General features: G+C 39.4%; 1 protein-coding gene and 1 non-coding gene across 2 annotated transcripts; both read right to left on the bottom strand.

Annotated features, from left to right (window-relative positions):
• Positions 1 to 13,313: 13,313 nt before the first annotated feature.
• On the bottom strand, positions 13,314 to 49,551 carry SMC3 (structural maintenance of chromosomes 3). The gene is given in 29 exon segments (NM_001133475.1): positions 13,314 to 13,712; positions 14,617 to 14,723; positions 14,907 to 15,084; positions 15,243 to 15,434; positions 15,732 to 15,944; positions 16,025 to 16,272; positions 16,797 to 16,905; positions 17,381 to 17,488; positions 18,106 to 18,264; positions 19,641 to 19,792; positions 21,397 to 21,549; positions 24,716 to 24,866; positions 26,812 to 26,953; positions 27,379 to 27,539; positions 27,958 to 28,057; positions 28,241 to 28,344; positions 32,911 to 33,124; positions 33,342 to 33,463; positions 33,759 to 33,923; positions 34,654 to 34,734; positions 35,200 to 35,375; positions 36,276 to 36,393; positions 38,586 to 38,664; positions 39,381 to 39,460; positions 39,805 to 39,876; positions 41,886 to 41,953; positions 43,570 to 43,608; positions 48,272 to 48,347; positions 49,451 to 49,551. Coding segments are annotated over 29 exon segments (3,654 nt in total). The 5' UTR covers positions 49,466 to 49,551; the 3' UTR covers positions 13,314 to 13,640.
• LOC112135351 (small nucleolar RNA U13) lies at positions 40,841 to 40,942 on the bottom strand. Its single transcript, XR_002916647.1, has one exon. It is a non-coding gene; the product is annotated as a small nucleolar RNA U13 (small nucleolar RNA).
• Positions 49,552 to 72,089: the final 22,538 nt, after the last annotated feature.

The following is a 72,089-nucleotide window of genomic DNA, read 5'->3' as shown; positions in this document are numbered from 1 at the left end:
CACACACAGTGCCACCTCTACCTCCCGCTCAGGGCACGCTCGCTCTCTCTCTCTCACACACACACACAGAGTGTCTCCTCTACCTTCCACTTCAGTGTGTGCTCACACACATACACATACGTATGCTGACATAGTGTCACCTCAACCTCCCACTCAAGGTATGTTTATACACAATATACACATACACAGTGTCCCTTCTACCTCCCACTTCAGTGTTCAGTGTGTGCTGACACACACACACATCCAGTGTCACCTCTACCACCCATTCAGCGGCCTCCCACACAGTTGGCTCAGTGTGTGGAAGTGATGTGGAAGCTCCCACATAGGCCTGATAATTCTGGTCTTCCCCGCTTAGTTGCTGACTCTTTCCTAATCTACTTTTATTTTCAAAGATGGGGTCTCAGAGTCTCAGGGCCTCGCTCTGTTGCCCAGACTGGAGTGCAGTGTTGCAATCAGGGCTCACTGCAGCCTCCAACTCCTGAGGTCAAGGGATCCTCCTGCCTTAGCCTCCCAAGTAACTGGGACTACAGGTGTGTACCAGATCAGCTGGATAATTTTTTTTTAACTTTTTGTCGAGACTTTTTTCACTTTGCCCAGGCTGGTCTTGAACTCCTGGACTCAGGTGACCCCTCTGCCTCAGCCTCCTGAGTAGCTGAGATTACAAGCATAAGCCACCATGCTCAACCTTGTTCCTAATCAGTTTTCCCATCAGAAAAATTGGTTAATCAAAGCATCAAACTTACAGGTTTTTATATTTCAGGTCCTTACCAAATGATTGTTGAATAAAACCAAAGAGTCACTCCCCAAATCTATCATTCATCCTTATGGTGCAGGTCCCTAACCCCACTCCCTGTACACTTTCCCTTCCTTCCCACCATCCCACATATACATGGACCTTGACCTGAGCTGCTCCTTATCAGGCCTGCCTTCTACCCTTAGAGTCCACGAGCTGCCTTCCTCATGGCCACGCTCTGAGGCCTGAAGTGGGTGGTCAGAGGAGCTTCCTATGTTTTGGAAATGTATTTAATACTTGGAAAGACATGACAAGTTCACTGGATGTTCTTTCAAAGCTACACTAGAGCACTAGTCCAACAGACCCTTAGAGGGTCATCTGACTCTCCAGGGGAAAGTAGCTTTAATTGACCCACTATTTTCTACTGATCAGACCCAGACTCTGTAAATCAGATGTCAACTTACAGGGAAATAGAGGGCTGGTAAATTGGAAGTGACTCTTGTCTGCTAGAAAAGATAAGCCCAGGGCTGGGCGCGGTGGCTCACACCTATAATCCCAGCATTTTGGGAGGCCGAGGTGGGTGGATCACGAGGTCAGGAGTTCAAGATCAGCCTGGCCAATATGGTAAAACCCCCTCTCTACTGAAAATACAAAAATTAGCCGGGCATGGTGGTGGGCACCTGTAGTCCCAGCTACTCTGGAGGCTGAGGCAGGAGAAACCCTTGAACCTGGAAGGCGGAGGTTGCAGTGAGCCAAGATTGCACCACTGACTCCAGCCTGGGCGACAGAGTGAGACTCCATCTCAAAAAAAAAAAAATAAATAAATAAATAAAAGAAAAAAGAAAAGATAAGCCCAAAGGTTAATGTCCTAGAGAACTTTTGTCATCCTGCTGGTTCCCTCATTAATAAGATAAGTCCCTGACAAATTCTCACTATAGCCTGTATGAGAATCATGATTTCAACTTTGCAAAAATTATGCTTCAACACTGATCTCAAGTTTCCAGGGCATGTCAGAATTGAGGTGAGAGGACCTCTGAGGGTGGAAATTGGGAGGAAGAAGGTTGAAGTCACTGTGAAGGATGACAGGCTGTAGGGTGGAGAAGAAGACTGAGCTTAAGACAGGAAGTGCCCCTGTGTCCTGAGTAAATGGTGCTGAGGATGCTGGTGGGAATATGTGGGGTGTGGGTGTGTGGGGGAGGCAGGGGGAGAGGAGCAGACAGAACTGGAAGAGGTGATGGCTCAACAACAGTGGTCAAGCAAAGTGGCCACCAAGCCAGGAGCTCATTGGTCCCTCTTCCTAAACCTGAGAGAGAAGGTGGATGAGGAAGTCTGGTCTCTATGAGAGAGTGTTTCAAAGAAAAGAAACCTCAAAAAAATTCTCATGGAGTAAAAGGAACGTTCCAGAAGTCTTGGTGATACGAGTTTTTTGAAGGAGGTGGGGGTGAATACGGAAGATGGCAGACTGTAAGGAGCAGCTCCTCAGGTCCAGGAATGAAGGCAGCAGGGTGGGAAGCCTTCTGTAAGGCAAGCTGAATCATAATGAGGCCTGTGACAGACTGACCAGACCTGGGGCTTCCTACTGGAACAGGGCCTGGTGTGGACTCAGAGATCAGGGATGCTTCAGGTCTGAGTTCTGAATGCTGGGCAGGGACCATTGGGGTTTTTCTTGGTGGGCTGGGCTAGAGGAGACAACTATGGAGTTGGTCACACTTCATGTGTGACCACATGTGTGACCACAGCAGTTTTTAACAGAAGCTCCCTAGAAACCACTGGTACAAGTACAGTATCAGGTGGCAAGGAGCAGCCATAAGGCCCCCCAGCAGCATATCTGTACCACCAGAGCTGTGATTACCCCCAAGTCCCACCCTCAGAGCTGCTGCTGGCACAGTCTCATCAGCTGTGAGCTTCAGGTTTCTTCTAATGAGGAAGCTGATGAATCAAACTGGCTAGTTTAAAATTACTCTCCACTCAAGAAAGGAATGAGCTTAATAGCCCCAAGTAAAATGGGGCAGTAGCACATTACTGTGGCTGGTCAGGATGGAGACGTTGGCTCACTCATCTCTGTAACCCCAGCCCTCCAGCTCGGGGGCCTTTCTCTCTAAAGTTCTGCCAGCTTCAGGGACTCCCCTCTATACCCAGTTGCTGCGCCACTGTTTATTTACCATAGTGAAGATAAATTTCACTTTCCTTATTGGATTAAAACAAACAAAACAAAAAATCTCTGCTGCTTTCTTTTGTATAGATGCCTCAAAAAGGATGTCTCCCAGGTTCACAAACCATCCTCTCCAAAGGTCAAAATTTTAGCCCACCTAACTCCACTTTTTGAGGTCAATACATTTCCCTGGTTAGCAGGTCTCACCTGTGGCCCTCCTGGGCCCTGCCCGAGATCCAGTGTAGAATCTCCAAGGGGAGAGACTAGAAAAATCACCTTTCAAGTGAATTTGATAATGAGGCAAGGACTGGGTAGGTTTAGATTAGAACCTCTCCAGTTTGCTAACAAGATAGTACACTGGATTCTGCACACATTTCTAGACAAAGTTCTGGCAAAGCTATTCCAGAATCTTACCTCACCACTAGGTTCACCCCGGGGTGGGGGGATGGGGGGCAGATGAACTGCGCTCCACAGAGTGCAGCTTCTCTCCAGCACCCATTCCTCATTTCTCTATGGGTAGAATCTAGTTAAAAAGAACCATGGTGAAGATGGCAGCAGTCTGTGGGGCAGTCTCCGAGGGGTGATGCAGCCAGGGTATTGTGGGAGCTAGCCTACCACAGGTGGAACACTCACTCATTGCCAGAGAGGCTCCGCGTCACTGTGGACCTCCGAGGTGGATGAGGCCTGCGGTGAAGCTGGCTTCCACCACTTACAGCTGCGTGGCCGTGATGGGTGATAACCTCTTGAAGGTGTAGTCCACTCCTTTGGAACATGCAGAGAACAGTAATTCTTTCAGGGTTGTTGTGAGGTTTGTCTGCCACGAAGAACAGAAATTACTCAGCATAGAGCCTGACACATAGTCAGTGCTCAGTAAGTACCAGCTACTATATATTCAACAAACACTGGGTAAAAATAAGAAAAACAAAACCAGATAGGCATGGCCCCAGCACAGAACTTCCAGAGTACAGGGTCTTAAAGGGACATTTCACTCTAAAATAATAGAAGACAATGGGTATTTGTTTTTAAAGTGACAGGAAAATAACTGTGGGGAAAAGCACAGGGTTGATTCAGAAATGAGTTTTTTTTCTGACCCCTAGAAGAAGGGGGAAAAAAAAAAAAAGAGGAAGAGAGTTCTGACCTTGCACGTTCTTTAGACCTAAGTCTGTTGGAGCTAAAATAGAGTATAGGGGCATAGAAAAGGGGTGTGTCTTACACATTGCAGAGCCTTTAGCCTTGTGACAAATTGTTACCCCTGCACCTGCCCTAGTGTGTCTGACAGCTTGGCTACCTGGAACTGTTTTGAGTTGTCAACATCCATATCCCTTCTGATATGGTTGGCTCTGTGTTCCCACCAAAATCCCATCTTGTAGTTCCCATAATCGCCATAGCTCGTGGGAGGGACCAGGTGGAGACAATTGATTCATGGGGGTGGTTTTGCCCCATCCTGCTGTCGTGATAGTGAGTTAGTTCTCACGAGACCTGATGGTTTTATAAGGGGCTTCCCCCGCTTCACTGGGTGCTTAGGCTCTCTTTTGCTCGCCTGTGAAGAGGTGTTTTTCCACCGTGATTGTGAGTGTCCTGAGGCCTCCCCAGCCATGTGGAACTGTGAGTCAATTAAACCTCTTTTCTTTATAAATTTCCCAGTCTCAGGTATTCCCTTCATGGCAGTGTGAGAATAGACTAATACACCTCCCTACGTCAAATGTCCCAAATTTCTCCTTAAAAACCATCTTATGGCTGGGCTCAGTGGCTCACGCCTGTAATCCCAGAATTTTGGGAGGCCGAGGGGGGCAGATCATTTGAGGCCAGGAGTTCGAGAGCAGCTTGACCTACATAGTGAAACCCCATCTCTACTAAAATACAAAAATTAGCCGGGCGTGGTGGCAGGAGCCTGTAATCCCAGCTACTTGGGAGGCTGAGGCAGGAGAATTGCTTGAACCCAGGAGGTAGAGGTTGCAGTGAGCTGAGATCATGCCACTGCACTCCAACCTGGGCTACAGAGCAAGACTCCCTCTCAAACAAAAAACCCTCTTATACCTACAAACTACAAAGTGAAACACATTTAACTGGATGTGAGAACCAAAAGAGAAATGAAATGCTTGGGGGCAGAACCACAACCCTGCTCTTCAGAGTGGGCAGATGAAGCAGGGCTGGGCCAGGCTCCTGCGAGAAAGCAGAGTGCTAAGCAGCAGGGTCAGGAATAGGCACAGGGTAGTGGTAGTGCTCGGTGTGCAACCTTTCCCAGTCCTCCCACTACCAATCCTCCACTAGCCTTTTCCTTTTCAAAACTGGGAGTAGAGACTAGGGTTGGGCCAGGTGAGAGGAGTTGAAAGTTAACTGCTAGGGAATAGCAGAATCAAAGGCGCTCAGCTGGCAACTACTCTGCCAAGATGCACGTGGGGCATACAGCGCGAGAAAAGGGGCTCCTGGTTTTGAATTTGCGGCTCCTCCTCAGGTACCATCTAAAAGAGCCTCCATCACCCAGGATCTTGTTAAAACAAGATCTCCTGCTTTTGTGGCATGGCGTCCCAAGGTTGTGAGGACGGAGACAGCAGGAAACAATACACCCCAGATTTGTAGACAGCTCTGAAACCAACTGGTTCAAAGGTGCTTTTTGCTCTTCCTTGTGGCTGGTCTGTCTACAAGTGTTGGCACTGATTTCATTTCGAATTTTAAAATGGCAGCTAGAGAGGTTGGTGGACTAGGATAAGCCAGGACTCTACTCTCAGTTCCACTGCTTTCCAACAGAAATTGTTAGACAAGTTACTTTGCCCTCATGAAACTTAGTTCCTCTTCTGCAAACTGGGGTTAACACCACCCACTTCAAAGTCGCTGCCCTTAAGAGAGACGATAAAAGGGCCCATCTGGTAGCTAGTAGGTAATTATTATGCACAAGGTGCATACATTGATATACAAAAAGAAACTATCTCTGAAAGACTGTAATCCTTCTGCCCCAAGGAATCAAGAAATTACTTGAAATCGATGAATCCCTCTTTTTCATCTACTTAGCCAAGGGCAGAAGTTAGATGAACAGACCCCCCTGCCTAGAAGCATGTCCATAAGAAAAAGAAAAACCAAAAGGCAAGGATCACTGAGAAGACCTGTTTGGCACCAGCTTCAGTGTTTTTTTTTTTTTTTTTTTTTTTTGAGGTTTCTCAGAATCTCACAAATGAGATGAGCTCTGTCCATCACAAGGCCATGCTCCACGGTCATGCCAGCATTCCCATCAGTGTCAAGGCAGATGTTGCATCTCAGAGGATGAGATTTAGCCTGCTGTGTGACCCCTGTGCTGAGGTACAGGGGCAGGGCTGTGTGTGGGCTCCCACATGCCTGCTTACCATGGGGATGAACCCTTTATTCTTAAGCAGTAGGGAAACGGGACTTCTGGAACAATCCTAAAGCACATAATAATCTCACATAACAGCCACATAATCGCAAGGCTACAGGGATTCTAATAAGATTTCTAACAAGGAAAGAAGTCAGCAAGTATTCCCTTCACTCTGTGAAAGAACATAAGAGACGCTGATTCGGAGTGTCTTGTTGGGGAGATGACTTAAAAATGATAAACTGAAAAGCAACATAATAGGTGAAGCTGTTTCAATTAAGGGATGCCAGGTTAGAGACAGAGCAAATGAGGAAAATTATGATAGAACAACCTCTTCTGGGTTTAGATGAGGATTCAGAAAGTATAGAGGAAAAAACTGCTCTGAGGAGAAACAAGTAGAGCTACTGCAAGAAAGGACTGTGTGATGGTTGATATTGTCAACTTGATTGAATTGAAGAATGCAAAGAATTGTTGCTGGGTGTGTTTGTGAGGGTGTTGCCAAAGGAGATTAACATTTGAGTCAGTGGACTAGGAGAGGCAGACCCACCTTTAATCTGGGTGGGCACCATCTAATCAGCTGCCAGTGCAGCTAGAATAAAACAGGCAGATGGAAAGAGCAGACTTCCTGAGACTTCCTGTCTTCATCTTTCTCCCGTGCTGGATGCCTCCTGTCCTCTAACATCGGACTCCAAGCTCTTCAGCTGTTGAACTCTTGGACTTATACTAGTGGTTTGCCAGGGGCTCTCAGGTCTTCAGCCACAGACGGAAGGCTGCACTGTTGGCTTCCCTACTTTTGAGGTTTTGAGACTCTGACTGGTTTCCTTGCTCTTCAGCTTGCAGACAGTCTATTGTGGGACTTCACCTTGTGATCATGTGAGTCAATACTCCTTAATAAACTACGCTTCATATATACACCTATCCTATTCCGTCCCTCTAGAGAACCCTAACACAGACTGCAATTTTGTTAACAAGATCTCATTAAATAGCTGCTGCATACCTTTCTAAGCAGCAATCCAACCTGTTGCAAGCACTAGGTACCTTGGCTAAAAGTATCCAATTACTGAGCTGCAGTTAACACGTAGCTCAAAAACCCTTGCAACAGAGAAATCTCAAGAATACTACACCTTGACCATCTCATTGCTCCTGGAACTCTACTGTAAGAAACTAGAGTTTGAAAAACTAGACTGAAAAAATGGAGGGGTTGGCATGTGTCAAGGGCCCCCTCTAGTGGCTCTGGGAAAAAAGTGAAGTAATTTGGGATTTAGGATACTGGGAGAAAAAGCAGCAGCCCAATGATGAAGAAAGCCTCAGCCTTATCTACCTTTGCAGCCATCATTTCTAATTCTGAAGTGGTACGATAGATTCCTGTGTTTGAAGACCTCTCCTAGCAAAGGCCTCTGCCTCAGAAGTGTCAGGGACCTTTAGTACATTATACCTTAACTGCTTCTGTTAACTTAGTCCCAAATGATTTGGCCTTAAACCCATGTCCTTCAATTTTCTATGGTGGTGGGTTTTTTTCACCCATATGTACTTCCATGTTTCCAGCCTTTATCGTCATCATTGTTAATTGCTGAATAATTTTAGGTGTATATTTATAAAGCCAAAGCAGGACTTGTGATCACTGCACACTTTAATGTTTGATAATCGACTTTCCAGGCACTGATCTGAACACACAAGTATCTATGAGATAACATTCAAACCTTAATGTCTCTTTCCAATAATAGACTTATACCAACCAATGTGAGGACTTGAGAGAGGAAATAAATCCATGTGCTTCTTGCAAACCTAATCGCTAGGCTGCCTCATGTCCCTGAGCAATTACTGGCTGCCACAAGGGCTCTTACACCCAGGAGACTCTGTCTCTAGGAAGGGGAGAGTGAGTGCCCACATGGTGGCAGATTTATGGAGCAACGCTGGCATCTTTCATGCAGAAGACTGGCAGCCAGGAGTAATCCAGTCCCCCTAGGACACTGAGACAAGTGATCAGAGTGTACCTAAATAAGTGCAGTCTAAAGAAAATAGGAGGAGTGGGGAGGCAAAAGGCAAAGAAAACCAGAGATGGTGAATTGTGCCCTTAAAATCTGTTTCTCTGTGTCATGTGGAGGATCAATGAACACTGTACTATCTCTCTCCCATTTTCATAGTTAACTTGGGAGAAAGAAAGAGCTAATGTATTAGTCTGCCCTGCTTCCGAAGGAAAGCTAGGACTTGGTTCTGGTGCTGTGGGTTATTAAGCTGTGTGTGTTCATTTATTCATTTGGGTCACTTACCTAATCTGGGCTTCAGATTTCCTCATCTATAAAATTAAAGTATTAAACTAAAAAATTTTGTATCTCTGGATCTAAATATATCCTTCGAAGTCCTAACTTAGAAAAAGTATAGATATGAAAGCCACTTTTTTATTTTTCTGAGACAGAGTCTCGCTCAGTCTCCCAGGCTGGAGTGCAGTGGCACAATCTCAGCTCACTGCAAGCTCCTTCTCCCGGGTTGACGCCGTTCTCCTGCCTCAGCCTCCCAAGTACCTGGGACTACAAGCGCCCGCCACCTGGGCCACCAGGCCCTGCTAATTTTTTGTATTTTTAGTAGAGACAGGGTTTCACCGTGTTAGCCAGGATGCTCTGGATCTCCTAACCTCGTGATCCACCCACCTTGGCCTCCCGAAGTGTTGGGATTACAGGCGTGAGCCACCACGCCTGGCCAAAAGCCATTTTTAAGAAGACATGTTTTGTGAAATCTGAGCTCTTGCCAAAATAATATTCCTTCTAGAAATGTTAACCCACTTTATCAAGAATTACTTAATGTGACCAAAATAAAAGCTGTAACACTTCTAGGTAATAGGCAATTGAAACAGATTCTGTTCTTACTTTTCCTGGATGAAAAGAAGAATTGTTTCTTCAAAAAGATAAAACTAAGGAAACAAGGATATCACTGTTCAATCTTCACACAAAAGGAGATAATTTCCACCTAATTACATATAATTTTAAAACAAAGGGCCAGGTGCAGTGGCTCACACCTGTAATTCTAACACTTTGGGAAGTCAAGGATCACTTGAGGCCAGGAGATCGAGACCAGCCTGGGCAAAGTGAGACCCACCCACCCCCCTCCCACCCCCGCCCCGGCCATCTACTTAAAAAAAAAAAAAAAAAAATCAGAAATCAGCTGGTGTGTTAGCACACACCTGTAATTCTAGCTACCTACTTGGGAAGGTGCGGTGGGAGGAACCCTTGAGCCCAGGAGTTGGAGATTGCAGTGAGCTATGATTGAACCACTGCACTCCAGCCTGAATGACAGAGTGAGGCCCTATCTTCTCTTAAAAAAAGAAAGAAAAAAATATCAAGTAGGGAAGGAAAGATCCTCCCAACTTCTAAGTAGCAGGCTAACACATTGCTGTTACCATTTAAACTGCATTAATGTGCAACTGGTTCCATTTACACTTCCCTCCATTTAAGATAGCAGACTAAGCATAAATACACAAACCTGGATTATCAATGTTCCAGGATAAGGAGATACGCCTAAGTAAAAAGATACAGAAGAATACTATTTCGTAAATACAACACTTTTTTTTTGAGACAGGGTCTTGCTCTGTTGCCAGGCTGGAGTGCAGTGGCATGATCATGGCGCATTGTAGCCTCAACCTCCCAGGCTCAAGTGACCCCTTCCACCTCAGCCTCCCAAGTAGCTGGGACTACAGGTGTAGCCACCACACCCAGCTAATTTTTAAATTTTTTGTAGAAATGGGGTCTCACTACGTTGCACAGGCTGGTCTCAAACTCCTGGCTCAAATGATCCTCCTGCTCCAGCTTCTAAAAATGTTGGTATTACAGGTATGAGCCACTATACCTAGCAGAATTTTTAAGAAAATGATTTCTTAAATCTTTAAGACAGAACATAATCTCTGCACCTCTGTGGCAAGCACCCAACAACTGGAAGCTGTATCCTGTGTAAGACCATTTGCTGGGTGATAATGAAATCTGAATACTGTTCACTTTACTTAAACATTGGTATTCTCCCTTTGTGGGAAGCTGAATCAAAGTACTAGTCCTTTTATTTAGAGAGTAGTTCTTTTTTTGTTTTGTTTTTTTTGACGGAGTCTCGCTCTGTCTCCCAGGCTGGAGTGCAGTGGTGCGATCTCAGCTCACTGCAACCTCCACCGCCCGGGTTCAAGTGATTCTCCTGCCTCAGCCTCCCAACTAGCTGGCACTATCGGCCCGCGTCACCTTGCCCGGCTAATTTTTAGTAGAAACTGGGTTTCACCATGTTGGCCAGGCTGGTCTTGAATTCTTGACCTTAAGTGATCCGCCTGCCTCGGCCTCCCAAAGTGCTGTGATTTACAGGCGCCGAGCCACCGCACCTGGCCTAGATAGTTGTTAAAAGAGAAACACCTTTTAAGAATTAACTAAATATATCCAAAGACCAGTTTGCTATTGCTTTTTTTTTTTTTTTTTTTTTTTGAGGTGGAGTCTTGCTCTGTCGCCCAGGCTGGAGGGCAGTGGCACGATCTAGGCTCACTGCAAGCTCTGCCTCCCAGGCTACCGCCATTCTCCTGCCTCAGCCTCCACAGTAGCTGGGACTACAGATACCCACCAGCACGCCCGGAGAATCTTTTGTATTTTTAGTGGAGACGGGATTTCACCGTGTTAGCCAGGATGGTCTCCATCTCCTGACCTCGTGATGCACCCACCTCGGCCTCCCAAAGTGCTGGGATTACAGGCGTGAACCACCACGCCCGGCCTATTGCTTACTTTTAAAAAAGAAATCCTCCCTTTCTATTTCTCCCTTTTCTACTGACTATATTATTCACAGTAAAATTATTTCTATAAATTGCATCATTTTCTAAAATTACTATTTCACTAATTTTGAGTAGACAAATCCTTACCCTACATACTATAACCATTTCATATTTTACATTTTTTTCAAAAAAGAGCATAAAAAGTATACAAAAATCCTTACAAATATTCACACTCTGACTTCTAGGAATCCACGCTGGGAAAATAATCCTAAATTTGGGGAGTTTTATGTATAAAAATGTTGATCTGCTTTTTAATTCATTTTTGGTACTTTAGCCAAAAGAAAACAATCTAAGCCTCCAGTGGGATATTTAAATAAATTATGCTACTTCTACTTGACAGAATAGTATATGACTATTAAAATCTTGTTTCCAAAGCATTAAAACAGGAATATTTTAATTATATTACTAAATTAAAAATCTAAGATATAAAATTATACACCTAGAATAAACAAAAATAAACCACAAACCTTTTTATGAAGATTTGAAGGAAATGCCCCAAAACATTAATATTGGCAGGCCAAAGCAGAAACCTGAGCCCAGGAGTTCAAAGTTGCAGTGAGCTGCGATCCTGCCATTGCACTCCAGCCTGGGTGATGGGATGAGAACCACCCCCATCTCTTAAAATATATGTTCTTCAATTCCACTATGGTGAATGTAATGCATTTGTAACAGTATTAACAAAATCTCCAAGTGGAAGAATCAGTACTACTCTGAGGAAAGGACTATCCACCCAAAGAGAAGCATAGATTTTCTTATGAATCACTGGCTAATTCCTTGGGTAAATGTCTGTCCTTCCTCTAAGTTTCTGGGTTAAGCATGCTCAGGATTGTCACATTTTTCTATTCAGTTTCATTAGAATTAATTCATGACTAAGATATCGCAAAGAATATAGGCTTTTACAAAAATTTTCTTGTTTCATTATTTAGGTGCTTTATTATAAATTTACTGGCATTTCATTATACTAATATCCTTGGGGAAATGCTTAAGAACAATATTAAGAAGTTCTAGAACGATGCTATGTCTGTAACATCCCTTGAATTGAATCCTGGAACTTAAAACTTACACCAAATTCTGTATTATAAGGGGTTGGTCATATAAGAACAAATCTACAAATCATAAACTATACACCAAGCATTTACGATGAATATTCTTAGGTAGATGTTTAAGAAAAATTCTTGGGTAAATGTGTAAGAAAAATGGTAGAAATATTAGAAAGATATAGTTACATAACCCTTTGAATGGAGTTGTAGATAGAACATATACCAAATTCTCTATTATAGATCAGTTATGTTATAGCAAAGCTATAAATAATACACCGAACATAAAGATTCAGCCAGTCAAAATGAAAACCCAAAGTAAACTCACATTTTTAAATTCAATTTAAAGTCCCATTACTATTTCTTTATTTTAAAAGTATCTCTTTAGGTACTTCTGGTTTCCAATAATGGAAGAGTAGTTCCTAACAAATTCTCCTGCAGATAACCAGTATAAACTCAGGCCAGGGGAAATCAAGAAAAAGAAATTAAAGGTAAATATTTGAAAAGGAAGAAATAAAACTGCCTCTTTCTTGGAAATGACATGACTGTCTATGTAGAAAATCTCAATCTACAAAAAGCTACGAGGACTACTGAGGTAGTTTTCCAGGGTCACAGGAGACCCCCAGTGAGGGCTGCACTTAAAGACCTACTTTCAAAGAAAATGGTATGGAAAGGGAAAAAAATGTAACTTCACAACAAAGAAATCTGGCAAGTACAATGTTGGGTAGGTGATCAAGGTAAACATCAGTGATAAAACATGTTAATAATATGTACTATTATATGAGGTAATGAGAATACTTCGCTTCTGTGGTATTAGCTCCAATCTAACCATGAGAAAAATATTAGACAAACCTAATCTGAGGGACATTCTACAAAATATCTAAATATTCCTCAAAATTGTCAAGATATGATAAACAATGACAGAGAAATTGTCACAGACTAGAGGAGATATAAGTAAATGTAATGTATCCTCTGTGGGATCCTAGAAAAGAAGAAGGGCCTTAATGGAAAAACTAGTCAAATCTGAATAAAATCTTGAGTTTAGTTGATAGTAATATATCAATGATAAATATACCATGGTAGGGGCTGATTTTGTGCTTCCCTTCCCCAATTCACGTGTTGAAGTCCTAACCCTCAATACCTCAAATTTAACTGTATTTGGAGACAGGCCTTTTAAATACGTGATTAAGTTAAAATGAGGCCTTACATCCAATCTGATTAGTGTTCTCACTGGAAGAGACTATGACAAATGAAAAGCCACATAAAACACTAAATTAGTCATAAAACCGATTATTTAATTGAAGCTATAAAAAAGGCAGTATAAGTGATAAAATAATTAGGAAAGAATATTTAGCATGTTTCAAAACATTTAAAATAGCAGAACATTTTACAAAAAGTTGTACAGGAAATTAAATTCTTAAACTCTAAGTACAAACATGACATTACAGAGTATCTTTATAAAATACAAAGACAAATATAAAAGGACTATGATGCTTTAAGTCTGAAAACTATGGGCCAAATATTTAGGTTTAAATTTACAATTCCTGGGTATGAGAATCATATTACTATACACATCTCCCAAACCAGTAGGTAGTATTTTCCAATTAACCATGTGTGGTATCATCTTCTACAAAGTCTTTGGCCATCTCCGCTGTGATCACATCAATATGACTAACCTGAAGAATAAATGTTAAAAACAAAAATCTGTTACATACATCAGTGTTTGCATTGTATAGGGTAAATATACAGCCTATCAACTACATTTTTTAATTTTTATTTTTTGAGATGGAGTCTTGCTCTGTTGCCCAGGCTGGAGTGCAGTGGCACCATCTTGGCTCACTGCAACCTCTGCCTCCCAGGTTCAAGCAATTCTCCTGCCTCAGCCTCCCAAGTAGCTGGGACTACAGGTGCATGCCACCACGCCCAGCTAATTTTTGTATTTTTAGTAGAGACGGGAGTTTCACCATACTGGCCAAGCTGGTCTCAAACTCCTAACCTGGTGATCCACCTGCCTTGGCCTCCCAAAGTGCTGGGATTACAGGCATGAGCCACTGTGCCCAGCCTATCACCTATATTTTACATATGAAGGAAAATAATTCTGAAGCACTGACTTATAAAACCTTTATTTACAGTGGTGTTTTTTCAATGCATGGATTTAAAAAATATGTATTTAATGCTCTGAAGAAATAAATATCATGCCTAAACATCTAAACTACCTTTTTGTTCACTTTCTATTACTTTGCTATTTCATGAAGAATTTCAAGGTTGGGAAGACATCCAGGAAGAGCTATGCAGTCCGTACAAATGAACATATGTAATTGTTAAAGACTGTGCATTACAGAAGCATTGAATAGACTGGACAGAAAGATATTGTTGTTAATGCCAATGAAAATAAAACCAATGTAATGCCATAAAATACTGCTAAACTTCATAGTTATTTGAAGGAAAAGTTATTTCTTTACAAAGACATCAGATAAGCAAAGACTAAGTTTTCTTTCACTATTTAAGTAATATAAAACCAGAATTCAACATATATAATTGATTAAATACAAACTTAAACTCAATGTAAAATAAAATTACCTTATTTCTGAACTTTACACCATAGAATTTGTCAGCTGACTCAAGCAGTTCAGGCCTAAAAGTAGTTGTAATAAACTGAGCATGTACAGCAAGTTCCATAATCATATCTGTAAAAAGAAAATAGTGCTTTAACAAATTTCTCTTTTCAGCAGATCTGAAAATTTAAAAAGCAACTATCTTTACTCTTACTAAAATTCAAAACTGCCTGAGTTTGATTTTTTCATACATACATCAGCAAATATTACCAGCTTATTGTTAAATACAAAACCAAAACTGTACTGAAACTGTACCTGACACAGCCTTTCTGTGCTGAGCATCCAGAGCCTGGTCAATCTCATCAAACAAGTAAAATGGAGCCGGGTCACATTTCTGAATGGCAAAAATCAGAGCAAGGGCTACCAAGGATTTCTGTCCACCTGAAAGCTGTTGCATTTCTCTCATTTCACCTTGTTTTCCTGTAAATGACACCTAAGAATAAACATATTATGAGTTAATATCCTAAAGGGCAGAATCACCACCATCTTTCAAAAGTAACTTGCATATAATCCACCAATCAGATCTGCAAAAGATATTTTAATTCTATTATGATAAAGCTCTGAGGAAAATGGAATATAAAGGTATTTTACCCTAATTCCAACTCCAGTAAACTGGTCAACTGATGGGACACTGCTTTGTGAGCCAGAACCCCTCTCACTCTCACCACTCCCTTCTCCTTCATCTTGAGACTGACTGCCCTCCACATCCCCTTTCTTCATTACCAAAGTAGCTTTGCCACCAGGTACTAACTTCTGGAATACTTCACTGAAGTTCTTGGATACCTTAAAACAAAAAAAAAAGCAGACTGAAATATAAATTTTGCTTAGAATTATATATAACACTTAAGTAAAATATTTAAAAGCAACCAATTTTTTAATCTTAAGAACAAGGATAACAGACTAGATCCTTCTAAGGGCTGTGTAAAACATTCAAGTTACTGTAAACCTATATGCTAGGTTTGTTCACAGGTATTAGATTCACCTGTTAATGAGGAAAAAAGCTTTAAAATCTTTACAAACTGAAAAGAGCTGAAGCTTTTGTCCTCTGTGTGTATGCTTTAACTACAAAGCGAAACATACCTGTTTGAAAGTTAACTGAATAGCTTCATATTTCCGAAGTTCAAGTACATTCATCAGCTCCATGATAGATTTGTAACCCCTATCTAACTCTTCTTGTCGCTTTATTAACTTTTCTTTCTGCTCAGAGAAATTTACAAACTGATCCAAAGCCTTTTTGTTAACATGGCTGTACTTCTTTAATTCTGTGTTGCACTGCTCAAGTTTTCGAAACAACTATGAAGAGAAAATATTATTCGTATAAATAAATTTATATACTAAGCAATTTGTAACAAGACTTCAAATTTAAAACCAACCTGTTTGAGGCTCAGTGTCTGGTACTTTTCAAATGCTTCCTGGGGAAGTGATCCAAGTTCTCGAATTTTCTTCATACACTCTTCTTTCTTCTTCAATAGCATGCCTTGCCGATTTGTCATCTTTTCCAGTTCTTTAGTATCATGATTTATAGCATCCATATGTTCTTTTTCCATATTTTTCCAGCGCTCCATACTCTTCTGAAGCTCCTTAATTCCAGCTTCTGTTTTATCAATGGAATTGTCCAAATCTAAGACGGGGGGGGAGGGGGGAAACAAAATTAGGCTATAATACCTATTTTAAAGCCAGTGTTATATGTTGAGTAAAGATTTTTATGATCAAACCTACCAAAATAGGTTTTAGGTTTTGTTAGTGTTTAAAATTTTCTGTGACAATTTATGAACCACGTTAAGTCAGCACAAAATTAGAAGTATATATGAGTCACTCAAATATATAATTTTCATTATTCAATGTTAATGCTTATAAACTACAGTTATTTTCTAGCAACTAAGTGATAAGAGAAACTTTAGTCAGGTATTTCATATTTTATGAACAAAATGAATCATTTGTGGTCTCAAAATTGTCATAAACATTTCAGTAAAACAAAAGTTACTATTTATAGTCAACTTACTAAATTCCGTTCGCTATACATTGTTTATAATAGAAAACAAAAAATCACTAGTATATGCTTCTCCCTATTTGGACATTTCATTCCGTAGTAAACAATTTTATAAAACATGCATATAAACAAACTTTTACTACATAAAAATTCACCTTCTGATCGTGCCATAGTGTCTTTTACTCTTTTATTGATGGCTTCAAGTTCTGATGTTGTGGCAGTGAGAACAGTACCCCCTTCTGTCTCTCTCAGCTCATTAAGTTCCTGTAACAAAAAATACAAATTCCATTAGTTTCAAATGTTATGACTGCCAACATTTTCTATAGCTATTGTCTGAATAAACATTCAAGAAAACAAAAAAATATAAATACTTCATATAATTACAAATACTTAGAAGTATCCATTAAAGGGAAGAAAAAAAAGACATAATTACTAGAAAATTTCTAAGCATCTAACCACCACTGAAAAAATATTAACATTTACTAAGTACTTAGAATGTGCCAGGATAGCAATTATATAAAACAAGTATGATAATGCTTAATTTACACAAGAAACTGAGGCTTAGAAATAGTGACTTGTCCAAAATCACACACTAGGTGGCAGAATTCCAACCCAAGGCCCACAGACACTAAGCTTTCTGTCCACAAAGCCCATGCTTTCAATCAGAGCCTCTGATATAACCACTTGCAATCGGTCATGGTCACCAAGGAGCCCTTAAACAAAAAAAACACATACACACCTGTTCTACTTGGTCCAAGCGTTTTCTCAGATTCTCATTGAGATAAGTCTCTACTCGAGTAATAATACCTTCTAATTTAATTCTTTCATTTAGCAACTGTCTGTTTTCCTAGAATTAAGAAAAAGATGTCTACATAAGCATGTACATTTCACACACAAGAATGGTGCTCATTTGCTGTCCTCTCTAGTACTTGTGCTCACGTGTGCTGAAATGAAGTTTAATATGTTATATTCTTCAAAAAAGCCCTATACTTTCTTCATTTTTCTATTAGTTCATAATGTTAGATTTTTGTGGCTGGCTCTTTCTATAACGCATGCTGTCAAACAGTTTAACTGCTTTTCATTTTTTAGAATCAGTGTTGGTAGTTCACATCTATGCAGTTTTAAAAATCAATTAAAATCTTAATCAAAATACTAAATATGTAAAGGTAGTAAGATAAATATGGTAAGGCTAACAAGCTCAAACTCATAGCAATACTTACAACTAATAAGTAATGCTAATTAACTAAATTTTAAGGAAATGAAAATTTCTTGTATAATCCTAACCTAGCTAGAATGGTTTAGAAAAACAAAATTTTATTTACTCCTATGTATATTAAAAGTCCAAGCCTCATTTTAATATTTTCTCAGTTCTTTTCTTTCCTATTCCCCTAGTTAGCAAGAAAGGCCCTTTTCACAATAGCCAATTACTAACGAATTTTTTTTTCCAGTCAGCTGTGTACTTACCTGCTGAAGTTGACGAATCTCATCATTCAGCGCATCTACTCTCTTCTGATCTTCCAAACTCAGTTGAGAAAGCAAATCAGTTCCCAGTTCTGCTTTCAATGACTCTCTGGTAGACTCCATAGCGTGCAAGCTTGCCTCCAAACTCTGTAAGCTACGTTGCTATATGACATTATCCATTTATTAGTAAGGTATTAGCCACTGTATTACTTATAGTGAAAATTTTAAAACAATCTATATTTGATTAAGCTAAATACATAGACATATCAACTCAAATATTAGGGGCCTATTAATTTGGTAATTAGGACTCTAGCAACAAGAAAAATATGTAATAGTATAGGTGGGGCAGGGTGGGACAATCATATTCCATGATCAAACTATACAAAAATCTTCAGGCATATTATAAGAACAAAAAGTTGCCGGGCGCGGTGGCTCACGCCTGTAATCCCAGCACTTTGGAAGGCCAAGGTGGGTGGATCACGAGGTCAGGAGTTCGAGACGAGCCTGGCCAACATGGTGAAACCCGTCTCTACTGAAAATACAAAAATTAGCTGGGTGTGGAGGCACATGCCTATAATCCAGCTACTCAGGAGGCCGAGGCAGGAGAATCTCTTGAACCCAGGAAGTGGAGGTTGCAGTGAGCCGAGATCACGCCATTGCACTCCAGCCTGGGCAACAGGGCAAGACTCCATCCCCCTCAAAAAAAAAAAAAAAAAAAAAAAAAGTTGTCAGAATATGTTGGGACGGTACAACTGCAGGCACATCTCTTTTTTTTTTTTTTTTTTTAAGCTCTTTGTAGTTTTAGTATTATACTACATAAAAGATTTGTCAACTGTCAAGTTTATGAGACCAATAACACACTATCACTTGTAAGTTTGCTTTCTAATTTTAATACAATCTGGACAAAACAGAATCAAATATTCAACTAATTCCATTGCGCTTCAGATAAAAATGGTTACTGACAAAAACTAACCATCAGACAGTACTCTTATGTCATAGCTTCAAATGCCTATTTGTTCAATGAAGGTGGAAAGTTTCAACGTGCCAACAATAGGAGACTTTGGGTATCCATGGGTTTAAGAATGGTAAAATAGATGTAGATATCCAAAAGTATGGGTCTAGCCTGGGCACAGTGGCTCACACCTGTAATCCCAGCACTTCGGGAGGGCAAGACAGGTGGATCATCTGAGGTCAGGAGTTTGAGACCAGCCTGGCCAACATGGTGAAACCCCATGTCTACTAAAAACACAAAATTAGCCAGATGTGGTGGCGCACATCTGTAGTCCCAGCTACTCAGGAGGCTGAGACAGGAAAATCGCTTGAACCCAGGAGGTGGAGGCTGCAGTGAGCTGAGAACGCACCACTGCACTCCAGCCTGGGTGAGACAGAAAGAGACTCTGTCTTCAAAAAAAAAAAAAAAGAAAAAAGTATGGGTCCAAACAAAAACGAATATAAAATTCAAGGATAACCCATATAATGTATGATCCATATTATTAATCTGTAACAACTGATCTATAACCAAAGATATACTTACGAACCTTAGGCATGAAGGTTTTCTCTGACTGCTGCCTCTTCTCTTTTAGCATCTTCATTTCTGATAATATGCTATCTCTAGATGCTTTAAATTTCCTTTGCTGGGTCTCGATCTGTTGCATTTGGTTCATCAACTGATCAATTTCATTATTAATCCATATACAAGGCTAAGGAAAATTATCTCCAGGTTGTAAATATATCGTATGTTCTTAATTCTTTTTAGACACAACACCATGTATCCCTTCCTTTTCTTTACCCCCAAATAACATTTATGTCCTCAAATTTATGGACCAAAACAATGCTGAACTATATTACCCAAAATGCGTTCACTCATAAAGAAGCTTGAAACATTTCACCCCACCATTTCACTCTCAGAATAACATGTATACTGTTTTACTAAAAGTTATACAAAACAAATTCTTGGAAAACCATAAAGGAGGTTAGGTGAAATCTAACAGTATTACATACTTTTAAATATCTTTCCATTCAACAAATGTTTACTGTTACTATGCTTAAGGCACTATGTTAAGGGTTTATGTATGAAGAGTAGTTCTTGCCTTGTGTGGAAGAAATAATTCAATCTAGCTGGATTATCAAACACAGAAGACAGCTGGTATACACTGTCAACATCCTCCTTTTCCTCAGTATTTCCCCATACTCTCTTTGTGTTAACATCTTGCCAAATTCAGGCAGTTCTTTAAAGTGTGATATGCAGACCCCTGCAAGGTCAAAGCTCAGGTGCTTTTCTTTTTCTGTGCTTGCACTGATGGCACAGAAGTTATAAATCTGCAGTTTTTAAAAAATGCCAGTTTCACCTGAAGCAGTTAAAAATCATTAACTTTATATCTATTCTTGATGCTCAAGTACCTATATTTTTCAACTTGTGTGGCAAAATGGAAAGCACATATAAAGTAGTTCTTATACCAAAGCACCATGGTGGTTTTAAGAAAATCCACATACACAATTGTTTCATTTGTGAACTGAACTAACCACTCCTCACGTAGCACCATTTTTATGTAAACAACTATGGTTACTCAGACTTTATCTGACAGCCATTTCCTCCACTAACATTAAATCTGCACCAAATAACTTCAAGACAGTAAAATCTAACATTTTTTACCCTTCCCTGCCACCTTTTTTTTTTTTTTTTTTTTTTGGAGACAGGGTCTCACTTTGTCACCCAGGCTGGAGTGCAGTGGTGCGATCTCAGCTCACCGCAACCCCCACCTCCCAGGCTCAAGTGATCTTTCTGCCTCAGCCTCCCAAGTAGCTGGGACTACAGGCCTGTGCCACTGCACAAGTACAATGAACTGCCAGTCCTTATATATTTGACTTCTAAGCAGTATTTAACATTACTGATGCCTCCCCTACTCTCTTCCTTAAAACATTATCTCTTGCTTACATAAATTTAACAGGGAAGAAAGGAAAAAAAAAAATACCAAGGTTTTAGTTGTACAATTCACGAACTGATCCTTCTCAGTTTCCTCTTTCTTTGCCTGATACAACCTTTATTGGTGTTCTACGAGTTCTTTTCTTCCAAGTGACTTGATGGTATTAGCTACTTAACACTTAAGCAAAGAATCATTAAAATAGCTTTTAGTCTTCAAAAGCTAAACAAACATAAGCTCTTGAACTTAAATAAAACACAAATTTTTAATTTATTTTGTTTTCTTTTGTGAAAAAACAAAAGATTATATGTGGCAACCAAAACACAGTTCTTCCCCCACAATATCTATCATTATGCACAAAACAAAAAGATATTTTCAATATTTCTGCGTAGGTTTTCATTGAGCTTTGCTTCAAGCTCACCTAGTTCTTCTTCTGCTTTTCTAACATCTTTTTGCAATTCAAGTCGAGACTTCCTTGTGTCATAATAACCTCCAGTTAGAGCACCCCGATGACTGACTTGGTCACCTATAAACAAAAAATATGTAATAGCTCTGTACAACTTTTTTATTCAATGATAAATTGACTTATAATGAAAAAACTAACCTACAGGCTTTAAGTACATAATGAGAATTGAAAAGAATTTAAATCACCCTGAAAAAATTTTGCTTTTCAATGCTAGAATTTTTTTTTTTTTTTTGAGACAGGGTCTTGCTCTGTTGTTCAGGCTGGAGTGCAGTGGTGCGGTCATAGCTCCCTGCAACCTCAAACTCTTGCTTCAGCCTCCTGAGTGGCTAGGACTACAGGTGTGCACCACCACACCTTTTTTGTAGAGACCAGGTCTTGCTATGTGCCCAGGCAGTTCTGGAACTCCTGGCCTCAAGTGATCCTCCTGCTTCAGCCTCTCAAGTATCTGGGATTACAGGGTCAAGCCACTGTGCCCAGCCAAAATTTGCAGTCTTTGAAAAAAAAAAAAAAAAAGACCCTCCAGTTGAACCTGAAAATCTACGAGAGAGCAAGGAAGTGAAGACTAAAGAGGAAATATTAGTAGGACACAGGACCTAGCCTGAAATTTTCACTGGCCATATTTGGGAAAATTTGAGCATCAAAATAACAATACCAATGTAATAACACGTTGAATTTTTAAAAAAAGAATTCATGAATCAGTGATACTTTTTTAAAAAAAATGAAAAGTGGAGACTCTTCTACAGAAGAGTGACAGCTAATAAATGCAGCAGCAATGACAGAATTTAAGAATCACCATTTTGAAACCCCCCAGTGTAATAACTGATTCAGGCAAGAGTCAACAAAAGTGCTAAAGCAACTGGTGAAGTTGCTGGGAGGACCTGAATTGAAGAATAATCTCACATATTATTAAATTACAAAGGGGCAAAGGGATACCTTTACAACGGAGATCTGCAGGTGATCAAACCCAGTATCACTAACAATGGGACACATTATATGACACCATAAGTACATATCATTCATGCAGCATTCATGCCAACAATATTTAAACAATGATAAGGAAGCAATAAGACAAATCCAGAAAATGGAACTTTTCTGGATTTTTCTGGGTGGGGAGAAGGGAGCAGGAGGAACTGTCTTATTTATATTTAAAGAATCTAGACTGGGCGTGGTGGCTCAAGCCTGTAATCCCAACACTTTGGGAGGTCGAGGCGGGCAGATCACCTGAGATCAGGAGTTTGAGACCAGCCTGACCAACACAGAGAAATCCCGTCTCTACTAAATACAAAATTAGCCGGGCATAGTGGCACATGCCTGTAATCCCAGCTACTTGGGAGGCTGAGGCAGGAGAATCGCTTGAACCTGGGAGGCGGAGGTTGTGGTGAGCTGAGATCATGCCACTGCACTCCAGCCTGGGCTTGAAACTCCATCTCAAAAAATAAAGAGAAGACACTATATGCATACTTGATTTAATCCTAAATAGAAAAATATTTTAGTATAATTGAGAAAATTTGAATATGGATACTTTTTAGAGGATATTAGGTTAATGTTAAATTTCTTAGGTGTAACGATACTGTGGCTATACAAAAGAATGTTCTTATTGTTAGGAGATGCATGCTTAAATTTTAGAGATGACATGTCATGATGTTTTACTTATTCTTGGATGGTTCAAAAACAACCACAACAAAATGTACATATACAGAAACAAAGCTTGGGGGGAGACGGGTTTACCTGCTTTCTTCAACAAATAAAGAGGAAAAAAAAAAAAATTGAGGGCAGGTAAACTAAACCTATATATTGGAGGTTCTTAACCTGGATTCCAAGGATAAAATTCAGAAGATCTGTGATTTGAGTAGGAAAAAAATTTACATCTTTATTTTTATTAACCTCAAAATGAGATTTAGCATTTCCCTTCTATAACGAACAGGACAAGAACCACAGTAGTAGTATCAGTACCTGTGACTTTACCAAAAGAAGAGCTATTTTCATATTAGATAACACTTGTCAGATGTCAAAATATTGTTTACATATATCAGTACTTCAAACTTACGGTAGTTATTAGACCCACTACTAAATCTTGTTTTTTGAATACATTAAAGAATTATATAATCTTTTTAAAATAATAACCATGCCAATACAATTCACCTCCTTTGTGATCCAAAGTATTTTAATTTATGCATTAAAAACTGTGTTGAATGTGGCTTTTGTTGTGGAAAAGAAAAAAAGTAAAAAAAAAAAAAAAAAAAAATTGAGGAAGGATCCATAGGCTTCAAACAGCCAAAACAGTCCACACTGCAAAAAAGGTTAAGAACCCCTGCTATATACCAAATGATTACATTTCAGAGACATCAACTAAATATCAAGTATGAACCCTGTCTGGACTCTTAATTGAATAAACCAACTATTTAAAAAACGATAAAATAATTGAAAATAAATTTTTCTTTTTTTTTTTGAGACAAGGTCTTGCTCTATCACCTAGGCTGGAGTGCAGGGGTGTGATCTTGGCTCACTGCACCCTCTGCCTCCCAGGTTTAAGCCATTCTCATGCCTCAGCCTTCTGAGTAGTTGGGATTACAGGTGTGCACCACCACACCCAGCTAATTTTTTGTATTTTTAGTAGAGATGGGGTTTCACCATGCTGGCTAGGCTAGTCTTGAATTCCCCGCCTCAAGTGATCCACCTGCCTCAGCCTCCCAAAGTGCTGGGGTTATAGATGTGAGGGGGTTATAGATGTGAGCCACCACGCCCGGCCAAAGGCAAAGGATGAATTTTTCGAATACTCTCAAAACCAGAATGTCTCCAAAATACTGTAAGATATATTCATCAGACATGCATACAGCTCAAGTGATATATTATACAGATTATATGTCTCTGTTTTTTTGAGACAGAATCTCGCTCTGTCACCCAAGCTGGAGTGCAGTGGCACGATCTCGGCTCACTGCAACCACTGCCTCCCGGATTCAAGCAATTCTCCTGCTCCAGCCTCCTGAGTAGCTGGGACTACAGGTGCGCACCACCACACCCAGCTAATCTTCGTATTTTTAGTGGAGACAGGGTTTCGCCTCGTTAGCCAGGCTGGTCTTGAACTCCTGACTTCAGGTGATCCACTCGCCTCAGCCTCCCAAAGTGCTGGGATTACAGGCATGAGCCACTGTGCCCAGCCAGATTATATGTTTTAAGTGATTTGTTAGAATTTATCTGTTTAAAGCTAAGAATTAGTATTACAAACCTTCCAAAGTAATACAGTCCATAGTGAAAGCACGGGCCAGCTGGGTTGAAACTTCCATGCTACGACAGATAAGAGTCTTTCCAAACACATGTTTGAAAGCTTTGTCAAATCTGGGATTGTACCTCAGTTTGCTGATCATAGGAATAGCATCCTAAAAATGAAATTTTGTCAACAGATCACAACACAGTTAACTAAAAACTTAGAATTACGAAATTACATCTTTATGAAATTCAAATAAACCATAAACACCATTATATTTCAAAACTATTGGGGTTTTCCCTGAAGTAGTTAGAAGACTCATTCCACTAGAATATCCTGGTAATTTTGCTCTTGTAATCAAGGTTTTCAATAGTAGAGCCTAATAATGCTGAAGAGTTTAGTGGTTCTGAAGCTAGACTGTCCAAATTCAAACACTGGTTTCACCATTTATCAGACGTGTACTGTGGACAAGTTGCTTAACTTCCTCAGATAATAGTTACTTTATCTACAAAATCGTAGACAATACATACCTTCCTTATAAAGTTGTGAAGACTAAATGAGTTAATTATATGCAAAACTTACAATAGTATCTCTCACATAAAAGGGCTAAATATAAATAGTATTTCCTCAAAATGTTTTAATTTTACATATTTTATATATCTAAATTAGATATTCAGGAAAATATTTTGTCAGATAAAATTTCATTTCCTCTCTCTTAAACTGTTAGAACAGGATTTTTAAAATTATGAAAATATATCCCATATATAGAAAAATGTAGTTAAGTATTCAGTGTAAATTAATAAAGAGAACACCAACATAACCACCACACAAGAAACAGCACTGCTGACACCCCAGAAGTCATGGGTGTGCTCCTTTCCTAATCACAAAGCAGTTACCTACAGTGGTGACCTGCCAGAAACGACCACTGCCATGACTGTGCTAATCACTTCCTTGCACTTCCCAATTCTATATATATATATTTTTTTTTTCTGAGATGGAGTCTTGCTCTGTTGCCAGGATGAAGTACAGTGGCATGCTCTTGGCTCACTGCAACCTCTGCCTCCCCAGTTCAAGCGATTTTCCCACTTCAGCCTCCCAAGTACCCGGGATTACAGGTGCCTACTACCATGTCCAGCTAATTTTCTGTATTTTTAGTAGAGACAGGGTTTTGCCATGTTGGCCAGGCTGGTCTTGAACTCCTAACCTCAGGTGATCCGCCCACCTCCCCCTCCCAAAGTGAGAGAATTACAGGCGTGAGCCACCAAGCCTGGCCCTAAGTTTGGTTTTGTTTATGCAGTGTAAATGGAACCACGCTCCGTGTATTCCTTTGTGTCTCGTTCCATTCATACATCATGTTGAGACTCAATTTTTCTTACCCAAACTTCAAAGACAATTTGTAGATGTGATAGCAGAAAAAGCCAGACCCTTTGATAGCTTACAAGATTCTTAATGTTCCACTTAAATTATTATCATTCTCATGGGGTTTCAGCTTTAACTTCAGAGGATGGTAAAACAGTTGACACTACCATCAACATTCTGAAGTCAAGTACCTCAAAAACAATTACACTGTTCTAAGCATGGTGTCTGAAGAATATTTTTAATCCACCTAAAGAGCACTTTTGTTACCAATAAAAGCAATATTATGCTTCCGAAGTCTATCACCTTACTAGCCATTTTTTTTTATTTATTTTTAAAGTGCATCAAGACACTTTAAAATCTTTACATGACAGTTCCTTGGGAATTTTTCTCCAACTCCCTAACCTTAATTATGTCACTCCCAGATATGCTCTCAAAGTATCCTGTACTTATGATTTTAACACTGCACATTTGCAATGATTTGTTTCATATCTTAGCTTTTTTCTCTTCTTTTTAAATGATCCTCCCACTTCAGCCTCCCAAGTAGCTGGGATTACAGGCGTGCATCACCACACCAATCATGGCTGTGACTTCTGTCTCCCTCCCCAAAACCCACTCAGCACTAAGGTCCATGGGAAGACAGTTATTTTTATCTCATAGACCACTGAATCTCAGTGTGTAGTGCCTGGGCACTAGCATGTGTTAGACTATGTGATAAAAAATTATAAAAGAGAAATACACCTTATTACACAATGACTCACATTGGTTTCAGGATAGGCTGTATCCCTGACATCTAACTTGTTAAGAGGCAGAAAAGTAACCTCTCCGGGAAGATTCATTTTATTAAACTCCATTAAAATCTTCGTGCTGACTTCATCTGAATCAACAATGTGATAAAATAACCTAAATATAAACAGAGTAAGACAAATCTTTATTGGTACTCAGGGTCTCCCCATGTTGCCCAAACTGATCAAACCTCCCACCTCAGCCTCCTGCATAGCTGGGACTAAAGGTGTGCACTTTTAAAGTGTTATAAACACTTAAGCATCAAACAGTTTTTTCCTATATAATCCAAATAATTTTGGAAAATAAGACTACTTTAAAAATTCCAATGGCGGAGAGGGAGAAACTCCTAAAACGGGAAAGTTCTAGCTTCTATGATTAGGAACAAATACTTAGCATCTACTTCTTTAATTAGAAAGTTAAATAAGGAACCGAGATATAAAAAGATAATGGAAGATATGTTGTACAAAAACTACAAAAGTTGTTTCTTAGGCTATTCTTATTCCCTCTTCTAAAAATGCTAAATATCAAGCAAAAGCTTTAACCTGTTTCCAGCAGTGACTTCCACGCATGTGTAGAAAGCTGGTTCACATTCAAAGTTATTCATTACAATACCATGATAGCCATTTTGAACATGCTGGTTTATTCCTTTTCGACGAAAGTGGTCTAGCACTTTGTTTATGCTGTCTATTCCATTTAAAATGGCCTGTAAATTGTCAGAAATGAAAAATATTAAAATAATATCATCAATGGCACTCCTGATAAGGAATGAGACCACAACACCATACATTTTAAAAATATACCAGTGATTAAACTAAACATCCTCTCCAACAAACACATCGCCTCCTCACAATATGCCAACTACATGTAACACCTTATATGACAGGTTCTGTTCTATAACAGTAATGTTAAAAATGGGCTCTTTATCTGAACATCAAAAGTGCTACTATTAATAGTATGTGTAGTAATAAAACTATTTAATCTCTCATTTCATATTTAGAAGATAATTTGGACTCCTATTTATCACTTGGAAACCATGACCTACATCTTGAAAGGTAAAAAATTATTATGTAACGATTAACTCAATGACTCAGTGTAAACAGAGGTGATGAAAACCTGCCCACCTTTCCTGTTGCTGCTCTAAGAAGTTGTTGCTTCTTTTCAAGATCTTCTCTTTTAGCAGCAAGTGCTTGCTGTTCTGCATTCTCTTCTCTCCACAAGTAGCTAATAAATAAAAAGTAGACTGTCTTTAATTTTAAACACATATGAGGATGCATTAACAGTATACAGTTTAGAATCAAAATACAGAAAACAAGCCTGACCAGTTAACTTGTAACTTAAAGACCACATAATAGCTAGTAACGAACATTACTGAAAACATTAACGCATATTTTAGTCTATACTAACTTTCTTTCACTTTGTAGTTCATCTTTCTTATTTTTTACTTCGTAATATTTTCTGTCCAGTTCTTCTACTCGAGCTTTGACTTCATTAAGATCCTGGTCCAGTTTCTATGGAAATAAAAATAAATTTAAAATTCAATTTCATCAAACTAATCTACACTGATAGAAAGCAGATCAGTGGTTGCAGATGGATGGGGGGGGGAGAAAAGGTGAGGGAGGAATTACAAAGGGGTATGGAAAACACTTTTGGGTAATAAACATGTTTATTGTCTTAACTGTGGTGACGGTTTTACCGATGTATATGTATGTCAAAACTCATCAAATTATATACTTTATTTTTGCCACTTTCCTGACTAGGAAAAATGATTCATTGGCTAGAGTTTAAGGAAGCTGACACTTCATCCACTTAGTGAAGTTACCAAAAGCCCAGTATGTACCAGGCATTCTTAGAAGAGCTGGGGAATCATCAAAGACCAAAGCAAACAAAAATCCTTGCCTTATTTGGAAGCAATAAGACAAGCAAAATAAATCTGAAGATCATCCTTCAGGGGAAGGGCTTAAAACTGCTTCATAAGGTAATTACATTCATCTGTTTGTATTATAACTAATTATTGTCAGATATCAAAGTAATTGCAAATATTCCCACAGAGTACTAACAATTATTCGTCCTCAGTAGTAACACTGACTTTTTGTCCAAAATTTTAATGGACAAAAAGTCAATGTTACTACTAATTCCACTGACAAAAAGTCAATGTTACTACTGAGTCATAAAATCTTAGATTGGCCGGGCGCGGTGGCTCACACCTGTAATCCCAGCACTTTGGGAGGCCAAGGTGGGCAGATTATGAAGTCAAGAGATCGAGACCATCCTGGGCAACATCGTGAAACCCTGTCTCTACTGAAAATACAAAAATTAGCCAGGCGTGGTGGCACGCGCCTGTAGTCCCAGCTACTGGAGGAGGCTGAGGCAGGAGAATCACTTGAACCCAGGAGGGGGAGGTTGCAGTGAGCCGAGATTGTGCCACTGCACTCCAACCTGGTGACAGAGCCAGACTCTGTCTCAAAAAATCTTGGCTAATCAGAATGACTTTTAACATCTTGGATAATTAAACCCTTTAATTCTATACATAAGGAATTTGGGACTCAGTGGTATCTGAAACCATAAAAGAGTTAACAAATTCCCTATGTAAAATTTAACTTTTCTGCAGCAATTACTTAATTCATCCCCAGCTATCTGAACACATGCTAAAAGATTATAAACCTTGAAGAGTCAGTTTTCCTAAATTAATGTTTCAACTTTTACAGTCCTAAACAATTCAAAGACTTTTGTGTTATTAATTAGCATTACAGCTTACAGTATTTCTTTTTTTTTTTTTTTTTGAGACGGAGTCTCGCTCTGTCGTCCAGGCTGGAGTGCAGTGGCGCAATCTTGGCTCACTGCAAACTCTGCCTCCCAGGTTCACGCCATTCTCCTGCCTTAGCCTCTGGAGTAGCTGGGACTACAGGCGCCCGCCACCACACCCAGCTAATTTTTTGTATTTTTTAGTAGAGATGTGATTTCACCGTGTTAGCCAGGATGGTCTCGATCTCCTGACCTCGTGATCTGTCCACCTCGGCCTCCCAAAGTGCTGGGATTACAGGCGTAAGCCACTACGCCTGGCAGCTTACAGTATTTCTAAAGTCCTACATACTTTTGTTTTTTTCCAGGTGTATGTGAACACTAATGGTTCCCTTTCTGACACCATGATGCTACTGAGAACCAGTAATAAAGTAAGCTACCTATATTAAATTCAAAATATGTTTTTTAGACTTTATTACATGCGTTACAACCTGGAAAAGAGAAAAGAAAACATTTAGTTTGCACTGAAACTATCTAAGAGCTTCCCCTTCTCCACAGCAGTTGCTACGGCCAAGATACCACTGACATAAGTTAGAAAAGTCTAAAAACTTAGTTTGATAAGTATGTAGGATATGTATCACATAAATGAACCATAATAAAGCATAATAAAACCACCAAAAAAGACATTTTATTTTTCATACTGCAGGTTTTAAAAATACACTGTGGAAAAATTAATTTAGGATTATACCAAGAGGCAAAAGGCTATTTACGCTGGGCGCAGTGGCTCACACCTGTAATCCCAGCACTTTGGGAGGCTGAGGTGGGCGGATCATCTGAGGTCAGGAGTTCGAGACCAGCCTGACCAACATGGTGAAACCCTGTCTCTACTAAAATACAAAAATTAGCCGGGTGCAGTGGTGGGCGCCTGTAATCTCAGCTACGTGGGAGGCTGAGGCAGGAGAATCGCTTGAACCCGGGAGGCAGAGGTTGCAGCGAGCCAAGATGGCGCCACTGCACTCCAGCCTGGCAACAGAGCAAGACTGTCTTAAAAAAAAAAAAAAGGCTATTTACATAACAAAATCAGCACCATAAAATCATCTCTGTCCAAAGGAAAGGCTTCATCTTCACAAGTGGTCATTCTAATAACCAAAAGTGTGGCTGGAATACTGGAAAATAATGAACTTCAAGCATGACAAAAAATGAATAAATTCTCTCACTGGAGGCACCTTCAAAAGGGGCATCTGCTGAGGTTGGTTTCATAAACTCAAGAGAAAACTCATTTTATTTCAAGAAAGGAGGTGTAACTATCAGTTCAGACTATACTAACCATATAAACAACTGCCTGGATTAACCCAACTTTTCCACTCCCTCCACAAAGTATCACAACTAAAACCCACAGCACGACTGGACTTCCAAAAAGAGCAGGCTACACTCCTGCCAATTTTACCTACCTGTTGTTTATGCTTACAGAGGCTGTGTGTGCTCCCCACTATATTTTTTTTTCTTTCTGTAAAGTGAGAATATGAGTACAAAGAAAACAGCTCTTTCTTTAAAACTTCACTGAGGTTTTGGATACATTTAAAGGTGAGTCACCAAAAACTCAAAGTGGGCAAATCACTATAAAAGATTAGGGGCCAGGCGTGGTGGCTCACACCTGTAATCCCAGCACTTTGTGAGGCCAAGGCAGCCAGGTCACAAGGTTAAGAGACCAAGACCATCCTGGCTAACACAGTGAAACCCCATTCTACTAAAAATACAAAAAATTAGCCAGGCGTGGTGGCATGTGCCTGTGGTCCCAGCTACTTGGGAGGTTGAGGCAGGAGAATTGCTTGAACCCGGGAAGCAGAGGTTGCAGTGAGCCGAGATCGCGCCACTGCACTGCAGCCTGGGCGACAGAGCAAGACTCCGTCTCCAAAAAAAAGAGATTAGGGACAAATAATTATATATAATATACAATTAATAAGTACATAAATATTAATATATGTACTTTATAACAAATAATTTAAAATGTCAAGTCCCAAAAGTCAAGAAAAAACTGAAGAACTGGTCCAGATTAAAGCAGATAAAAGAAACATGACAACTAAATGTAACATATGATGCTGGAATACCAAAAAATGAAGTTTTTTTTTTAAAAAAAAAAACATTACACCAGGCGTGGTGGCTCACGCCTGCAATCCCAGCACTTTGGAAGGCTGAGGCGGGGTGGATCACGAGGTCAGGAGTTCAAGACCAGCCTGGCCAAGATGGTGAAACCCCGCCTCTACTAAAAATACAAAAAAATTAGCCAGGCGTGGTGGCAGGCACCTGTAATCCCAGCCACTCGGGAGGCTGAGGCAGAGAATTGCTTGAACCCAGGAGGTGGAGGTTGCAGTGAGCTGAGATCATGCCACTGCACTCCAGACTGGGCGACACAGTGAGACTCGTCTCAAAAATAAAAAAAAAATGTTACCATCGGCCAGGCACGGTGGCTCACGCCTGTAACCCCAGCACTTTGGGAGGCTGAGGCGGGCAGATCACCTGAAGCTGGGAGTTTGAGAGCAGCCTGACCAACATGGAGAAACCCCATCTCTACTAAAAATACAAAATTAGCTGGGCTTGGTGATGCATGCCTGTAATCCCAGCTACTCAAGAGGCTGAGGTTGCAGTGAGCCGAAATCGCGCCATTGCACTCCAGCCTGGGCAACAAGAGCGAAACTCCATCTCAAAAAAAAAGTTACCAACAAGCTGTTTTAGACATATGTTGTGACATCTTGTTAAAATTAAGGGTATGTAAGACACACGCTACCAATTCATAAAAACATATTTTAAGCTGGGCACGGTGGCTCATGCCTCTAATCCCACCACTTTGGGAGGCCAAGGTAGGAGCACTGCTTAAGCCCAAGATTTCGAGACCAGCCTAGGCTACATGGCAAGACCTCGTCTCTACAAAAAAATAAATAAAAATTTTGCTGGGCCTGGGAATACATGCCTGTGGTCCCAGTTAGGAGGCTAAGGATGGAGGATCGCTGAGCCTGGAAGGTGGAGGCTGCAGTGAGTTGTGTTTGTACCACTGCACTCCAGATTGGGTGACAGAACAAGACCCTATCTCAAAAAAATTAAAAATACATACATACATTTTAAGATACTTAATCTACATAAAGGCTCAATGACATGCATATTCTTTAAAAAAGAACTATATGTATATTAAATTGTGCAGGGGCCTTTTCTAAATAAGTATCTGTCATATATTTTAAGAGCAACATGTAGACTTATTTAAAAAGAAAACGAAGTAGATAAAACTAAACACGTTTATCTCTTCTGAAAGACTTTTACAAACCAGCTATAAAAGTTCTTACATTATACTGCTCCAGATTTTTCTCTTTATTTGCTTCAGTGTCTTCCAAATCCTTATGTATAGCAGCAATCTGTCTTTTCTTGTCATTAATAGCCTGATCTAAAGACTTGAGTTCCTTTTTAATCCACTTATCCCTTTCTTCTTTTGATGTAAACTGGCTTCCTCGACCTTGCTTTGCATAAAGATCCGTTCTTTCCTGGGTAGCTTGAGCCAATCTACACAAAATAGAAGAGAATGGGATGAAAAGGAGAATAACCAAGTTTAATTGTAACCAATAATGTCAACTGTACACAGAAACATAAAGCCATTTTTCAAAATGATACAAAAAGAATTAAGTGTAAAAAGCAGCTACTATATAATTGAGCTCCTTGGACAACCTAGTTTTATATAATGTGATGTAGAAAGTTAAAGTGTTGGTGAAAGTTCTCAGACCTAGCAATTCCTCGTTCTTCTTTCTCTTTTACACTGTTGAATTTAGGTTCTGTTTCTGCCAGTTCTTTCTGCTTTTCTTCTATTTTTTCAAGCAGCTTCTGCCTCTCTTTTAATAAACGTTTCTGTAAATAAAGTAAAAATGCAAACTGCTTTAAATTTTTTGCATAATTTAGGTCTAGCATAAATGTTTTCTCATGAAAAAAACTTCATGAGAAAACCCACCTGTAACATGAAATTCTTTTTTAATGTAAGAAACAAAGGGACAGTACTGACCTGTTACTTGAGTACAAATTATGTTAACGTAAAAAAAGCTTAAAAAAAAATTCCAACACATACTAGTCACAGAAAGGACTGTCTTCTACAGTTGACACTCACCTGAACATTCATATGTCTTTCATTTTTAGCATTTTAACTTACCCTTTGTTCACTATTGCCTGCTAGTTCATCTTGTAAATCCTTGGCTTTAAGCTCCAACTTAGTCCTCTGCTTAATTTGTTCTTGTCTTTCAGCACTAAGCTGTTCTTTTTCTTCTTTCATAGCTGAAATTTTTGTTTTCAATTCTCTAACTTGGCGTTCGATATCCTACTCAAAAGTATTAAACAGAAAATAAGGCAATTAGAAGTACAATAGCAGAACTGTGGCACCATTAATTCTCTTTCACTTAATGTTTAGTACTACTCTGTCTTTTCAATATTCAATTCCTCTAACTCTCCCTTGTGTAATCATTCCATAATTCTGGTAGAAAAGGGTTTACTATGGTCAAAAACATACAATGGCTGGACATGGTTGCTCATGCCTGTAAACTCAGCACTTTGGGAGGCCCAGGTGGGAGGATTCCTTGAACCCAGGAGTTCAAAACCAGCCTGGGCAACATACTGAGATTCCATCTCTTCGAAAAATAAAAAAAATAGAAGGCTGAAGAGGGAGGATCACTTGAGCTTGAGAGATCAAGGCTGCAGTGAGCTGTGATCTCACCACTGCACTCCAGCCTGTGCAATGGAGTGAGACCCTGTCTTTAAAAAAAAAAAAGACTTCAGGCAGAAGGACCACTTGAGCCCAGGAGTTTGTGACCAGCCTGGGCAACATGGTAAGACCTTGTCTCTACAATAAATTTAAAAACTAGACAGGTGTGGTGGTATACACCTGTGCTCCCAGCTATTCAGGAAGCTGAGGCAAAAGGATTGCCTGAGCCCAGGAAGTCAAGGCTACAATGAGCCATGATGGCACCACTGTACTCCAGCCTGGATGACAGAACAAGACCCTGTCTCAAAAGAAAAAAGTAAGTTAACACGAACCTTGTTTATAATCTTACCTCCATTTTATCTCTTGCATCCTGCTGAGCATCTCTTAATTGTCTGGATTTTTCTCCACTAGTCTCTCGCTTAGCAGAAAGCTAAGAAAAAAAAACAAGTTATCATATCTAACTCATTTTGTATTTACTAAATATTTCATAACATCTAATAAAAATTTTTATATCTATTAAAATAAACCAAAAGTAACCGCTCAAAATTTTTACAAAAATTGTGAAAATGATTTTAAACTAGAAAACTGAAGCACTAAATTTTTGTATAAAATGTGTAGTTTAGGATATACTACAACTACAAAAAGCCTTCAAAATGGCTTTCCTCTCATCTTGTCTGCCTAATACCACCACCTGATTATATTTCAGATAATACTATATAGCAAGGACCACATGGCTAATTTCCTTAAACTAAAAAAACTTGCTGACTAATAAATTCATTGAGAGGTTTTTTAACTTCCATTTAAAATCACTGAAAAGTGTAATTACGGCCTGAGTTTAACAAATTCATAAAAACAAAATTAATCTGATTTTAAGTGTCAAAGGTAAATATTTTACCTCATCAAGTTTGGCACGAGTCTCGTTAAGTTCCTGATTGTAAATGGTATATTCCAGGGCTCGTCTCATTTTATCCCACTTCTGATACTGAGCTAGTTCTTCCTTTTCTTCCTCTAATGTATGTAATCTCTCTTCAATGTATTTTAACAACTCATTGATTTTTTCCCGTTTGCCCTCTTAAAAGAAATGGGGAGAGAGGTAGAAGAACTGAATAAAATTTTTATGTAATATCACTTCTTAAATATACCTTGAATTAAATTATTTTTAAGAACTGTAGCATTATTTCTTTGATGTAATGTGGTAACCAAATTTAAAATACTAAAATAGCAATTAACCCATTTATGCCAGAGGTTGCAAATTTTTTTCTGTGAAAAATCAGACCTTGGCGATGACCTTGAGTGGTAGGATATAAGTAACACCCACAAGCTTAGGATTCCAATAATGGAATGCTAGGCATAAATGGGTTAAGATCCTTTATTATGAAAACCACCAGAGAACAAATTTACACATGGTGACACTGGTTCTTTTATAACATGTAGTAAGGGCCTCAGTTTAAGCTTCCTTTTAAAAAGTCAGTGTGCCGGCCGAGAGCAGTGGCTCATATGAGTAATCCCAGCACTTTGAGAGGCCAAGGCAGGCGGATCATCTGAAGTCAGGAGTTCAAGATCAGCCTGGACAATACGGTGAAACCCCGTCTCTACTAAAACTACAAAAATTAACTGAGTGTGCTGGTGGGCACCTGCAATCCCAGCTACTCAGGGAGACTGAGGCAGGAGAATCACTTGAACCCAGGAGGCAGAGGTTGCAATAAGCGGAGATCATGCCACTGCACTGCAGCCTGGGTGACAGAGCAAGACTCCATCTCAGGAAAAAAAAAAAAAGTCAGTGTGCATTTCCACAATATTTTTAAAAGCTACTAACATCATTGGTGTTATGGATTCTTAATTTTTATTAATAACAGCATTATCTACTGCTGTGGTATACTAAACACCGACTATATTCCTATCATGGAGCTACTCTGTCACAAAAACAGTAATTTGCAACAAAAAAATAAGGCAGAATCACATTTATTTTACCTGTTTCTTTCATTAAGGAGATGCTTTCTTCCTTTCGTTCATCATACACTCTAGTACCAGCTACTTCTCTTAATAGCTTTAATCTCTGAGAATCTGGTGCTGTTGCCATCTGGTTGATCTAAAAATTTTAGAAAAATAATCATTACATAGCTGTAGCCTCCGTTTAAGAAGAAGAACTCCACGTTGAAAGGTTTTTAATACACATGAAGGTTGGGTATCCCTTATGCAAAATGGTTAGAAACCAGAAGTGTTACACATTTTAGATTTTTTCAAGTTTTGGAATACTTGCATTTATACTTACCAGGTGAGCAACCCAAATCAAAAATTTGAAATCCAAAATGTTCCAACAAGCATTTCCTTTGAATGTCATGTCCACACTCAAAAGATTTCAGATTGTAGAGCATTTTGTATTTCAGACTTTTGGATTTGGGACACGCCAAGTTTTAAATAGATTATGATTTGGCTAATGTCATTTGTATAGTACACATGCCTACATATCTATGTCTCCTTTACTTAAATGAAATTTACCAAATAAAATCCAAATACAACTGTTATGTTCATAACTCTCCTTTATGAATAGGGCTAACAAGTGAAGGAGTATCTCACACCACCATCTTTTTCTTAGTCAATATGATAAGGTATAAAAGATGAGCTCCATTCCTCAAAAAACAAAGTATTTTTATAAGGGGAAACCATCACTGACTACACTTTTTTTAAAGCTACAATAATATATTAAAAGTACAATTCTCCCTCAGTTTCCATGGGGAATTGGTTCTAGGACCCCCTGCAGGTACCAAAATCCAAGGATGCTCAAGTCCCTTATATAAAATGGCATAGTATTTGCATATAACCTATGCACATCCTTCCATATACTTTAATATCTAGATAAATTACAATAATACAATGTAAATGCTATATAAATAGTTTTACTGTATTTTTAAATTTGTATTATTTCTTATTGTCCTGTTTTAAAATTTTATTTTAAATATTTTTGATCCATGGTTGGCTGAATTTGCAGATGTGGAACCTACAGATACAGAAGGCTAACGATATGACAAAAATGGTATGCTTTAAATATAGAGAGAATTGTACAACTTAAGTGCCATGCAACTTAATACATAACAAGTATCCCTAAATGTCAAAAATGATATCACTGCATTAAAAAATTGAAATTATCTCTAAGAAAATATGGTCTATCAAAAGTATCTACATCAAAGAATCATCCTTCAGATCCTCATTATTGAGCACTCCAATTATACATATTGGTTCATGCAATTTACTCACTTAAAAATTATTTATCAAATGGCTACAACATATGTGCCACTGCTGGGCACTGGAAAAGAGCAAACAAAGCAGAAAAGGTCCCGCCCTCATGGAGCTTACATTCTAATGGAAAAAGACAGAAAATAAGTATTATCATAACAGTGTAAGTGTTATGAAGAAAATAAAACAGATTAAGGAAATAAAGCACATAGGGTTTGAGGGAAGGCAATGCTTTTAGATGAGGCAATCAAGGATGGCATATGGGCAGAAACTGAAATGAAGTAAAAGGGCCTAGATTGAGAGCAGAGGGATCTCAGAAAAGTGCTCTTTCAAATCAGCCTCCATTTAAAAAAATTTATCTCCCACAAATAGTTAAATCGGAAAAACAACTTGTTCTTCCAGTAATACATTTTCTAAAACTGAAACTCCATATTCTTCCTAATCACTTCTTCTAAATGCTAACTTTCCAATACATAACTAGAAAAAAAAGCCTACAGTATAAAATAAGTGAATATTCTTTGAGAATTTTCGCTAGTCCAAAAAAAAAGTGAAAGTATATGAGAAGAGAGCAGAACAATCAGCTAAAAAAGTTTAGTTTGCCTGCTGAAAAAATGTAAAAAACATAATCCCTATTAGGGAAAATAACATGTAGAAAAAGGGCAGATTTCTGGTAATGTTAGCTTTTCAGTATTTTAATTGTGATAAATAATTAGGTAACAAAATATTAATTTTAGAAAGTTTTTCAAATGTGATTTTTATAGAATTCCTACAATATTCTTAATTATTGCAATATTCATAAGCCAATAATGTCTTCCCATACTTTCACCTCAGTAAGTAATACCAATCACTAGGAAAACAAGATCCACTTAATATGCTGAAATACTTCCATCTCAACATGCAATGGACCTATCTGGTACTTTATGGCCATGTAAAAGAATATGGCCATTTTTGCTTCAGCTTAACCACTCAAATCAGTAAACCAAATTCATCACTCAAGAATTACCCAGAAAACAAATTCTATTTAAAAAGGACATACAATTGTTTTACCTTTCCTTGTTTAACAATATAATAAGGATTGCTTCGAGAAAAACCAGCGCTTTCAAGGAGGTTCATCACATCATTTTTCCTGTTGACAAACAATGAAATTACTTTCCGATAAATAATTTTAAAGCACCATTAAGCAATGAGTAGAGTAGCCCCTGGGTTGATAGCATTAGGGAGGAAAGATCAGTAATTAAACCATCTGTATCATCCTCAGAACTTTCTGATTCTTATGTTTATCCTCTATATGTTGACTTGTTGAAGATGAAGCAAATATTCCTCATATATGAAGCAGGTAAAAGAATACTTTTACTCTTTTGTAAGGAAATCATAAAGAAAAATGCAGGCTGGGCGCAGTGGCTCACGCCTATAATCCCAGCACTTTGGGAGGCCAAGGCAGGCAGATCAAAGGTCAAGAGTTTGAGACCAGCCTGCCAACATGGTGAAACCCCGTCTCTACTAAGAATACAAAAAGCCAGGTGTGGTGGCGCCTGCCTGCAATCCCAGCTACTCAGAAGGCTGAGGCAGCAGAATAGCTTGAACCCGGGAGGTGGAGGCTGCAGTCAGCCGAGATTGCGCCACTGCACTCCAGCCTGGGCGACAGACCAAGATGCCGTATTGAGAAAAAGAAAAATGCTGGTTGGGCGTGGTGGCTCATGTCTGTAATCCCAGCACTTTAGGAAGCCGAGGTGGATCATTTGAGGCCAAGAGTTCGAGACCAACCTGGCCAACACAGCAACACCCCATCTCTATTTAAGTACATATTCAATTTTTTTTTTAAAAAAAAAGAAAAATGCTTACGTGACCATCTTCTTATCTAAGAAATACTGATCCTTTTTGGCACCAATAACTCTTCGAAGTGAAACTTCCTCTTTATCGATCTAAGAGAAAATGTAAAAGCCCAAAGTTAATTCAATAGTAAAGGAGAAAACTTTTTAAATAAGGTCATTTTAAAGTCCTTGCCCATAACTATTTATTTTAAAATTTCAATTATCTCACTAAAAATAATACTACAAATACTTAATACTCTTTACCAAGACACTTTTCACAACAGTTTGTACATTCCCATTTGTTAAGAGTATTCATTGTCATTTTAAGATAAAATCAGTATATAAACTGTAATTATTATAACAAATTATAAAAGCTTAAAAAGTTTCAAAGTATGAAGAAAATCAGCTAAACCAATTAAATTCTCAACATTACTTTAAAAAAAAAAGTTACTTACTGGTAACCGGTTGTCTGAATTATCAAAAATAATCTCCACGAAAGCAGAAATAACACGAGGACCAGTACCTTCCTAAAAATGAAAGAAGTGAGAAATTTGCCATTTAAGTAGTATACTCATATCCTTTAAAGGATTCTTAAAGTCTAGGACATAATAACAAGTCTGATTCAATGGAGAAAAATTTCTACTAGATTCATATATACACACACACACACACACACACTAATCTAACGTCTCTGCTCTTTTGGCAAGAGGGATACATACTTTGGGGATATCCCCAGAGTTACAGTATATATCCCTCTTGCCAAAACAGCAGAGATGTTAGATTAGGACAACAAAACTTCTCAACCAAATAGCTTTTGATTCTAAATAAAAAATAAGAACTATGCAAGACATGTCAAAGTTAGATATCCTTAAATATGATTCTACGGACCACTTTATTAGCTGCAAGACTGGGGCCATTTAATTCTATTTGCTAATATCTAATACACCATGAGGCTTTTCTCTCACCGTCTCATTTTAATGCTGCAAAGAAATCCTAATAAATCATGGGATAATTACCAAAAGTCTGTTTTTTAAAAAAATTTGAGACATTCTACAGTTTTAAATCTATTATAGAAATATACACATTTAACATGTGTCACATTTAAACCAATCTATGACACAAAAACTATGGTACCAAGTCCAGATACCTTCCAGATTATAGAAACATGTAGTAAATACAATGAAGAACTGTACCAAAGAGGTATTAATTATTTTAATGCCAATCTGAAAAACCTAAAAAGAATTTTTCTATAGGAAATCAATTCTGATTACTGAGATACAAATTCAAACTAAACAAGGGAAAAAGAAAGACAAGAGCTAAACAAAACAATTTCCTATGTGTGAGAAACACTGTTAAGACATATTGAGGAATTTCATTTTCTAGTCTTTAATAAACAATATTCAAAGCAGGATTAATTATACCATTTTATTGGAGTCTTTCATGATTTTCTATCCTAAAATTACTTTAGTCCATTACTCATATTTTTTTCCACATCACATTGGTAATGTGCCAATGTCCTAACAAGGTTTGAGGGAGGCATGACTCACATGAACACGAAAACCCAATCATCGTGCTTATGCATTACAAAAGGACCCATTTAATAAAATATCCTAACTCACATTACTGTAAATATACGGGCAGTCCCCAACTTACAATGGTTCAACAAACGGCTGAACGACGTGATAGCAATCTACATTCAGTAGAAACCATAATTTCAGTACCCATAAAATCACTGTTTTTTACTTTCAGCATAGTATTCAATAAATTATATGAGAGATTCAACACTTTATTATAAAACAGACTTTGTGTTAGATCATTTTGCTCAACTGTAGGCTAATGTCCATTTTTGACTTATGGTATTTTCAGTTTATGATAGGTTTATCAGGACATAACCCCACTGTAAGTTGCAGAACATCTCTACTGTTTTTCATACTGGAAAATGATGTTTACTATCTAAGTGCAAATATGGCTAAAACAACAAACAACTTGTATGTTGTTTAGTTTGCAATGGTTGTTTCTCTATGTTCCCAATTAATTTTTGGTTCTAGTTCCTAATCTGCAATCTCAAACTCTTCTTTCTCCTCAGCAAACCTGCTTCTTAAGCCTTTGCAGATCACATCCTTAAAGAAATTTATATGGAGGACATACCCACCTATAGGCAAATCCTATAATTTTTTCCTAACCATCGTATAAACATTAGGCCTTTATCTGGCATTAACATGTTAGGCTAAATTTCACGGCAGAATGAAACACTTATGAGATATATCATGTCTCCTTTAAGACATTTATATGGAGGACATATCCATCTATAGGCAAATCCTGTAATTTTCTCCTAAACCACTGTATAAAAATTGGGCTTTTATCTGGCATTAACATGTTAGGCTAAATTTCACAGCAGAGTAACACACTTATGAGACAGACTGTGTCTTGTTCACTAAGAATCTGAAACTTGAACAAATGCTTTTTTAACCAGCATGGAAAATTTATTTTTAAAATACATGTAATATCAATAATGTCTTAAAGCAGTCTCACTCACATGCAATAAAGCCAACCGCTGTTCTGGACGAAGATGACTAAACTCATCACTGAGAACAAACTGAATTGCTGGAAATACAAAAACAACTATTAGTATACCCTAAAAAAGTGTTTATACCTTATTTATAACTTCCCACACCTCAATATAACATAGTGTGTCCGGTAATAGACAATGCAAATAAATTATCTGTTTCATATGGACAAAAGGAAATGCAGAAAATGTGCCTGCACATCAGAATAATCAGGTAGGAAATGATATAAGAAAAATACTGAGAAGTTTTTCATTGAAACATTTAAAGAAAATAAAGAGAAACCACCGAGATACATGAAAACAGACAAGCAAAACTAAGGTATACCTCTGGCTCAAAGTGTACACTGACTGCATTAGGTTAACACTGTATTTGCTTTTTTCCCCACTAGACATAAATGCTATGAGTTAAAATCCTTTTTAACAAAATAGGATGTATTTTGAGAATATGCTTAAGCAGATACTTTACCAAAAGAAATAAAACTAAGGAAATACAGGGAAATGTTTGAGATGCCCAACTTCTACTACACTTCTTATACTATACTGAGCTCTGTAAGAAGGGGCCATTCCTACTTCGATATAGAGTACCTAACTGGACCACCCTGCCTAGGAAGTGAACTCTTTACTCAGCTGTTCTTGTCCCAGTCCACCCAAGAGACCTCTGGCACTGTGTGTATGTGGAGGTGGTGGGGGTGCCTGCATCGGCAAGTACGTGCACAAGCATTAATGTGTGTGCTGTGGACACAGGTCGGGGTGAGAAGACTTCACACTGCCCTCATCCCTGGAGATTCTGAAATACTTCCACTTCAGGCCACTCTCTCATCATTGCCAAATTACAACCACAATAGGATATACAGGCTAGAGAGTGCCTTTCAGATTCGTGTGCACAGAAGAGATAGAACCTTTGCTCTTATTAAGCCAATCCACTAAATGCCCCTTTCCCTCAAGCATTACCCAACTAAAAAGTTCACATTTTTCAACCTACTCCTTAACTGTCTAATTTTGTTAAAATGTTTTTCTCCTCAAAGGATTTGCTAACAGAGGCATTGCTATTTATACTTAAATGCAATTTATCTTTAGAGAGAATTTTCGAAGCTCTATTTACTATCTTCAAACTGACAACAGTCTGTTCAGTTTCAAGTTTTTTATACCTCTTCATCCTTTACAAAGATGATTGGTTTAGAAAACGTTTTGAAAAAGGTGAAATAAGAAAGATGAACCATTTTCCAAAACAATACTATCAACTATTCTACTGCATTTACATACATTTAAAATATGCATTTATAACATTTATATATTACATTCAAGTTTAAGAAGCATTTTCATACATACTATTGCATTCCATTCTTACAAACCATCTAAGGTTTTTTTTTTTTTGTGAAAAACCTTTTACAAAAGTGAAAAGAAAAATTTTTAAAGTGAAAAGAAAAATTTGAGAGGCTACGTGTTTTGCCCAGTCTCACAAAGCTAATCAGCCACTGGGTATAAAGCAGAATTCAGATCTGTATACTCTAAACCCTCTACACTAAGCTGCAATCCCATATAAAGTATTTCTTGGGTTTCATGCATACATAACCTCAGAAAATTAATGATTTTAATAATCTACCCTAAAATACCCAGGTCTTAATATATTTACAATTCAAAAAGCAACACCTACCATAAAAAAAGTTACTTTTTCCAGATCCATTTCTGCCCACTGGAAAATTTCAAAAAGTACAAGTTATTTTACATAAAAACCAATAAAATTAAAACTTTATCTTTTTAAAAATACTCAATATTTTTAAAATCCAAGTTACTAATACATCTTAACATCTGAAATTAAGCAACAGTGAACAAAAGAAACCAATAAAAACTATAATCACCAAATGAATTCAATTTTTGTACAGATTTCTAATAGTTTTCTCTTTAAAGATATTTCACAGTTGATCCATTTGCTCTTACCCAATAGTTTAAAATGAATAGGAATAGCTAAATATACTACCTGACTCTTATAATATTACAATGGATATATAATTCTATTTTAACTATATATATGTTTAACAATTTAAAGATTCATATATTGCTAACGTTCTAAAACAATCATTTTAAATCCTTAAAGTGTTCTCATGTTTACAATCAACCCTATATTATCATGTGTAGTCTCATAGAACCACAAAAGTATAATTTTAAGGTACTTTTTGACTAACAAAATTCAAATATAAGCAATTCAATACATAAAAGGGTATCAAATCCTTTTGATTTTAAGTGTATTTGTTTACTGAAATTTTCAGTGTTAAGACTCATAAATAACTATGTCAGTCTTCTCAATCTTGAGCCAGAAATATCCTGAGCAAATTAACCACAAAGTTACCACCTTTAATGCAAAGTAAGTCTCAAAAAGATCATTCATGTCATGCCAGAAAGGATGTACTTTTTAAAAAAAACACATATGACAGACACAGGAGCCAGCTTGAAGGGGGCTTTCAGTAGCTAAAACTAGGGGTAATCTGAGCATCAAAATGGCCAAATAAATTATAAATTATTGGTGGCGGGAATAATCCATGCATCCATACCAATAATAAAAAGATAAATAAGTAGGTAAGGAAGGAGGAGAATTACCAAATGCCAAGTTGTAAATGTGAAAGGAGTGCTGGAAATGAAAAATCCTTTTGTGACCGTCAGAATAAAGGCAAGGGTCATCAACAGATGGTAAATGCAGGCACAAAGTTTGAAAAGGAGCACAAGATTTACATGGTCCAAAAGCATCTGCCTATATTACTTATTAGCTGCAAGGGAAAAAATAATACCTACACAGTGGAAACATTAGACCTTGACTGGGTGATTAAAAGTAGTATCATCAATAAGAGTCAGACAGACCTCATGTGCCTCCAGATGTGATATCCTGAGAGGGACACAACATCACTTATGTCTTAATTCTCAAAAATAACAATGTTATAAAAGACAAAGGAAGGCTGTGGAAATGATCTAGGTTAAAGGAGACTAAAGAAGCATGACAACTATGCAATACCTGCTCCTAAATTAGATCCTGTACTGGAAGGGGAAAAATGCTATCAAGAACATTTCTGGGTCAGTCAACATAACTGGAAAATGGACAGATTACTATGTATTAAATTTACTTAAGTTGTAAATTGTACTGTGATTACGAAAGAGAACATCCCTCCTCTTAGAAAGTACACATTAAAGTCAGAGGACCATGGTGTAAATAACTTTAAGGAAAAAAGTGTGTGAAGAGTGGAAATGATACAGCAAGTGGGGAAAATGTTAATAACAGGTGAATCTAGGTAAAGGGTTTATGAGTAGTCTCTGAACAGTTCTTATTGGGGCAATTTTTCTGTAAATTTGAAACTATTTCTAAGTAAAAGTTTAAGATGACAATTTATCATTAAATGAATAAATATTTCAAACCACAATACATCTATAAATAACTGAAATTTTAAGAATTTCCTTTTAAGAATTACTCCTACCTATAGAGTGGAACACTATATAGCAATTTTAAAGGATGCTGAATATTTAATAAAGACATTTCAAGATTTATCTTGAAGGAGAATAACAGATTACCAGTAAGTTATATGATGAACTTTTTATTTAAAAATGAACCCATTTTTATTTAAATACATATTAAAAAGATGTATACAAAGACTAAAAACGTACTGAGGTAAACATAGTTTATATGTGGCCCCAGATTCACCTTTCTCAACCCAGGCCTTGGCTGCCAATCAATGGAAAAGCTCAGTCTCCTAATACCTCTGGTAGATTCAAGCTACCCTGGGAGTACATTCAGGTACTCCTGAACTGTGAACATGGAAAGGAGGCTATAACTCCCTGACTACTTCCGGGTGTTAGTTCCCAGAGCACCACAATCCAAAAGCTCGGAGGCATCAATGCCAGATGTAGAAAACTTTGACCAATGAAAGACAGGTGCCAGCCAACAAATCCTTGTCAGAATCCAAATCCATTCTTCTATCATGTGACCTTTCTAAGGCATGGTGGGTCCACAAGGTCTGTGAGTTATTCAACATGATTGCAAACCACCTGTGTCTTCTTTAGAAATCTGCGACCAGCTTTTCTCTTCATTCTTGCCCTCAAACTGCACCTCCCATTAAAGCCTTAGCAGCTAATCCTGTCTGTGCTGTTTTCTAGGAAACCAGGACTAATCACAAGTATAGACTGTTATTATTAAGAATGGTTATCTCTGAAGAATCTTGGTGCGCAGTAAAAAACAAAGCATGGTTATCTCTGGGTAAAAGGATTATAGTTTATCTTAATTTTCTTCCTTTTAGCTTTTCCATAATGTTCTATAACATGTATTTCTTTTGTTAAAAGGTTAGGGGGAAAAAATCCCCAAAAAGGTATATGTTTGATGCATATACCCAACATCAGTACAAGAGATATTTTTTAATAGTCAACATCATTCATCAATCAAAGTGGTATGCTTTCACCAGATATTTTTAAGGCAAATCTCAGTACATAATTACTTTTGATCTTTCTTACATTATTAACGTATCTGGTTTTAAAACATGTTTAATCAGTACTGTTATCTTGGGTTCATTTGTTTTAGTTAAACAAAACCGTTTTCCTTTGTAACAATGACTATTAACGAATCTAATGCTGCAATCACAGAAGTAAAACAGCTAACTGATAACAGCTAAAACAATGGTATTTGATGGACCTTATAGACAAAATGTAATCATTCTAACTAATAAGTTACTTTACAGATCATTTATAAAATCATACAAATGAAATATTAAGATACTTATTTTAAGGTGCAAGTTAAAAGAAAACAGAAATCTAATAATTCTTATTTTTCTACATTTCTAAAGATTTTGATTGATGAAAAAAATCAGAAAGTGCTTATATGTAAGCAAAACCCCAGTACAATTAAGCCACCCTATGGCATGTCAGTTCAATTAAATGACTTCAGTAGATAGAGCACAAGTGGGGAAAAAAAAGTATGCCTTCTTTATTCCCAACTACAAGGCTGCTATTGATAAATCGAGGGCAAAAAAACCTGCCTTCAATTTTATCATTTTATACAAAATGAAGTATGATTCTCTAAAGGTCTTCTGGAAACATAAGTAATATGAATCTCACCCACGCGCCACAGACTGAATTGTGTCCCCCTGAAACAACTGACACCTTAATCCCGAATGTGATAGTATTTGGACACGGGGACCACTGGAAGATGATTATGGTTAAATGAGGACATGAGGTTGGGGTCATGTGAGCACACAGCAAGACAGCAGCTGTCTATAAGCCAGGAAGAGAGCCTCACCAGAACCTAACCATGCAGGTATCCTGATCATGGATGTCTGACCTCCAGACTATGAGAAAAAAAAATCTTGTTTAAGCCACCAGTCTATGGTATTTTGTTATGGCTGCCTTAGCAAACTAATATACCACTTAGTTTGGACTCTGTACAGCAAAACTGTGTCAACAGCAGTCTGTTTTTCTGGTGTCCAGAAGCACTCCTTTCAGCTATCCTGTAAAATACTCAGCAGAATGTCAGAAAACATTTTTGTTAGCTGTATCAGCAAAATGCACACTACAATCTGAGCAAAATCTATGACTACATATTGTCAATGGCAATCACCATTAGCTCTTTATCCTCACACTTACATAAGGTTTCTCATTTAATCTTCTCAACAGCCCTATGAGACAGGTATCATCTCCACTTTACAAGTGAGAAAACTGAAGCTTCTCAGAAAGTGAAGAAGAACGTGTGCCACAACTGTTTTTTTTTTTTATTATTATTATACTAAGGTACATGTGCACAACATGCAGGTCTGTTACATAGGTATACATGTGCCATGTTGATTTGCTGCATCCATCAACTCGACATTTACATTAGGTATTTCTCCTAATGCTATCCCTCCCCCAGGCCCCCACCCCCCTACAACTGGGATTTGAACCCCATTCTGTTATGCTCCAAAGTTTATGCTCTTCCAATCTAGCTACATGGTCTGTCCTTAGAGACATTGACTGCCGGGGGTGGGGGGGAATCCTGGGATCTACTTTGTGAATAAAAATTGTCTGTCTCTGACATAAGGCAACAGTCAGCATTTTAACTAGGATATATAACAAGAACAGAAGAGCGGAAATGCTTTAAAACACTCTTACACACACATACAAGGCGACCCAGATAAAAAATGTATAACTTATGAGTGTCTTATCCAAACATTTTAAGTTTATAAAAATAAGCAATTCATCAGTGCAATAAGACAGAAAAGTTATTTCACGCAGAAAAATATAACTTAATATTCAAGGACAATTCCTGTCTCCTTAAGCCAATATACAAATGGACAGAATTTACGTTATCTGTATAGACTATAAATATGACCGAGTAAACCAGAAACACTTACCAATCACATTATGTTTTGAACTGAAGGGATCTACAATTGTTTGATCTCTGTAACTTCGAAAACCCTGGATAATAACCTAGTAAATAAAAAACATTTTTGAGAACCCACCCCCCCAAAAAAAGATTAACATTTTTCTCTTGCATTTCTTTCTTGTTTTTCAGTTAATGCAATATAGAAAACTCGCAATTTCATATAAGAAAAATTCATTTTAGTAAGTGATTAAAAATCTGCTAAAAAAAAAAAAAAGTCCTTTTATCGGTAATCTTTGCCAAGGCAATGCTGCTGGGTTTTATTTTTTTTTAGGAGTTATGCTGTCAACCTGTTAAGGACCTTTCAAAATCAAGAACACTGTGTGAGCTTAACTGAACACTAAACGCTGCAGTACAATAGCAAGTCTATAAAGCAGGCCGACGGGCCCCAGCTCTCCTGACTCCAAGACCACCGAGTGCTGCTTTCAGTCACTCACGCCGGCCACCCTGAAAAAGCCCACGTTCCAAAGAAGGAGTGCTCAGAGCCCGACAGACCCAATAGAAAACCGTCTCCAAGGCCGTGTGCCTGGGCTCATCTTTGTGGTGGAGTCCCGCGCGGGAAGACCATTTTGACAGAAGTAAACAACCGAGGGAGGGGGCGCTCCGCATCCTGCAAGCAGGAGGGTCCCGCTCACTTCGCGGGTTAATCGGGGAGAGGAACGGCCCCCCGCAGTGACAGGTGACGACACCCCAGCCAGTGCCCCCAGGGCCGCCCCCGGGCCGGGGAGACCACCTTTCCACACATCCCAGGCACATGGCCCGTGCGAGGCCACCCCTGCAGGACCACACAGCCCTTCCCGCCCGCGGCCGCCCCGGCGCGGTGCCTCCGCCAGCTCTGGGGCCGCCCAGGAAGGCCCAGTCCCTCCCAGCGGCCCGCCCGCCGGCCCTTCCACACCTCTCGGAGATCCTGCCTCTCCGAGACGAGCGCCAGCGGGGAGGCCCGGGCTGCAAAGGAGGGCCCCAATTCTCCGCGACCCCGCAGCCGGGGCACTCGTGGGGCCCGGGTCTCCCTCCTCCCCCACAGTCCCCGCCCAGCCCTGGTCCAGCCTGTGGAGAGAGGGGAGAGGCTGCGGGTGGCGCCGCAACACTCCCGCCTCAAGGAGCGGTCCTTACCGGCCCATGACGGGGTGGAGGGACACGAAGGCCTTACCTGCTTTATGTACATGATTCCGGGCCCTTGGCCTGGAAGGAGACCTGCCCCGGAGCAGCAACTGCGCGGCTGCAGGGTCAAGTGAGGCGCCTACGCGACCCCTCCCCCAAAGCGCCGCTCGCTCCCTTCCAGCCAAACAAAATGGCGGCGCTCGTGGGGGCGGAGTCCGCGCCTCGGACGGAACCACCTTGCAGCCTTCACAGGGTGTAGGAGGAGTCAAGTTCAGGTCTGCTCTTTCTTTTAGGCAAAACCGGTCCTCCACAGCGTTGTTTGGTGGATTTCATTTGAATCTAGAATTCTGTAGCTAACGCTTTCCTGAGACTTAGTCAAAAGCTTCACTCGGAGAATCTATGACCGTAAGGTTGGTCCGTACCACCTCCGAGCTCGGGGCCAATGGTCGCGTCCACAAGGGAGGCAAAGGTTCCGCGCCAAAGCCAAGTGAGAGACTCCGAGGGCCAGTAGCGCCGCGGGCCGTCGGCCACGTGATTCCGCGCTGTTTAAAAAAGCGGACCTTGCGCGCACTGTGCTAGCCTTCGAACACATAGAATGCTGATGATTCTTGGAATTCTGTGTGCAGAGTCCCTGCTGCCCCTTTGTTATCGCTCTCCCTAGGAACGTTTACAATCTTAGCACGCCCCAAGCTGGTTCCGAATTGCCCGCTCGCAGGACAACCCCGAAGGGATTTGTCAATGCTCGAAAATTTGTTTTAATAATGTGATAATTAATTACTTCGGGAACTGTTTCTGCTCTGCCATCTGCTATAAATCTAGGCAGATCTGTACAATTGCAACAAAGATTTAAGTAAGGCTGAAAGCTTTTAATCCACTTTAAAAACAACAACAACAAAAAACAGCCTGAAAGATATTAGGTGCTAGTGGCAACCCTAGGTCTATCTGATCCCTGTCAGTCTTGGGAGAAAAACATCATTTGTTTAGAAAATGAATCTCTGGGCTGCTCTGAAATTACTTGCTGGGAAGAGAACAAAATAACTACCCAAATCATCCCCAGCGCCCCCCACCCCAGCCCGCTGCTGGAGGCAATTCTGGCCCTAATTATTTCTACATTGAATTATTTTTAGTAGCCTCCTAACTGCCTCTGCTAACCAGGGTATCTCCCTAGGAGTCCTTTATCTGGAGCCCGGATCAAATCCTATCCAGCCCTTGGTTTAAAAAAATAAATAGGCCAGGTTGAGTGGCTCAAGCGTGTAATCCCAGCACTTTGGGAGGCTGAGGGGGGGAAGATCACCTGAGGTCACGAGTTCAAGACCAGCCTGGCCAGCATGGCGAACCCCCCTTCTCTATTCGAAATACAAAAATTAGCTGGGCGTTGTGGCGGGTGCCTGTAATCCCAGTTGCTCGGGAGGCTGGGGCAGGAGAATTGCTTGAATCTGGGAGGCAGAGGTTGCAGTGAACCAAGATCGCGCCACTGCACTCCAGCCTGGGCAACAGAGCGAGACTGTCTCAAAATATTAAATAAATAAATATTTAAGCATTTTCTTTTCCTTATTTCTAACTTTTTTTTTTTTTTTTTTTTTTGACAGGATCTCGCTCTGTCACCCAGGGTGGAGCTGGAGCATAGTGGCTCAGTCATGGTCCACTGCAGCCTCGAACTCCCGGGTTCAAGCCATCTTCCCACCTCAGCCTACAGGCTGTGGCCACCAAGCCCAGCTTTTTTTTGTTTTTGTAGAGACCGGGTCTCCTTATGTTGCCCAGGCTATTCTCTAACTTCTGGCCTCAAGCGATCCTCCCACTTCTGCCTCCCTTAAATGCTGGGATTACAGGAATGAGCCGCTGCACTCAATCTAAACATTTTACTTCTAGATTTTAGTTGTATTATTTAAAGCTTAGGCCAGGTGTGGTGGTTCACACCTGTAATCCCAGCACTTTGGGAGGCCCAGGTGGGTGGATCACTTGAGGTCAGGAGTTTGAGAACAGTCTGGCCAACACGGCAGATAGGATTATCTTATACATCCTGTTTATAATTCTAAATATGATGGAGTTTTATCATCTTCATTTTATAGACTAGGAAGTGGAGGCTTAGCAAAACTCCGTCTCTGCTAAAAATACAAAAATTAGCTGGGCGTGGTGGCAGACGCCTGTAATCCCAGCTACTCGGGAGGCTGAGGCAGGAGAATCACTTGAACCCAGGAGGCAGAGGTTGCAGTGAGCCGAGATTGTGACACTGCACTCCAGCCTGAGTGATGGAGTGAGACTGTCTCAAAAAAAAAAATTCTAAGCCTCCACTTCCTAGTCTACAAAATGAAGATGATAAAACTCCATCATATTTAGAATTACAAACAGGATGTATAAGATAATCCTATCTACCTAAAATTGTTTATACATATGTAGGTAAAATATGAAAAGATGGTGACTAAAATATTTGAATGGCTTTCACAGTGATGGGAGTTTTACTTTCTTCCTTATGCTTTTCCATATTAAATGAATCTTACACAATTAGCTTTTATAATTTATATAGGCAGAAAAAAAGATCAGCGAAAAACCTAAAATAATCAAAAGGTGATTTTGAGAATGTAATGCTTTTATTTATATTTATGTATTTATTGTCTATCTCTGCAAGAATATAAATCCAAGAGAGAAAGGACTTCATTTTGTTCCTGCTGTTACTTAGTAACTAATTCACAGAAAGTACTCAGTATATATTTATGAGTGAAAAATGCACAGAAGCGAAATACCACCGTGCAGGGCTCACATATGCCAGCTATTATTGGTGTTTAAAAGCTCCCTATGTCCCCATTGCACCCACCTTTCATCCCCCTTAGGAGCATCATTCTTTTCTGGTAAGTACATAGGAGTCGAGCATATTGATCTCCTTTAGCCAGGATGAATAGTTATTCAAACCTATGAACTATCTGGAAGCAAAGGGACATTCCTGAAAGAAATTGCCACCATAAAGCAGAATGCTAGCCGCACAGTGCCTACTAGCTCATAGCTAAACAACAGAACTGCAGCCTTTGAAACAGTGCCCCAAAGAGTTAAAGAAGCCTGTGACTAACAAATTCTTGAGTTTGCAGGATAGCAGATGAGAAAAGAAACAACTTGCTGAAACTCCCTCCACTTGTAATATTAAAAAACTGGCTGAAATTGCTTGGAACCAACATGACCAACTGGAGTTTGTGCAGAATGATTTGCTAACATCACAGCCTGAATTTCCAGGGCATGGTTCATACAAACTCCCCGAGTTTGACTTATGATCCATGTGGTGGCATGAAGAGGTAACTGTGCATGACTCAGCACTTTCTAGACCTCCGCTTTCCTTCCACCAATCACCTACTAATCCCAGAATCCACCCACGAATTTTTTTCTAATAAAATTACTACTTTAAACCTAGCACACAGAGACAGATTCGAGCTGGATTCCTGTCTTTTTAGTCAACTTGCAATAAAAAGCTTTTCTTTTCGCAAAAACCCGGTATCATAGTATTGGCTTCCAGCACATCAAGCACTGAGCCCTTTTTGCTTGGTAACACTATTTTACATCTAAACATCCCATTAACAACACATGGCATCACCTCCTCAGTGTTTTTATTTCTCTCTCCCAACCCCACCTCAGATTGATTCAGCATGATCACTTAGACACACTGGAGTGGGAGGGGGGGAAAAAGAGACATTAATCATAAGTCCCTTTAAGAATGGAGTCTCTAATGCTCAAAGCACAGACACACAGCAATCATAATCCCGTATATTTGTGTAGCTCCTCACCCAGCTTCAAAGTGCTATCATGTGTATGGTCCATCTTAGATTTTTCTCACTGATGCTGTGAGGAGCAAGAATACTTATTTTGCATTGGGTTGGAAACCCAAGGGTCTTATGCTGACTCCATTTGACAAATTCCATGAGTTGGGACATGTCATTTTACCATGTGACTTTCTGTAAATAAAATGGGAATATTCTCTGCCTTTCCAGGCAGCAAAGATGCAGATAGAGATTTGCCCCAACAGTCAGTGGTCAGACTTTGGGAGTGTCGGGTCACATCCCGGCTCTACCACTTGCTGACATATGACCTGGGGAAGATTAACCTCCTGAAGCCTGTTTCCTCATCTATAGGTAAAGATTTTAATGATATCTATGGAAATTTCCTTGCGGGTAAATTAGGATGATTTATTTAAAATAACTGGCACAAGACATAATGTTAGCTATTTTTGTTATTAGTTCATAGCCAAACTTGTATTCAGCAAATCGCTGGGAAAAGACAGCAAAGAGCTAAACTGAAAGATCAAAATGCCAGGAGAAAACTGACCAAAGACTCTGGGACCACCTCACCTGCCATTATTCATTCATTCATTGAACAGATATTTACTGATTACCTCTAGCAATGAATGTGTCTTAATAGTGTTGAGGAGGAAGAAACTTTTCCTCTGCCCTTTTATGTTTATGGGTGAGGTGTGGAGTAGGGGGAATCCATGAACATAAGAGGACAGGAGCTTAAGGCTTGGCGGCGATCGCCTGTAGTCCCAGCTACTCTGGAGGCTGAGGTGGGAGGACGGCTTGAACCCAGGTGTTCAAGGCTGCAGTGAATCATGACTGTGCCACTGCACTCCAGCCTGGATGACACACTAGCAAAAGAAAAAGCAGATTTTAATCACATACGTACATGTGGGAGTTCACAAAGAAATGTGACTCAAAAGGGCAGTTACAATTTGGGGCTTATATACCCCAAATGGAGTTTGAGACCAGCCTAGCCAACATGGCAAAACCCCATCTCTGCTAAAAATACAAAAATTAACCCAGGCGTGGTGGCCTGCAACTGTAATCCCAGCTACTAGGGAGGCTGAGGCAGGAGAATTGCTTGAATCCAGGAGGCGGAGGTTGCAGTGAGTTAAGATCACACCACTGCACTTCAGCCTGGGTGACAGAGTGAGACTCCATCTCAAAAAAGGGAGAAAAAAATCCATTTTGACTGTGTGCTCATTGGTCAGGGAAATTGCCACAGGATGGGTATATGGACCTAGTGCAACCAATGTGAAACAGATTTGAGCCAGGACTTCATGTATCACCTGGCCTTTCTACACCTCCACTGGATCAGGGGAGCCATAAACATGTTGGAGCTCAGTGTCAGCTCACATCCTATGTCCGACAGCACTCAAAAGATCCGGGTGTTCCCCTTTTCCTAGGGTTCAGTTACTCTGTTAAGTTTTAGGGTCAGATTGAAAGAAATGATACTGAATATACCCAAGGAGAAAATACACCTTCCTTGGGACTCAGCTTCCCCTTCAGTTGATGGGCTGTGGTGTGAGATCTGCCTCCCGTACATAAACTGGATGAGGGGTTGAGACTTTCCATTGCAGGGACTGACATCAGCTTGTGCTCGCTCAAGCCTAATCTAATTTGGTATGTAAGTGAAGCTGTACACACTGTCACTGGCTGCCAACTTATTTCACTCCTAGGACAACATGGTCTATGAACCATTGCCACAAACCCCTATTGGTCATAGACTTAAACACGTCCTAAGACAAAATTATAATGAATTTAGTTTAAAGATCTTAACTGGCTTTGTTTGTGATTCTAGAATCAGGCAACACCTCATTCTATGAAAAACAATGCATATTCTGGTGAGTTGAGCAGAAGATCATGGCTTTCTAGATAGAAAAGGGCTGAGGAAAGCAGACAGAAAACAAAACACAGCTGTTTCAAAGTTGCTCTCCTTGTAAAGGTTAAAGCAGAGGAAGGTTCCTCATCATGCTGGCTAAAACAGACCTATTTGGGAATTTGGCTGTTTTCTCTCTCTCTTGATTTCTTGAAAGGTCAGATAAACAACTTAGTTTTGGCATGGTGTTGTGGAACTTCAATATGAGTAAATCTGTTTTGGTTTGGACTGTTGGGTCTAGTGCGGGAGCTCCATGAAAACCAATGACCTTCTATAAATTTTATTTAGCAAACCTAAGAGCTAAAACTACAAAACCCCCAGATGGAAACATAGGAGTAAATCGTTGTGACCTTGTGTTGGCAGTGGTTTCTGTAATGTATCGCCAAAGCAAAGTAACACACACAAAGATTAATTGTACTTCCTCAAAACTGTGGTTCACTAAGAGAAGTGAAAAGCTATAGACTGGGAGAAAATATTTGCAAATTATATACCTGACAATTTACATATGTGTGTGTGTGTGTGTGTGTATATATATATATACATATATGTATCCAAAATATATAAAGAACTCTTACAACTCAACAATAAAAGACAAACAACCCATTTTAAAAACGGGCAAAAGATTTGAATACACATTTCTCCAAAGAAGATAAACAAATGGCCAATAAATGTGTGAAAAGATGCTCCACATCATTAGTCATCAGAGGAATGTCAATCAAAACCACAATCAGATACCACTTCACACCCACTAGGATGGCTAAAATAAAAAGGCAGACAATAACAGGTGTTGGCTGGGATATGGAGAAATTGAAAGCCTCGTATGTTGCTGGTGGGATTGTAAGATGATGCAGCCACTTTGGAAAACATTTAGGCACTTTCCAGAATAGGAAAATCCACAGAGACAGAAAACAGTTCAGTGGCTGCCTGGGGCTGAGGATTGGAAGGGAAGGTTTGAAAATGGAGTACAGGTTTGTTTTTTAGGGGAAGAAAGGGAGTGTTGAAAATATCCTAAAATTATATTGTAATGATGGTTGCATGACTTCTTGAATATAGTGAAAACAACTCAACTCCATATTTTAAATGGGTAAATTTTATTGTATGTGAAATGTATCTTAATAAAGCTGGAAAAACCTAGGAAAATATTTCAACAGTGAATCTTTGAACCATACCAATACTTAGACCATGTACAGATGATAATGTGTAGATTATCTAAGTCATTCTTGAAACATTTCATAAAATATAACAGTGCTGTATATAATTGAAATACATCATAATTTCAAATGTGCTATTGAAATCTCAGGTTTAGATCGTCTTTACACAAAGCTTGAGCTATTTAGATTAATGCAGAAATCCAAATTCTGGCATAGAATCAAATATGCCATGTTCCAGATTCCCAATTTTTCATTCAGTAGTAACTGTATCACTAGAAAGTTAAACACAAAACTACATTATTTAACAATAACGTAAGCTGATACATTTTCTGGTTTAAATTATCTTTTATAATTTAAAAGGTATTTAATACAAAATCCCTAAATCTAGTATAAGTATTTTTGGGAGAAAGCAATGAAATGCAAAAAACAAGTTACTAAGAAAAGGGAGGTTTGGCCAGGCATAGTGGCTCATGCCTGTAATCCCAGCACTTTCGGAGGCCGAGGTGGGTGGATCAAGAGGTAAAGAGATCGAGACCATCCTGGCCAACATGGTGAATACCCGTCTCTACTAAAAATATAAAAATTAGCTGGGCATGCCAGCGCGCACCTGTAGTCCCAGCTACTCAGCAGGCTGAGGCAGGAGAATTGCTTGAGCCCGGGAGGCAGAGGTTGCAGTGAGCTGAGATCATGCCACTGCACTCCAGCCTCAGCAACAAGAGCGAGACTCTATCTCAAAAAAGAAAAAAAAAAAGAAGTGAACGACAGACACATGCCGTGACGTGGCTGAATCTCCAAAATATTAGATTGAGTGTGGCCAGGGGCGGTAACTCATGCCTGTAATCCCAACACTTAGGGATGCAGAGGCGGAAGGAACGCTTGAGCCCAGAAGTTTGACACCAGCCTGGACAACATTGCAAGACCCCATTCTCCACAAAAAGGAAAAAATATATGTATTATACTGAGTGAAAACAGCTTTCCCCTGATGAATACACACTGTATAATTCTATGTATATGATGTTCTTGAACAGGTGAAAAGCATCTATGGTGGAAGAAAATCAACTGTGTCTGATAATGAGGGCATATAGGTTAAAAAAAAAATCAGAAAAGTGATAGCTTCAGGGAGAGCTGGAGAGAACCAGGAAGGAATATAGGGAATTTTCTGAGAGATGATGATAATGTTCTGTATCTTTATAGAGATTTGGATTCTACGGTTTATGCATTTCTCAAAACTCAGTTAAGAATTTTGGAGGAGCTTCTGAAACCTTTTAGGGGATGAGCAGTTACTCTGTGATTTTCCCTGAGCATGTGCATGTTAAATGAATTTGTATGCCTTTTCTCTTATTAATCTGCCTCATGTCAGTGATTTTCCAACCTCCAGGGGGACCAGGGCCTTGGCCCCTATACCTCTCATTTCTGGACATCCAGTAACTTGGATGCTTTCAATGAAATATGTTTTTGGCAACCTTTAATATCCAGCATAACTGAAGTAGAAATTATTCCATTTCCAACCTCCCACAGACTGTTACATGAGACTCACCTAAACCTGGAACTAAAATTCTTGCAGTTCTTCAGAATGGTACACAGAAATACTAGAATGTTTATAAAGGAAAAGGCATTAATGAGGGAAAAAACACCTTGAGTTATGGGGGAAAGAAAAGAGCACAAAACCTGGAGAGTCAAGAAGCTGGAGTTCTCAACTTTCCTGAGCCTGGGTTATATCAGCTCTAAAATGGGAAAAAAAAAAATCTGCCTCACATGTTTTCTGTGGGTTGAAATGAGATGAAGGTAGAAGCTAGAAGACCCTAGAAACAATGACTGGCCCCATCGTAGACTCTTGGTCAGCGTAGTTGAGTCACAGTCCTGGTGGAGTGAAGTGGAGTCAGGCAGGAAAGTGACTTGGAAGGTGTCTGCAGACTGAGGTGGATTTGGGTTCACGAAGAGGAAGGATGAAGGTATTTCAGCAGAGGAGAACCACTCACCTGAAGGCACTGAAGTGAGTAGGAGCCTGTGGTGTGTGTTAAAAATCCTATCTAAGGCCAGGTGCTGTGGCTCACGCCTATAATCCCAGCACTTTGGGAGGCCGAGGCAGGCAGATCAGGAGGTCAGGAGTTCAAGTAGAAACCCCGTCTCTACTAAAAATACAAAAATTAGGCAGGCGTGGTGGTGTGCACCTGTAATCCCAGCTACTCAGGAGGCTGAATCAGGAAAATCACTTGAACCAGGGAGGCGAGGTTGCAGTGAGCTAAGATCACACTGTTGCACTCCAGCCTGAGCGACAGAGACTCCATCTTAAAAAAAAAAAAAAAAAAAAAAAAAATCCTATCTAAGGAAATCCGTGACAGCTAATTCAGGAGAATTGCTGGTGGAAACAAGAGTGCAGGGTGATTAGCTGCAGAATTCTCCTTTCCTTCTTTTTTCTTCCCTTGGAGATGAAAGCAGGAGTCTTGCTTTCTGGTGAGGGAGGAACGGCAGGAAAAGCAAACCAGATAAGCCACTCACCTAGTGAAAGAGCCCCAGCCTGGAAATCAGCAACTGGTCCCAGATCTGTCACCTGTGCTGCAGAACCATGGGTGTAATGGCTCTGTCTGTGCTTCAGTTTCCCTGTTGGCCATGTGGAAATCATATCCCTTTATTTCTTTAATTCATTTACCAGCGAGTTAAAAAATAGGAAAACTCCCTAAACTACACGGTTATACAAATTTAAGATGTTACTAGTGCAGAGCCCAGTCTGAGTGAGAAAATATGGTGGTGATGCGGAGAAGTTTGGAAACTGAAAAGTTTGAAGCAACTAGCAAAATGGGTTGCTGCTTAAGAAAGAAAAGGAAGCCAGGCACTGTGGCTCTTATCTGTGGTTCCAGCTACTTGGGAGGTTGAAGTGGGAGGATCAGTTGAGCCCAGGAGTGATCACAGCATCAGTGAGCTGAGATCGCACCATGCACTCTAGCCTGAGCACAGAGCAAGACCTTGTGTCTAAAAATAGTAATAAAATTCTTGTTTGAAGTAAAAAAAATAATTTTGGCCAGGTGCGGTGGCTCAGGCCTGTAATCCCAGCACTTTGGGGGGCCATTGTGGGCAAATTGCTTGAGGTCAGGAGTTCAATACCAGTCTGGCCAACATGGCAAAACTCATCTCTACTAAAAATACAAAAATTAGCTGGGTGTGGTGGTGCTCATCTGTAATCTCAGCTACTCAGTAGGCTGAGGCACGAGAATCACTTGAACCGAGAAGGCAGAGGTTACAGTAAGCTGAGATCATGCAACTGCACTCCAGCCTGGGCTCCAGACTCTGTCTCAAAAAAAAAAAAAAAAAAAAAAAGGTGGGGTGTGGTGGTTCACGCCTAGAATCCCAGCACTTTGGGAGGCCGAGGCAGGCAGATAATTTGAAGTCAGGAGTTCGAGACCAGCCTGGCCAACGTGGTGAAACCCTGTCTCTACTAAAAATACAAAAAGTAGCCACATGTGGTGGCAGGCCCCTGTAATCCCAGCTACTGGGGAGGCTGAGGCAGGAGAATTGCTTGGACCCAGGAGGTGGAGATTGCAGTGAGCCAGGATTGTGCCACTGCACTCCAGCGTGGGCAATAAAGTGAGACTCAGTCTCAAAAAAAAAAAAAAAAAAAATTGAACTTTTTTGTAGTTTGAACATTTTTATAACATGTTTAGAGGTAAAAGTTCTGTAAGATCCTAAACAATCTGGCTCATTTTTACCTCTCTGATCTCATCTTTTGCTATCTCTCCTTTCAGTTCGAGCCACATTGAAGTGCACCAGGTATCTCCTACTGCAGGGATTTTGCACTTGCCCCTCCTGAGCCTGCAAATCTCTTCTCTCTTAGATCTATTAGACATTCTGCCGAATCTTCTGCGGCAAGCCAAATTCTAAGATGGCCCTAAGACATCTGCCCCTTTGCCGTGCACATCCTGTATACATTTCTCATTTTGTATGTGGCTGGGACCTGTGACTGTATGATGGGGGATCACTCTTGTGATTAGGTTATGTTATTCATATGTGGCAAAGGAGAAGAGACTTTGCAGATGTCATTCAGATCCCTGATCAAGTGACTTTGAGTTAATGAAGAGGGAGATTATCTTCGGTGGGCCTGACCTAATCAGGTGATCCCTTTACAAGAAGGTATCAGAAAGGAAGTCAAGTTAGAGAGATTCAAAGCCAAAGATGCTCTCCTGCCGGCCTCCTGCCATGTTGTGGAGACCATGTGGCAGGGAATGACAGGTGGCTTCAAGGAAAGATTTAGAAAAGAGAGACAAACTCTTTCATCGCTTCTCTCACAGATACCTAGGACACATTGCTAGACCTCTTTTGGGATTTTAGCATCCCAAAATTTCTACAGTTCTACAACTGCAAGTAATGGATTCTGCCAAATCCAGGGAGCTTGGAAGAGGTTCTCAAGCTTGGATGAAACCGCAGCCTGGCTAACACCTTGATTTCAGTCTGATGCCACCTGGGCAGAGGGCTGTTACCTGTGCCCAGACTTCTGGCCATATTTCAAAAAATTCTGAGGCTGTAGACTCTTTCACACAACAACAATGTAGTTGGTGCAATAAAGACTCCAAAGACAGCAAAGGTGAGGTACAGGGCAAGGGTAAAGTGCACATATGATGCACCTTGATGTCGCAGTTTCTCATTGCCCTCCTTATCTCCCCTCTAGTGCTAAGAGATTCCATGGGAAAGTTCCATCTCTAAGTTAGTTTCAGTTCAGTTCCTCTTATCATCTCAGGAAGGGATCATGGACTGATTTTATCTCTTTGTTTAATTTCTCTGTTATTCCTCCCCACCTCTTAAAAAATATTTCTCTCTCTCTCTCACTTTTTTTTTCTTATGTGTGCCCTATTCATTTTCACTCTTAGGCTAGACAGACTTTCTATGGATACTTCCCAGTCTCATGAATAAGAAAGAGATACCTCACTGTTGCCCAGTTCCTATTCAATTCTCATGGTACCCAAGAGATAGAGCTGGCACCCCAGAGATGTTCCCAAATTATAGTTCTGTCTTGGTGATGTCTGGGACTGTCAAATCATCCAAGAGAAAATCTAGGACACTCCCATCCTGGAAGATGGATGAAGAACATTTGTGAGAAGATGAGATTTAGAAAAAAGAGACAAATTCTTTCATTGCTTCTCTCACAGAAGAGAGATAACTAGGCGACATTGCAAGACCTCTTTTGGGACTTTAGAGAAAAACCTTACAAACGAGCCTTTTCAGATACTTGTAACAAGCCCCCAAAACTAAGGCTGGATTCATACCTCACAGGAAATACAGGTCCTCAGCCCTCCACTGAATGATGCCAGGAAAACTGTCATTATTGGAAAAACCCAGTAATTTTAAAAAGAAGTGCCCAAGAAACTCTCAGTAACCTTCATTTTTTGCTTCTCTACTTAAAATTAACTTTGTGCCACCATAATCTTCAAACTTTTATTTTAAAAAACTCAATTCTCATATGAGCATGTGTCATAGTTTGATTTAACTTATTAATGAGGGAATCACTAAAATGACAAAGCTGGTTTAAAAGAGAATGTAAGAAACTCAAATTTATATAGGCATTAGAAAAAAAGAGTGCTGAAAACACACAAAACCAGTAAATATTCTACAGGGTGATAAACTATAACCTTTAAGGTTATCTTTTTCTAAGGGTCAAAAGAAATTCATCATACTGTATCAGTTTTCTTCCATTTTCTACAGCATCGTAAACCGTCTGGGCCTTAAGCAATTGTGAATACTGAGTCATTAATTATATTGAAAGGCCATGCAAATTTTTGTTGTTGTTGTTGTAGTTCCAGGTTTTGCATTACTTTTCTGAATAAGGACCTTGAGAATAAAAAAAAAGTTATAGAGAAACATTCTTGGTAACTTTAAACATTCCCTAAAAACTAAAGACCAAACCCTTATACCCTTGGAGAGGGTTACAATAATTCTTTCTCCACTGAGCTAATCACAGTAGGAAAATTGCAACTATTACGAAAAACTGATCACTGGAAAAATAATTGCCTGAACAAACCTTGGTAATCTTCCATATATTGCTCTTATACTTGTACCAAATCCTCACAGCCTTCATTTTCCATGTAAATGCAATCACGAAATATGTGGCCTTTTGTGTCTGACTTCTTTCACGTAGCATAATGTTTCCAGGACTCATACATGTTGTAGCATGTATCAGTTACCGCTCCCCTCCTCTCTTTTTCTTTTTCTTCTTCTTTTTCTTTTTTTCTTTTTCTTTTGATGGGGTCTTGCTCTGTTACCCAGGCTGAAGTGCAGTGGTACAGTCACAGCTCATTGCAGCCTCGACCTCCTGCGCACAAGCAATTCTTCCACTTCAGCTCCTGAGTAGCGGGGATTACAGGCGCATGCCACCATGCCCAGATAATTTTTGTATTTTTTGTAGAGACGGGATCTCACCACATTGCCCAGCCTGATTTTGAACTCCTGAGCTCAAGCAATCCAGCTGCCTCAGCCTCCCAAGTGCTGGGATTACACATGTGAGCCACCGTGCTCAGCCTTTGCCTGTTTTTTATTTAGGTTATTTCTTTTTATTGTTGAGTTGTAAGAATTCTTTGTATGTTCTGATCCTAGACTCTTATCAGGTACATGATTTGCAAATACGTTCTCCCATTTCTGTGAATCATCTTTTTACTTTGTTAATGATGTCATTTGAAGCACATACATTTTTAATTTTAATATAGTCTAAATTACCTGGTTTTTTTCTTTGGTTGCTTGTGGTTTTCCTATCTAAGAAGCCATTGCTTAATATTTGGTCCAGTTTTTATTACTGATAGCTGTGAAAGGCTTCATCTAACTACGTCACACTGCCTGGAAAATACTTCTATGAGAAATACTCCCAAGACTTCATTCAGGCCTTTGCTCAATTGTCACCATATAACGAAGGTCACCTCTGACCACCCTATCTAAAGTAACACCACCCCTTGGTCACTCAGCAGATTTTATATTGCTTTGTCTTTCTTCAGAGCACTCACTGTGTGACACAGGGAGCCATTTTCACTGATTGCATTACCAGCCCTCCAGTGGAATGTGTGCTCCTGGAAAGAAGGAATTTTGGTTTACTTTATTAACTGCTGGTTACTCAGTGCCCAGCACAGACTCGTGATAGGTAATCAATAGTCATTTATTAAATTAATGATTCCCCACATCCTGACCAACACAATGTTATCAAACTTTTTGGTCTTTGCCAATCTGAAATGTGGAAAATGGCATTTTAATGTCTTTTAATTTGCATTCTTATTCCTGTGAGTGAGGTTTAGCACCTTTTCATACATTTGAAAATCATTTTTACTTCTATCTCTAGAAACACCATTGTTTTCAATAGATGCTATCATAAGAAATATATATACACCCTTTCACAAGAGTAACAGATGTCACAGTAGCGTTTGGTCATTCTGTACTTTATCAGAGTTTAAAAAAGTGCCTGTTGAACGAATGAAGCATGAATACCAAAAGCACAACAGCTAGTTGCTGAAGACAGGCTCCATAAAAGTTCTTGATGTTTAAAAGGAGTCTTCATAATTGAAGGGGATTGGCCAGGCGCGGTGGCTCACACCTGTAATCCCAGCACTTTGGGAGGCCGAGGTGGGCATATCACCTGAGGTCAGGAGTTCGAGACCAGCCTGGTTGACATGGTGAAACCCCCGTCTCTACTAAAAATACAAAAAATTAGCTAGGTGTGGTGGTAGGCACCTGTAATCCCAGCTACTCGGAAGGCTGAGGCAGGAGAATCACTGGACCCGGGAGGCAGAGGTTGCAGTGAGCCGAGATCGCACCATTGCACTTCAGCCTGAGCAACAAGAGCGAATCTCCGTCTCAATAATAATAATAATAATAATAATAATAATAATAATAATAATTGAAAGGGATCTGAAACGTGCAGGTTACTTGGCATCTGCCCATGGACTTTATTTTAGTTTCCTCCACAAATGAAACCTGACGTCAGGATTTGGGTGCAGGTGGTTTAAATGGGAGGCGATCCCAGGGAGCAGAAGTGATGGAGTAGGAAGAGTAAGACAGGGAAGAGAGAAAAACCAGTAACTTATGCTCTGTTGAACCAGTTACTTGTGTGAACACTGAGAATCAAGCCCACTGGGAAACTTCTGAGGAAATGTATATAGCATACCTGTATTCATCTGTTTTCACACTGCTGATAAAGATATACTCAAGACTTGGTAATTTATAAAGAAAAAGAGGTTTAATGGACTCACAGTTCCACATGGTTGGGGAGTCCTCACAATCATGGTGGAAGGCAAAAGGCATGTCTTACATGGCGGCAGACAAGAGAGAAAGAGAGCCAAGCAAAAGGGGAAGCCCTTTGTAAAATCATCAGACCTTGTGAGACTTACTCACTACCACAAGAATAGTATGGGGGAAACCACCCCCATGATTCAATTATCTCCCACCAGGTCCCTCCCATAACACATGGGAATTATGGGAGCTACAATTCAAGATGAGATTTGGGTGGGGACACAGCCAAACCATATAAATACCTCAAAATTGTCCCACCAAAGCACAGGGACACAGAGGCTCTCATCCACCAATTCTCATCTCCCACTGACTGAAGGTTGCCCTCAGAGGTCATTGCACCTCTGCTTGGCTGTGCAGATTTCCTTGGCCTCAGAGAAGGAATGGAGGCAGAAAATCAGGTAGCTGGCATAGCACTTGGGCAGGGAGTCTGTTAACATGCATGAAAATATCCACAGCCTGTTGTGCTGAGGGCTTGTGTGTAGCCCTTCCTTTGCTGTTCTTTAGACTGCCAGTGCTTTTGAATGCTTCCTCATACTTTTGTCTTGTCTCCTCACCTGGATTTCACACACCTTAAAGGCTAGACTGTTGGCTAGTCTAAGGTGTATCATACAGTCCCTTGGAATTACATAGTGACTTATACATTTGTTGGTTATTTTTCATTTTTGACAACATGTGGTAATTATGGTTCTGCAGAAAAGGAAGAAAGACATATTTAAGTGCTTTGAAATTTATGCCTACCTGACCTTGCCTTTTGTTGCCCAGGGCACTGAATTTGCCTTCATCCCTGCATTTGTACATCCCAGAAAAGGAAGCCACACAGAACTTATCAGCCCTGGGCCAGATATCCAGGTGAACATTAGCTATAGAAATGCATTGAGCTAAAGAGTTGGAAGTCATGAAATAAAATCTCTGCTATCTGCAGATAATGTCCAAGGTTACAGTTACCTTCTGAACTGCTTTGTTAAGGGGATAAAGGATAGTCAGTGAGGGTCCTGATTATATCATCTAAGCTGGTTTTGTGGTCACCATAATAACTTCCCTGGGAAGAAAGCTAGTGGTTCTACTATTTGGAAGGAAAGACTGTCTTTCAGTGCCAAGGCTTGACTCTGGCTAATTAAGACAGTGCTGCTGTGTATGACTGTGTAGAATGCACTGCATAGCTCCCAGGTGCACAATTCCCAGAGTGGTGTGATATGCAGACCCATAGATAAGGATCTCAGATGGAAGCTCTTCAAATGGGAAAGGATTGAGAAAGGAGAGCACTGGGGGGTGTCTATGCTCATTGAATGCTGATGATAAACTGGTCCCTCTCCCCCAGGATTGGTCCTGAGGAAGATAGTGAAGGCTGGGAATCCGTGGCTGGGAAGACATCAGCCTCCCTTACACCAGTGAGTTAGTGATAATAGTCATAGCATCTACTCTGTACGAGGCTCTATGCTAAACACTTCACATGAGTAATCTCATTTAATCTTTACAAAAACCCATTTGATAGATGAAAAAACTGAATTAAAATAGGAAATGAAGAGGGCATTAGACTAAACACTTCACATGAGTAATCTCATTTAATCTTTACAAAAACCCATTTGATAGATGAAAAAACTGAATTAAAATAGGAAATGAAGAGGGCATTAGACTAAGAGAGAGGTGATCCAGCACTTACTCACCACTTAGGTCTTCTTGTCAGCACTATTCAAAGTGTGCTCCATAGAACCCTGCAGTCCCCAAACTGTTTGTTACCAGTTCATGAGGAGAGCAGTACCTGATTGAAAGCAGGCATTGTCAGATCTTCATCGGAACCTTTGTTAAGTTCAACAATGCTTCAGTTAACATGCTGAGGATCGTAGAACCATATATTGCATGACAGTCTCCGAACCTGAATTCAGTAAATGAACTAGTCTCCCAAGTGTGGTTACAGCAAAATCAATATGAGGCAAATTGTCTTGACAGATGACACTTTGATGGCTTGATCTCTTGGTAAATACAGCATCATCTGCGCAGAGGATCTGATTCATGAGGTCTATGCTGTTGGAAAATGCTTCAAAGAAGCAAATAACTTCCTCAGGCCTTTCAAATTATCCTCTCCATGAGGAGGAATGAAGGAAAAGACCACCATTTTGTAGAAGGTGGAGATGCTGGCAACAGGGACAACCAGATCAAAAAGCTCCTTAGAAGGATGAACTAAGGTGTCTGCCACAATTATTTCTGTAATCTGATCAGTTAATAAACAGTGATTGCTTTCAAATTAAAAAAAATATATAAAAATATTAGCTAAATTAGGAAGCAGACTTTCATAATAATTTTTAACTGTAATTTAGAGGTGTCAAAACAAACTTCACTAGACTTATTTTTATCAAGAAAAGACACACCTTTGCTAATGCACAGCAGCAGCAATAGTAAAGCAGATGATGACTATGGAAGTGATTCCAAAGAAATTAAACTACTACAAAAAGAGTTTGTGCTAGTTTTACTCAGAAGTATAATTCCTCACATACTGAGTTCAGTTTTGTAGCCATAATTGATACTAATATTCTAAAACTATAGTATGTTATTTGTAGAGATATACTAGCTAATAAAGCTCATAAGATCATCAACCTTATGTAGCATTTACATAGAAAACAAAAGAAGTAAATTCAAAACCTAAAGAATACCTTGAAAGAATGTTGAATTTAAAAAACTCATAAGAACAGATGTTCAATATTTCACATATAAATATTAGTAATGTATGAGCATCTTATAAAATAGCACTTGGGGATGCAAAAATTTAACAAAGAAGACTTTAGCACAAGACTGTATCAAAGATCTTTGAAATTATGGGTGACTACGTGGCAAATAAAGTAACTCACATATCATTTTTCATAGCTGGACGAATTCAATAACTAGCTAATGACATGGCAGATTAACTCACAGATAAACATGGCTAGCAAAGTAGTTTTCATTGCCAGTTATTGAATGCCCACATACTGCTAAAATGACAATTAATGTAGTATATATGCAATTCAAACATAGTGGAAGAATTTTTTTCAGTTTCATTGATGACAAGCACTAGTCCTAAATGTATAAAACTATAAAGGATTACACTGTCAAGGAATGTGGTTTAAGACTGCTGTAGGAAGATGCTCTAATGTGCAACTTCATTGACAGAAAAGCATACTAAGTTTGAAGAAGAATGTAAATCAATGCACTGCTTTTTTTATCAAGAAAGTTTTACAATGAAAAAATGTTAGCTGAGCTAAACACTGTCTAGTTGTCTAGTTACATAGCAAAAAAATAGTTATGCAAAGGATAATGCATGAAATTCGAGATAATTCTCTTTATTATAATATGTGTTGATATGGAAACTGATCATAAACAACTGTTGTAGGTGAGATACGATGCTTACTGAAGAGAAAAGTACTGTTAGGAACGTTTGACTGTGAAACAAACTCTTAGTGTTTCTAGAAAGTAAAACAAACAAACATCTTTATAAGGTCCCCATGTGGTTTGGGACAATAGGCATGCTTCTTTGTGTGATATCTTTGGCATTTTAAATTTTTTTACTACTTCTAAGCAGGGGGAAAAATGCAGTATGATTTTCAATGGCAAAGAAGATTGAAAGGCAAAAATGACAGAAGCTTGGAAGAACAGAATATCCAGAGACTGTTGTAACATGCCCCATAGTTTAGCAACAATTATCAGTGATGTTGGTGATAATCTTGATATTGCATATCTGCAAAATGTTATGGTCAAACAAGTTATGGAACATTTACATTTTATTTCCATCAAAAGAAGATTTGTGTATGGGAAATTCATAGATCCATAATATGTTGCTTTCATTGAAAGACAATTTAACTCTTCAGGATAAACTGTTGGAACTGGCGATTGAATAATTGATGAATTTTGAAAATACAGAATCATTTGCTTCATTTCAAATAAAAGTGAAAGATGGAAATCCTGAGCTTCCTAAAATTGTCTTAAAATCTCTTTTTCCTTTCCTGTTAACAAAGCTCTGTGAGACTGGTTCTCCACTAACCTCTTATTAAAACAAAACATAGAAGCCAGGTGTTGTGGTATGTGCCTGCAGTCCTTCCTAGCTACTGGCGGGGGATGGGGGGTGGCGGAAGGGGGCAGCCCTGAGGCGGGAGGATCGATTGAGCCCAGGAGGCTTCAGTGAGCTATGATCTTGCCACTGCACTCCAGCCTCAGTGACACAGTGAGATCCCATTTCTAAAATAAATAAATAAATAAATAAAATAATTGTTCCTTATTAAATTACAACAACAACAACAACAAAAATAGAAGCAATCTCATCACACATTCTACTTTGCAAGTAGCATTATAGTCCCTTCTGGCTGGGTTAGATAGGTTGGCAAGCAATAAGTTGTGTATTTGTCCATTAAGAATGCTCAATATTGATATGCATGGTGCTCATTCAAAGCAGAGAAACACTATTTTACTCATAATTTTTCACTTAGTTATAATTGCAGAACAACAAAAATTATGAATGCAATAGCAATTTGTATATTAATCATACAATACACACATTCAATAAACATGTACAGATTTTGCAATTATTTTCCCTGTTATGTTTATTCTGATTATATTTATTGAAATGCAGTTTTGTCTGTTGAATATGATAATAAAATTTGGTTTTAATTTTGTATATCTTTGTTTTTTAATGTAATGTGTCCAGTATTAATAATTCATTTTTATTGTACAATGGATTGGTTTGCAGATTACAATTTTTTAAAAAACCTGGTTCTTCGCCAGTCAATTTGAGAAGCACTGTTCTACACGTCAACTTTATCTGTAAAGTGAGGATGAACTGCCAACTCTGGAGCAATCACAATTTTGGATTATATAAAGTCCAGTGAGTTATCAGAAAAAAAGGGGCCACTTTCAACATCAGCAGGAAAGGCGAATAGTTATTCTGAGTGTCACATCTTCATCTTTACCACTAGAGGGCGGTCAAGAAGCTCTTATAATTGTGGGATGCATCACAAAGCCAAAATTGCTTGTAAACCAAGAGATTGAAGCACGCAGGAAAAAAATAAAACACAGAGTAAGATCAATTACCCAGTGAACATTTGTTGGTCGCCAATGCTGTCCTGTAACGCACTAAGACTCAATACAGAGGTCAAAACCCAGGGTCTATTTGTAGCTAAAATTCAAAATAGTGGGTAAAATTGGGATGGACACAAGATTAAAGAGATAGCTTTGCATGATGAAGAGTCCTGGAGATTGGTTGCATGATAACATCAACATACATTTAAAAATGCTTAAGATGGCAAATTTTGTGTTATGTGTATTTTACCACAATTTACGGGGGTGGGAGGAAGAGAAAGAGAGAGAGAGATTGCTTCTTTAGCCTGGCGTGGGCAGGAACTGTCTATACCCAACCAACAGCTCTAGCTCACAAGATGTGGAGAGGAGAGGTGGAGGTACACAGGCCAACGCATCACAGGGGTTGTGGAGCCTTTGCCGTGGGACACACACTCACACACACACATGCACTTTTATTCTTAGTTCTGCCACATATCTTAGCCCATCACTCTGCCCCAGTTTTTCAACCCCTGAAAAGCTTAGGGAGCTCATTTGCATAATCAGTTCATTCATTCATTCATTCATTCATTCATGTATTTGCTTAACATTAACTGAGCACCCACTCTGTTCCAGGCATCCTGTGAGGTGCTGGGGTACAGCTATGATAAGACAATCTCTGCCCTCAACATGTTTACAGAGCATTGCCTTTTCTAGTTGAGGCCTTGAAGGGTCCTAGGAACTGTTTTTATCTCAAGTCAGCATCTCCTTCAATCAGTGACAAGTAGGCCATTTGGAGCTGCTGTCTCTAAAGTATTCTCTTGAAACTGTAGGAAGACAAGGACACAAGAGGGAGAATAACCACAGAACCACAAAGGGATCCAAGGTTGCCTGGACAACAGGATCAGAGGAAATAGCCAAGCCCTTGAGGTGCCAGGACTGGACTCTGAGCCTGGGCCGACTGTCCATTCAATGTCACCTTTTGACTTTGACAGGACTTCACTGAAGTGAGTCTTTGAAATCCAAAGGAAGAGAGGCCCACGCACTGAGGAACTCATCCCACGTCCATCCCAGCCTTGTTCTGATTCTGGAGGAACACAGGATGTCCTCACTCCAAACGCTGCCAGAGACTGCTGGAGGCTGCACAGGAAAATAGGCAAGAGTCTGCCATATGATTCTAACAAGCTTCAGTTAAACTCAGGCTAGGCCTCAGAGTAGCTGTGTAAAAACATATGTCTGTCTGAGCCTCAGTTTCTCTATTTATAAAGTAGAAATAATAATAATAGTATATAGCACCTCAGGGAATGTTATGAGGTGAAATTACATAATAAATGTGAAGTTCTTAGCACAGTGCCTGGCACACAATAAGCACACACTTAATGTTGTTTAAAAAAAAAAAGGCTGAGCTGGACTCCATCTTTTCAAATGAGAGAACTGAGGCCCAGCAGCTTAGTAATAGTGGAAAGGTGATGAATTGTGGAATTATACAGTTTTGGCTCTCCCAATAGACTTTGGGAAACTCACTTAGTCTCTCTAAACCTCCGTTTTCTCATCTGTGAAATGGAACAACCAGGTTGTTCTGAGGACTAACTGAGTTATGTTAAGCACCTGGCACCAAAACCTGGCATATTGCATTGTCCAGTAAAATGTTCCTTTTTTTTTGTTTCTCTCTGTGGTTGTCCAGAGTCAAACTTGGTTCTAACTTTAAAATTGCAGCCCTCAAGGAGTTCATGCTCACCTTCACGATGCAAGCTTGGAAGTCAAGCAGATCTCAACTCAAATCCGGTTCCTGATCTTGGGCATATTACTTAGCTTTTTTCTTTCTGCTGCAGTTTCCTAGTCTGTAAAATGAAGATCATAATAGTACCTCCTTCCCAGAGCTGGCATGAGGATTATGTTTTCTTTTGAAATGTCCCATAAATGTTTATTATTATGTCCTGCAATCACGGCCCTAATCAAGAGGCTCTCAAGTAGATAAGTAGTATGCTTATATTTTGGTTTATTTGTGTGCTAGGCTGTTATCAAAGCTGGGATTCACAGAGTTAGATAAGACTCCTGCTCTTGAGTTGCCCACAGCCTAGGAGAAGAGACTTAAGCAATGGCCTCACGACTGTGGTCAAGGGCTTTGATGAGATGCTGGGTGGCCAGTGGTTAAGAATACAGTTTCTGGAGCCAGACAGCTGAAGTTTGACCTCAGTCCTGCCACTCTGTGATCTTGTGCAAGATATACTTAACCTCTCTGTGCCTCTATAAAATAAGGATAGCAATAGCACTTCGTTCATAGGGCTATTAGGGAAAGTTCAGTGGTTTCACATCTGCTTAGAACAGGGCCTGGCACATAGTAAGCACTCTATGCAGGCTCCTTCGGTGAATAAAAGCTTACATACAGGCCGGACTCGGTGGCTCACACTTGTAATCCCAGCACTTTGGGAGGCCGAGGCGGGCAGATCACTAGGTCAGGAGATTGAGACCATCCTGGCTAACACGGTGAAACCCCATCTCTACTAAAAATACAAAAAAAATAGCCGGGCGTGGTGGCGGGCACCTGTAGTCCCAGTTACTCTGGAGGCTGAGGCAGAAGAATGGCGTGAACCCGGCAGGCAGAGCTTGTAG

This window comes from Pongo abelii, chromosome 8, assembly GCF_028885655.2.
Source record: "Pongo abelii isolate AG06213 chromosome 8, NHGRI_mPonAbe1-v2.0_pri, whole genome shotgun sequence".
NCBI classification, from domain to species: domain Eukaryota; kingdom Metazoa; phylum Chordata; class Mammalia; order Primates; family Hominidae; genus Pongo; species Pongo abelii.
This window is presented reverse-complemented; position numbering and strand designations above follow the sequence as displayed.